Below are 72,089 nucleotides of genomic sequence, written 5' to 3' on the forward strand. Positions count from 1 at the left end.
AGATAGTGATGAAGGATGCATAGACTTCAATAAATCATAGAAGGAGAATTGCTCAATATACCCTCTCTCTTAGATTGTAAGCTCTTATGATCAGGGCCCTCTGATCCCTCCTGTATTGATTTGTATTGTACTGTACTGTCTGCCCTCATGTTGTAAAGCGCTGGGCAAATTGTTGGCGCTATAAATCCTGTATAATAATAATAATCCATACCGACCTATAGAATTCACTCTATGGAGGTCAGACTAGTACACAATGGCTTCTGATTGGGTAATACGTATTTTATTCAAAAGAAATCCATACTTTTAGGAATACATGAGCTGTATTGCAGACCTCCTTCTGAAAATGCTATCTGCCTGGCTGTTATAGTGATCTGACTTCAGCACCTTCCAAATCACTGTCCTGGAATGAGTGAGCCAATCAGGAAATGAGAGGAAGAAATCTCACTTGTTTATCTACATACACGTTGGCATTGAAGCCATAGGATTAACATGGCAGCCAGATAACGATGTGCTACCATAAATTATCAATTTCTTTTCTGGTCGGAATAATCCATCTATAATCAACAACTTATCTGATCAATTAGGATTTTGATCGATAGTTAAGATTTGAGTCATATTTAAGATATGATCATAAGTGATCGATCGCATCTCTGTTTCCCAGGATGTGATCGTATTTATTAGCAAAGTATCTCAGTGCTGTCGATTGATGCAAAATGATCAATAGTATTCTCACCCTTGCTGACTGACTCAGTGTGAACCAGAAGGGGTGCTCGATTGTATGCGGATTCGATCCAATGGATAAGACAATCAAATCGCGTATGGTACCCATCTAAATGTACTAAAAATGTGTAATATGAGGACAAACCGATACAATACAATCAATTACACCGTTGTACTGTTTGTTTGGCGAAAATTGGGTTAAAAAAAGACTGGCAGGTTTAGATGCCTTCTAGTTTATTGAAACCTGATGCAGATGTTTTTAGCATTGTTTTTTTTTTTCACTGTCTACTCACGTGTGTGTGTGTGTGTCTTTTTTTTTAAAGGGCCAGTTCAAACCATAGAAATGCAGTCTAGATGTGTTTCGGATACTTTTTTTCGTTTTCCACGCAATTCAGTGTGTTTTTGATGCGTTGCATTGCATTCTTTCCTCCTCTTTTTTTTCTCCACCTTTAAGAAAGGACATATATGTTCCAGTTCATCTTTGATGCATTTATGTGCGTTCCAGTGCGTTTTTATTGCATTTTACCGCGTTCCAGTACAGTTCAGAAAAAATGCAACATGTTCTACTTTTTTTTTCTGGAACTGGAACGCATTGGTGTGAACTATGCAAAAAAAAACGCACTGGACTTCATGTGGTGTGAACTGGCCCAAAATAATTTAGGAAGAGTTTTGTTGAAATGACTCATTATTATACTCCCTGTTTTCTTTAAGATTAGGTTATAAACAAAAGCATGGTGTGCAGTACTTTGTTTTTCACGCCAGCGCAGTGCGAGGCAACCGACTCGCACCACACAGTGGCTAAAATTGAACTTTATAGCATGTCTGTGTAATATTTCAATAAAGTTTGTTTAAAAAAAAAGTGAGCAGTGCGATGCGCTGAAATTGGCACTACAGCGATCCCGCCAGACTACATCAAACACCAGCTGCTGTGTTGTAGTGGTGGCGTGAATTTGCCCTTATAGTTTGGACCTGATGCACATATTTTATCAAATCAGATTTTTTGTTTAAAGCGGGAATAAACCCGCTGACTTTTTTTTTTCACCTGTAAAGGCATAATGAGCTAGTATGCACCGCATACTAGCTCATTATGAAATACTTACCTTAGAACGAGGCGCCAGCATCTCATTCGGTCCACGCCAAGGAAGCTGATATGTTCCCTCTGGGTGTCTTCCGGGTATCGTGGCTCTGGCGCTGTGAGTGGCCGGGGCTGTGATGTCGTCACTCCCGTGCATGCGTGCCGGAATTTTCTTCCCGCCATTGTCTGGCTTCTGCCGGACTTTCAGCTGAGTGCGCATGCGCCGCTGAAGTCAGTGGCTCATTGCGAGGGGAATATCTCTTAAACCGTACAGGTGTAGGAGATATTCTTTTTACCTACAGGTAAGCCTTATTATAGGCTTTCCTGTAGGTCAAAGTTAAAAATGTAACTATACAACCACTTTAACTGTCTACCCACATTTGCGTTTTTTGTTTTAGAATTAAAAATCAATGTTGATGTTGTTGAAACTTCTATTTATTAGGCCTCATACACACGGACATTTTAAAAAATGCACTGTAAAACTAGTACCGACGCCAAGAAAAAAACGGCGTTAAATTTTATTTTTCAAAAAAAAGTGCGCTTGTAAGACCGCTGCTCAAATACAGTGTGACAGAAAGTATTGCAACAACTGCCATTTTATTCTCTAGGGTGTTAGAAAAAATATATATATAATGTTTTGGGGTTCTAAGTAATTTTCTAGGGAAAAAAAATGTTTTTAACTTGTAAACAACAAATCTCAGAAAGAGGCTCGGTACATGGTAGGTATCTACTTAATGGGCGTAACATCATCTTATATATTTAAAAAAAGAAATAAATAAATTGGGTTATATATTGTGTTTTTTTTTTTGCATTAAATTTCAATTGTATTTTTTCCCCAAAAACTGCTTTCCCCGCAATTACAACCTTTTGTACCACCTGCTCCACCCTATTAGATTGTAAGCTCTTCTGAGCAGGGCCCTCTTAGGCCCGATTCACACCTATGCATTTTTTGTGCTTTTTGCATTTTGCAGATTTGCACTACAGAGCGTGGTCCATAGGAAACCATGTTAAATGGACAGTGGTGCAAATCTGCAAAATGCAAAAAGCACTAAAATTGCATAAGTGTGAATCCAGCCGTAGGCTCAATTCACATCTATGCATGTTGCTTTTGAGCATTTCGGCAGTGCTTTTTTACCGCAATTTGCGCTTTTTCTTTTTTTTAACACTATTTTTATTTTTTTTACACTGTGGTTGCTTAGCAACCAGCTATGTACAGTGTAAAAAAAGAAATAAAAAAAATTTAAATTGTGGCAAAATCGCGGTAAAAATGCAGTTTTTGCGTTTTGTATGCGGGTCCATTGAATTCTATTACATGCAAAATGCTGCATTTTGCATGAAAAAAAGTCCCTGACCCTTTCCAAAAAATGCAAAGGCACAAAAATGCATTGATGTGAACATGTTCCATAGGAACCCATGTTAAAAAATTTTCCTGCGTTTCTGCAAAATGCATCAAAAACGCATTAGTGTGAATCAAGCCTGAGGCTGGATTCACACCTATGTATTTTTTGTGCTTTTTGAATTTTGCTGATTTGCACTACAGAACGTCCATCGGATTTTTTCAGACAGATTTTGTCCTAAACTGGTGTTGCATACACACGGTCGGACAAAGTTGTCGGAAAATCCGATCGTTCGAAACGTGATGACATTCGTTCGTTACGACGGTACTACTTTGAGGCTACTAGCCAATAGCTTTGGTCTCGTAATTTGATCTGAACATGCGTGGCACTTTGTCCAATCGGAATTCTCTACAAACATTCGGAAAAAGTCAGATCGGATTTTTTTTGTCGTAAAAAATTGGAGATCCTGCTCTCAAATTTTTTCCGTCTGAATTTCCAACGAAAAAGTCTGATAGAGCCCACACACGATCGGATTTTCCGACAATATAATCCAATCGGACATTTTCTGTCGGAATTTCTGACCGTATGTACATTAATCAAAGTATATCTAATGCCGCGTACACAGGATCGAATTGTCCGGCAGACTTAGTCCGGCAAACAATCCGCCAGACTTTCTAACGAACTGACTTGGCCACACACGGACTCCGAAAGTGCGGCGATTTCTAACGCAATGACGTACATCACGTAAGACGGGACTAGAAAAAGGACGTTTAATAGCCAGTAGCCAATTGCTTCCTTCTCGTACTTGCTTCTGAGCATGCATCAGGACTAGCACACTGACGAACGGATTGTGCGCTGAAAGCCAAGTCCGGCGGACAAATTTTGATGCAAAACTACTTTCTAAGTCCGCCGGACTTTACGATGAAAAAGTCCGCTGGAGCCCACACACTATCGAATTGTCCGGTGTGGACAATTCGATCGCGAGTACGCATCACTACACTCCATCCTGGGGGATTCTATTTATATATTCCTGAAGTGTATAGCTCTTACCTCTGTATTTACAAACAAAAACAAAATAAAACTTAAAAAAAAAAACATTTTGTATTATATCTGTATTGTCTCCCTTTTATATTGTAAAGCGCTACATAAACTGTTGGCGCTATATAAATCCTGTATAATAATAAGTGTATTTTTTTTCCCCCAAAAACTCTTTTTAAAAATTGCTGCGCAAATATGTGACATATAAAACACCTACTGTTTTATTCTCTAGGGCCTCTGCTTAAAATATATATGTATATATAATATTTGGGGGTTCCGAGTAATCTTCTAGCACAAAAAAATAAATAAAAAAATGCAGATTTTTACATGTAGGAGAGAAATGGCAGAATTGGTCTGGTAGGGAAGTAGTTAAAAATGAATTAAATCGTGTTTTTGGTTTGCGTTGCTCAAATGCAGCGAAGATCCGCTTTAATTGACATTTAAAAATGCAAAAAAAAAAAAAAAAAGTAAAGTGTGTTTTAAAACCTTCATTTATTTGATTGGCAATATTCCAACCTTTGAAATTGAAATAGAAAAAAAAAAAAAAAAGTCAAATATTTCTTGATGGAGTGCGATCGAACAATCAGATTGATAGGTGCGTGGGCAGGCTGGTGTGTGGCTGTAGCCTGTCAATCCAGCTGCTGCAGGTGTGTACAATCCAGCCCCACATCCCAGCTTCTCCTCTCTCCCCTCCCTCGTCACCTCCCTTCTCCTGCTTTCTCCTTTCCTCTGACGTAAAACAAGGATTCTCTTCTGTGTCTGCTGGGTGAAGAGGGAGAGAGAGAGAGAGAGAGAGAGGGGGGCAGACAGGAGAGCAAAAAAAAAACAAGGAAAAGGCGGAGGGGCTGTGCATAACAGAGATGGAGAGGAGAGGGAGGGAGGAAGCAAAATAGAGCAGTGGCGGAAAAGAAAATAGGCCAGCATTAAACCCTCATCTCCTCTTCTCCTTCCTCCAGGCTTTGGACCATGTTTCAGGCTGTTTCCTCCATGCCCTCGGGGTTGCAGGCACTGAATGTGACTCAAAGACCTTGCAGGAGCAGAGTGGCCCAGACTTGTAGAGGAGCCTGAGACAGGTAGGAGGCTCAGCCGTGCCAACCAAAAAAAAAAAAAAAAAACAACCAAAAAAAAAGGGCTTCTTGGCAAAGGTGGCGGAGGTGCCAAGCATGTTGTGCTGTCAATTCATTTGCTTTGCTTTATCCTGTGCCCTCCTTGTTCCTCCCACTCTGCCTGCTCTGTCATGCAGTGTCCGTCTGCTTCTGCTCAACACCATCTACTTGTTAAACAACATGAGTGCGGGGGAGAGCGAGCAAGAGCATAGAGCGGTGGGGGAAAGAGCTGTGCGGTGACGGGGGAAAAAAAAAAGCATGGAGCGCGCCGACAGACAGGTGAGACGATCATGTGTACCGCTTTGCCGTCAGTATCGCCGCTGAGCAAGCCCTTCGCCGTCTTCCCCCTCTTACTCTTCCACCTTTTTCTCTCAAGCTATTTTTCCTCTCTCTCTTTCGATCTGTAAAGTGCACCCGTAGTTTTTGGATAAGAGGAGGGAAGGGGGTAGGGGGATGTGTAATTTGGTCCTGGGAGAGCCTTCTCTATGAGCGGGCTGGGAGAAAATGCCCTTTTATTTGAATGTTTCAGTGGTTATGTCTTTGCCTAGGCTTGGAGAAAATGTCCTTTTATTTAAATAGTTAAGTGTTTAGGTCTTTGCACAGGCCTAGAGAAAATGTCCCTTTTATTAAAATGTTCAGTGCTTAGGTACTTGCACAGGCCTTTTGCTAATGCCCTTTTATTAAAGCGGTTCAGTGCTTAGGCCCTTGCACAGGCCAATGCCCTTTTATTAAAACAGTTGAGTGCTTAGGTCCTGGCACAGGCCAATGCCCTTTTATTAAAGCAGTTCAGTGATTAGGTCCTCGCACAGGCCAATGCCCATTTATTATAACGGTTTAGTGCTTAGGTCCTTGCACAGGCCAATGCCCTTTTATTAAAACAGTTCAGTGCTTAGGTCCTTGCATAGGCCAATGCCCTTTTATTAAAACAGTTCAGTGCTTAGGTCCTTGCACAGGCCAATGCCCTTTTATTAAAACTGTTCAGTGCTTAGGTCCTTGCACAAGCCAATGCCCTTTTATTAAAACAGTTCAGTGTTTAGGTTCTCTCACAGGCCTTCAGCAAATTAACTTTTATTAAAGCAGTTCAGTGCTTATGTCCTTGCACAGGCCAATGCCCTTTTATTATAACGGTTAAGTGCTTAGGTCATTGCACAGGCCAATGCCCTTTTATTAAAACAGTTCAGTGCTTAGGTCCTTGCACAGGCCTTCAGCAAATGTCCTTTTATTAAAGCGGTTCAGTGCTTAGATCCTTGCACAGGCCAATGCCCTTTTATTAAAGCGGTTCAGTGCTTGGGCTCAGTGATGGCAAACCTTGGCATCCCAGATGTTTTGGAACTACATTTCATGTGATGCTCATGAACTCTGCAGTGTAGTGGAGCATCGTGGGAAATGTAGTTCCAAAACATCTGGGGTGCCAAGGTTCGTCATCACTGGCTTAGGTCCTTGCACAGGCCAATGCCCTTTTATTAAAACCGTTCCGTGCTTAGGTCCTTGCACAGGCCTTCAGCAAATGCCTTTTTATTAAAACCGTTCAGTGCTTAGGTCTTTGTACAGGCCTTCAGCAAATGCCCTTTTATTAAAGCGGTTCAGTGCTTAGGTCTTTGCACAGGCCAATGCCCTTTTATTAAAATGGTTCAGTGCTTAGGTCTTTGCACAGGCCAATGCCCTTTTATTAAAATGGTTCAGTGCTTAGGTCTTTGCACAGGCCTTCAGCAAATGCCCTTTTGATAAAACGGTTCAGCGCACATTCCTGGAGTAAATGGCTTATTAAACGGGTGTATGCCCACGCACTGAACTATTTAAATAAAAGGTCATTTGCTCCATGACTATGCCCCCCTCCCCAGTGTCGGTTACACATCCCTTTTGGCCACTTTTATCACGCCATCAACTTAGGCCATAGCGGCTGAGCAGAGCGCTTCACCACGTTCTATAGAAGCAGCCAAACTTCACAGGAAAATACATTTGTATCCTAATGTCAGGGCTGATAACTAATGCATAAGGCATGCTGTATATTTTTTTTGTCATTTAAAAATGATTGTTATGTTGTTGTGTTCTTGTAAGTCGCACTTACCTCACATGTTAATCGCTCTGCAGCATTTTGGATGTAAAACTCGTTTTTGCAGCTTTTCGCTCTATAAAATGTCACTGATTTTTGGCTGACATTAGATGTTGTTTTTTCTATGAGTCCTGGTTCACACCAGTGCGGCTTTGAAACTGCTCTACTTTAGCGAGATTTCAAAGCCGCAGGTCAGTGCGATTTGCACCTCCAATGCTGCTTGCGACTTCATTTAAGAGAAGTTTATGCAAGTCGCAATGAAATCGGAATAAAGTCGTGTGGGAACTTTTTTCTCAGTCTCAGTGATTTGAACAGTTCCATTGCTGACAATGGGGTGTGATTTATCATGAGATTTGGAACTGTCAAATCGCATGACCAGTGTGAACCAGGGCTAAGTTAAACATTTGGGAAAATGAAGCCGCTTAATTAATGGCTCATGAGAAATACAAGCTTGCAAAGGGTAAATAATTTCATGCGAAGAAACAATCATTGCACATGGATGTAATGTATTGGTAAGTCTGGGTTCACACATTTGCGAATTGGATGTGGATTTTTACCGCATCCAATTCGCATGACAGGCGAGTGTGACCGGCTCTCAATGAAGCAGGTCCAGGGCTGCCGCGGTCTGGATTGAAAAAGGATCCGGTTCGTGTTTGGGTCCAGTTCAGGTGCGAATAGGGTTGCCACCTGTCCAGGATTCACCCGGACAGTTCGGGTTTGGAATCATGCGTTCGGGTTTCAGACTGCCTGAAACCCGGACACATTATTTAAACTGGACTATGGCCTCCCAGCAGGGTTGCTGCATGCAGTTGTCTAAGCTGAGAGTGTCTGTTACACTCTTTAATACTGCCCAAAGCCAGCACTAGGGATGAGCTTCGTGTTCAAGTCGAACATACGTTCGACTCGAACATTGGCTGTTCGTCCGTTCGGCGAAGTCCGAACATTTTGGTCCGTTCGCGCCAAATTCGTGTGGCGCTCACGGCCCACAATGCACTGCGATGGCGCAGTGCATTGCTGGCTCATGATTGGCCAAGCATGCACTGTGACCCCGCATGCTTGGCCAATCGCAGCGCCAGCAGCGAGGAGAGCCATGATTGGCCACAGGCAGGATGTCTGTGGCCAATCATAGCTCAGGCTGTGTAGTGCACGCCCCACACTATATAAGGCCGCCATCGCGGCGGCCTCGTGTAGTGTGTTGGCGTCTGAAGCAGTGGGTGTTCTGTGTACCTTCAACACAGTACACACTGATCGTTTTCGGCCGATTTTCGATCTTGCTGTTGTGTAGTGGTTATTGTCTGCGTGCCCTGACCGCAGTATACACCGCTATATTCACCTCACCTATATAGCTAGTGATCTATCTTTTATAATAGAGCTTGCAGTCAGTAGTGTTAGGAGATAGTGCGTGCTGTCTGCGTGCTCTGTACCCAGTACATACCGCTATATCCACCTACATAGCTCTTCTCTATTTGAGCCCACTTGCCATCTGCAGGAGTTATTGGAAGTTGTGTGTGCCTCCAGCACAGCACAGTATACATCTGTATATACCCCTTTATCTCTGGTGTTCTATAATAAAGGCATCTGCAGGAGTTAGTGGGTGTTGTGTGCCTCCAGCACAATATAAACTACCCAACTGCTTTTTTACCCAACTCCCTTCAGGCCATTACCATGTCTGGAAAGCCAGCAAGGAGAGGCAGACAGGTGCGAGCCGATAAAAGAGGGCAAGCAGGCTCTGTGTCTAGAGACAACAGTGCTGGTCGTGGACGCGGTGCATTGTCATCAGCACGTGGCCATGGGACACGCTTGTCCTTCTTTTCGGCAGCTGGACATGTTGAGCCGCAACATGCCAACGACTTGGTAGAGTGGATGACCAAGCCCTCTTCATCCTCCTCATCCTCTCTCACCCAGTCTCAGGGTACTAGCAAAGCAGCTGCCAACGCATCGTCTTCCCTCCTCTCAATGTCATCATCAGTGACTCCTTCCCTAGACCCACCACGTCCTCCTGAGGAGTCTCCTGAACTCTTTGAGCACAGTGTTGGGTACATGCTCCAGGAGGATGCCCAGTGTTTTGTAGGCTCTGATGATGACACTCAGCTAGAGGAAGGCAGTAGCGTGAGCGCAGAGAGAGGGGATGCTCAAGAAGGACAGCAATCTGGCAGTCATGTTCCACAAGCTGCAGCATACTGCCAGGTTTGCTACAGCGATGAAGAGGGAGGGGATGATGAGGGCACTGACTCCACGTGGGTGCCTGGAAGGAGAGAGGAGGAGGAGGAGGAGGAGGCACATGTCCAACGAGGCAGGATGCCCTCCGGGGGCCAGCTTAGGGGCAGCACACCGACTGAATCACACCGCAGAGCTCCGCCTGTGCAGAGCACTGCCTCTGCGCGTTATTCTAAAAGTTCTTTGGTGTGGGCCTTTTTTGAGACGAGTGCATCAGATCGCACCGCTGCTATTTGCAACATATGTCTCAAGCGTATCTCGCGTGGCCAAAACATCAGCCGCTTGGGCACCACATGCTTGACCAGACATATGTTGACCTGCCATGCAGCTCGTTGGCAAGTGTACCTCAAAGACCCACACCAAAGAACAAAGCGGACCTCTCCTTGCTCCTCATCAGCTGGCATCTCCAACCCCACTAGACCTTCAGTCCTCTCTGAAACCTGCTCTGAGAGGAATGAAGGTGTAGAATTAGGTGTGTCACAGCCAAGTGCTTCCGGGCACTCTGCTAGCGGTACACCCACGTCCGATTATAGCAGGCAAATGTCCCTGCCCCAGCTGCTGGACCGGCGAAAGAAGTTCACTCCCAGCCATCCACATGCCCAGCGGTTGAATGCTAGCTTGGCTAAATTGCTAGCACTTCAACTGCTGCCTTTTCAGTTGGTAGACTCGGCCCCCTTCCGTGAGTTTGTACAATGAGCGGTTCCTCAGTGGCAGGTCCCCAAACGCCACTTTTTCTCACGGAAGGCGATTCCGGCTCTCTACCGGCATGTGGAAGGCAATGTCCTTGCCTCGCTGGACAGGGCGGTCAGCGGTAAGGTGCATATTACCGCTGACTCATGGTCCAGCAGGCATGGACAGGGACGTTACCTGTCTTTCACGGCCCATTGGGTCACTCTTCTGGCAGCTGGGAAGGATGCAGGACAAGGTGCAGTAGTGTTGGAGGTTGTTCCGCCACCACGCCTCCAAAATGCTACTATTGGTTGTGACACACCTCTCTCCTCCACCCCCTCCTCTTCTTCTTCCTCCATGGCCTCTTCCAGTGCTCTGTCCTCAGAACCAGCGGTGCTCCGTAGGCGTTCCAGGGGCTATGCAAGTACGCAGGCAAAACGTTGCCATGCTGTGCTTGCGCTGGTTTGTTTGGGGGACAGGAGCCACACTGGGGCGGATGTTTTGTCAGCTCTGCAGGGGCAGGCCGAGAGGTGGTTAACGCCACGCCAGCTTAAGCCAGGAATGGTGGTTTGCGACAATGGCACCAACCTCCTCTCCGCCCTCCGACAGGGACAACTGACCCATGTGCCCTGTGTAGCTCACGTCCTTAACCTGGTGGTGCAGCGGTTCTTGGGCAGGTACCCCGGCTTACAGGATGTCCTGAAGCAGGCCAGGAAAGTCTGTGTGCATTTCCGTTTAATTACAATTTTTGATGCAATGCTTTGCAGCAGGGCTAATTCCTGCAATAAAACTAGAGTATATGGAAGAGGTTGCAGTGTGGTGGCACCAGCACCAGTGCCTAAGGCCAAATTTCTCTGCCCCTGTTTAACAGGGACATGTAATTACAATTCTTGATATAATATTTCACAGGAGGGCCCCTTCCTGTGCCCACCCAGAGTAACGGTGAGGACTTATAGTGTTGTGGCACCAGCACCACAACCACCAAAGGTCAATTTTTCTACCACTGTTCAACAATGGCATGTAATTAAAATTCTTGATATAGTCGTTCACAGCAGGGCGCTCCAGCGCCCACCAAGAGTCACTTTGAGGGCTTACAATGTTGTGGCAAAACCAACACCTTGTTCCGCCATTTCTGCAGAGCATATAGGGCAGGCCCCTACTTTCAAACATCCAACTTACAAACATCAGACAGCAGCAAGTGAGATGAAAAAAGATGGACGACAAAACAAATTATACAGGGGTGATAACCCTTCCCTATGTTTTCCAAAAAGCTTAAAAATAGTTTTTTTGACTGGAGCTACACTTTAAAAATGTACCAGTTGAAAATTACAAACAGATTCTACTTAACACAACAAACCTACACAGTCCCTGTCTTGTTTGCACCGCCTGTATACTGCTGTTCTGAGTATATAGGGCCTGGGGGCCACACGCATTTCCTTTTTTTAATATGGGTACGGGGTTTCCCTTAATATGCGTACAAGACCCAAAGGGGCTGGTAATGGGCAGGGAGGGCTACCCATGCCATTTTTCTCAATGATTTTCAACCATATTGCAGGAACCAGATATAACATTAAAACCGCAAGCAGTTTTAAATGATGTTATTTCCGTTTAATGTCATTTTGTGCAGGGACTGTTCTAAACACGGGAAACACGTGGCACTTCACAGGCATACTACAGACACCCCCCAGGCACCATATTTAAAGGAATATTTCACTTTGTTTTTTCACTTTAATCGTCATTAAAATCAGTGCTCCCGCCAAAACGGCCGTTTTTAAAAACATTTTAGGCATTGACCCATGTCCCCTGGGGCAGGAGCCAGGTCCCCAAACCCTTTTTAGGACAGTATCTTGCATATTAGCCGTTAAAATTAGCACTTTTCATTTCGAACGTTTGAGTCCCATAGACTTCAATGGGGTTCTAACGTTCGTTCGAATTTGGGGTCCGTTCAAAAGTTCTGGTGCGAACCGAACCGGGGGGTGTTCGGCTCATCCCTAGCCAGCACTAACAATCCCCCCCAAACACACACACAGGAGAGGAAAGAGGGCGCGATCTGCGCCCCCACCCCTGCCCACACTCCAATCCCTGGTGCTGAGCCCCAGAATAGGAAAGTAAGTCGGGCCGGAAATTTGAAGTCCAGCAGCCTCAGATACATCTGAATGAGAGGTGGTGAGTGAGCTCACCATCCATCCCTGTCTGTGACTGAAGTCTCCCCCCTTCTCTCTCCTGCATCTGAGTAAGTACACTAAGGCAAATCAGGGTTCTCAGAGCACCCCTTACATCAGATTTCCCCTTTACACCAGAGGCCACAGTGTTTCCCCTTTACATCAGAGTCTTCTCCGTACATCAGAGTTCTCAGGGTCCCCCCTTAAATCAGGGTTCCTAGAGCATCCCTTATGTTAGAGTTCTCCCTTACATCAGAGTCTGCAGAGTCCTCCCTTACAGTGAAAGGGAACTCTGCGAGTTCAGATGTAAAAGGGGAACTCTGTGGACTCTGATGTAAAGGGGGATTCTTGTTCTTAACTTCTTATGATTAGAAATGTTATTTAATAGCAAAATATATATATATAGCTTATACTATAAAAAAATTGCCGTGCGCCGCTAAAGTGTTCGGGTTTGACTTGAAGAAAAGGTGGCAACCCTAGGTGCGAATTCAGGCAAAAATGTGGGACCTTGAATCGCATCTGAGCCGGAGAACAGACACGCAGCGGCCCAAACATGCGGTGGCATAGGCGTGAACCCGACCTAAGGTTTCTTTCAAATAGGAGTTGAGGGGGCGGTATAGGCAGCTGAGACACGGTTTTATACTCTCCGGTCGCCCACCAGGGCTGTTCACTCGCTGCGGCCGTGGCATTGGGGTGCAGCATTTGAGAAGCGGCACAACTTGTCAAACTCCCGCTGGGAGAACACAGTGATTATTGCAAGCGGCTTGCAATAATCACATGTAAAATCCAACAGGCCAAGTTGATCGATCGATTCAGCCTGACCATTCATCATTTGGATCTCGGCCGGTCCCTGCTGAACCGGGCCGGATTCGGACCGTCTATAGCCAACCTAACCAAGCTTTCAGTTTAAATCAGCTACATACATTTGCGGTACTTAAAATAATTGTTATTTTATGAATAACTATGTTGTAAAAGTCCTGCCTTCTGTACATTTTCATTCTCGTACTTTAAAGCAAATAGTAAGGAGAATTTTACAGATTATTTTTTTTGGACAGCAGCCACAGCCTGAATACAAAAAACCTGTCCCCTGTCACCATTCTACAGAGCTTCCTCGGTGGAAGCAGTGGCCTCTCAGCAGAGGTCCAACAGTCTCCCTGCTCAGTCAGAGCTGGAGCTTTCCAATCAGCAGGGAACACAAGCTTTGCTGATTGCAGAGCTGTCTCAGCAGGGTTTGTGTTGGACCTCTGCAGAGAGCCTGCTGCTGCTCTCAGACAGAAAGTTAGGATCTTTCTGTGCAGCATGCTGGCAGATTACAGACCACTCAGGCTGTGGCTGATTTCTAATACCCCGTACACACGATCGGAAATTGGGCCAGCAAAAGACCGATGAGAGCTTTTGGTCGGAAAATGCAATCGTGTGTATGTTCCATCGGACTTTTGCTGGCCGAAATTCGGCCAGCAAAAGTTTGAGAGCATGTTATCAATTTTTCGGTCGGAAAAAGTTCCTATCTGAAAATCCGATCGTGTGTATATAAATCTGACGCTCAAAAACTCACGTGTGCTCAGATTCAACTACAAGATGGAAGCTATTGGCTACTGGGTATTGAACTTCCCTTTTCTAGTCCCGTCATACTTGTTGTACGTCACTGCGTTCTTGACGATCGGAATTTGGTGTGACCGTGTGTACGCAAGGCAGTTTGAGCGAAATCCCGACCAAAATTCCGATCGTATGTACACGGCATAAGACTGGGTTTATACTGGTGCAATGCGCGAACCACAGCGTTTCCTGTGCAGGTTCCCGCGTAGCATCTGAATCGCAGGCAGTTCAGACTGCTCTCTGTGAACCGCTGCAGGTGTCAATTTAAAGGGCCCTTGCACACAGGCATCTGAGCTCATTCAATGTAAATGCAGACATGTTTACCCACGTAGGCAGCCCAGGTGCAGCATACCATCTCTTGGGTATACAGCAGTACTATCTTAAACACCATTGTGTCATATGGGTGTTTATGTATAATCAGCGACAGCAGTGCACCGCCATTTGTGTCTATGGGAGGCTGTACACTGCACGTAAGCTGCCAGGTGGGGGAAATACACCGGGCTGAGTCACCCATATGCAAGGACCCCAAGGGCCCCTTCATACTGCCACCCTAGATTATTGTGCGGGCAGCTGCCAGTTTTGGCTGCAGCGAGCCGCGGTGAGAGGCCGGTGTGCCAACAGGTGAGCAAGACACTATGGTTGCCACCTGTCTGGGTTTCACCTGGACAGTTTGGGTTTTGAATCATGCTGTCGGGGTTTCCGTCCACCTGAAACCCGGACACCATATTCAGACAGGAATGGGGCTCAGAACAGGGCCTGATAGGAGGGTGAGGAGGCACTATGCATGACACATTACTTTTCTCTTTGGAGCGCCCAAAGGTGTCCCAGGTCTCTTACAATAGTGTATACTAGAATTTTGTTTTTTGCTGTGTGCCTCTAAAGTGTTCGGGTTTGGCTTGAAGAAAAAGTGGCAACCCTACAAGAAACACAAGGGACGCTTTACATTTGTCCATAGGTGGTAACACATATAAAGATGCCTGTGTTCTTGTGCGTTGACCCAGCACACAATATTGTGCAGTTTATGTGTTTTTCATTTTTGAGCTACTCAATGGCCCATTAAATGAATCTGCTGCCTCAACACAACAGCCATCAATGTCCAAAAAAAAAAAGTGTGAATGGGCTCTTAGGGCTGGTTTACATGTGAGGTTCGGGGGCGGTAAAACCCTGCAGTTGAGCCGATGCACCAAACACTACTCTCTTTATCTGCAGAGAGTGTGCACATGGCGGGGCTGCAAGGCTTTGCTTAATCCCCCTTTTGTTTTTGGCAGGCACTACCGCCCCCTGATGGTGAATGCAGCCACTTTGTGCACCAGTGCAGGATCCAAGGGGTTAAAGCAGGCAGTGAGGAGGCAATACGGGGCTTGTCAAATGCTCTTTAAAAAATGATCCAAACGCAGGTTGCTGTTCAGAGAGCAAAGCATATGTGAACGAGCTCTTGAGGTTCTTTTACTTCTTTAGAGTGTAAGCTCTTGCAAACAGGACCTGAACACTTTCTTGTTGCGTTACATTATATTATCCCTTGTACGTTCATTCTGTGATTTCTCTCATTTGTAAAATGCCATGAAATATGTAAGTGCTGTAAAAATTGATTTAGTTCTATAAAAGTGTATGTACACCCAATGGGCATAGGTGTGCGCAGGGGCTGTGCCAGGTGTGCCCGGGCACACCCTAATCACTGTGTGTCATGCCGATTCCCCCTACTGCCTGGGCCCCCTCCCCCTCCTCTTGATGGCCCCACAGTGCTGCTGGCTTCCCTCCTCTCCTGTCCTCCCCGGCTGCTAGGGGGGATGATTTAGGATGGAGAGCAGGGGGAAGGGGCTAGTAAATTTGTAATTTACCAGCCCCTTCCTTTTCTAAATGCACACACTCGCTCACTGTCCATTCATAACTGAAGCATAGTAAACTGTTTACTATGCTTCAGTTTGAGAATAAACAGGAAGCCGCTCAGCACAGAGCACTTCTCATTCATTTATTTCCCCATGCAGCTGAGGCTGTATATAAAGACATGTGTGTTTTGAGCTTTGGGGTGCACAGCCTAACGCAATAGCCTGCACTCACCTTTGCCAATGGTGGTTATTTACTAAGACCCCTTTCACACCAAGGCATTTTTCAGGCGCATTTATGGTAAAAAATAGCGGCTGAAAAACAACTCCCCTACAGTCCAAGTGTAAAAGCCAGAGTGTTTTCACACTGGGGCCATGCGCTGGCAGAACTTTAAAAAAAGTTCTGCAAGCGGCATCTATGGGGCAGTGGGGGAGCGATGTATACGTTGCTCCTCCATTGCTCCTGCCTATTGAAATGAATGGGCACCACTGCCAAAGCGCCTGCAAAACGCTTCGGCAGCATCGCTACACGGGCGTATTTAACCCTTTTTCGCCCGCTAACGGTGGTTAAAAGCATGCCCGTCTGCCCCAGTGTGAAAGCAGCCTAAAATTGGAGAGTACAAAATCCGGTGCAGCTGTGCATGATAGCCAATCAGCTTCTAACTTCTGCTTGTTCAATTAAACTTTGACAATAAAAAAACTGGAAGCTGATTGGTTTCTATGCAGAGCTGCACCAGATTTTGCATCCCTCCTAACTCTTTGAGGAACACCAATCAGCACAAGTATGCAGGCATAGGGCACACCCCCTTAAATGAGAATTGTAAAAAAAAAACAACATTGGTTAAACCCACAAATGGTTTTTTACCACTACTATTTCTTAATTCTCCAGTTTTAGTAAATCAACCCCCCAATATCTATTTTTCAGTATGGCACTGTGCCAAATTTAAAGTTTTCTTTAGCAAATTGTTATTTTTTTTTAACCTGTTGCGCACTTTTGTACCTGGAGATCCTGCCAGTAACAGCGCTTCCTGTTGTAGGCCGAACGTGCTAAAACACCGCCTTGCAATAAGCAGTAGTGTGGTCCGTCTGCCGGGTGCACTTCTTCTGTTGGCCACTAGGCTGCTTATCAGGTCTGGCCAAATGAGACTGTTCACACGGCAGGCTGACAACGCTGCTGCTAATTGTGAAGCAGTAGGCTTGGTGTTGTCAGCCTACAACAGGAAGCACTGTTAGTGGCAGGATCTCCAGGTAAGAAACTGCAACAAATTCACAAAAAAGTTTGCCTGAGAAAACAGTATACATTGAGACATGATGCCAAAAAAAGATGAGTAAACAGGTGGAGTTCCAGGAGAAGGACGCAAAAATATGTAGAAGAATACGTATCGGCCTAAACTGAGGAAAAAAATGTTGTTTTATGTATTTTTTGGGGATATTTATTATAGCAAAAAGTAAAAAATTATGTGTTTATTTACAAAATTGTCGCTATTTTTTTGTTTATAGTTCAAGAAATAAAAACCACAGAGGTGATCAAATACCACCAAAAGAAAGTTCTATTTGTGGGGAAAAAAAAGGATGTCAATTTTGTTTGGAAGCCCAGTCGCATGACCGCGCAATTGTCAGTTAAAACGACACAGTGCGGAATCGCAAAAAGTGCTCTGGTCTTTGGCCAGCCAAATGGTCCGGGGCTTTAGTGGTTAAAACACCTTTTTATCTTTAGGTTTGGGCAAACACCACTAGATACATCCTCTGTGCTCAATATTTCCTGATTTCATTGGCTAAGCTCTTCCAGCTGCTATCCTGTGTCCAATAGGAGTGCCCTTACTGACACTTATATTGGACACAGGAATGGCAGTTGGCAGGTAAATAAACAATCAAAGTATAAAAAAGCAGTCCCAAGTGACATGAAACTAAACCAGAGAGGCACACAGAGGAGGCTTTTCTAGCTAATAACATCAGCAACAAACATCTTCATGCCTTTGTTCTTAAAGCTGAATTCCAGTGTTTTTTTTTTTTTTTTTGCATAATAGTTGCATTGGTCTAGCTTGGTTCAATGTAAGTACAGCCGATCTCTCCACCTCATCCAATCAAAGAACACCTTACATCTATCAGGAAAAATGCAAGGTATTTTCTGAATGGCGACCTTGGCAAGCGAGCAACCCCCTGTGTTCACTATGCAGCAAGACAGTTGCTCAGCAGGGAACCCAGAAAATAACGAGTATCACTGTAGTAGCAGCTACTACTGCAATGGTTTTCTGCTTCCACAGGGATTGGCCAGGTATGGAATATGTATACAAAACCAGAACCAATGTAACTATACAAAAAAAATGCCTAGAAATGAACTTTAAAGGGGTTGTAAACCCTTGAGGTTTTTCACCTTAATGCTTTCTATGCATTAAAGGGTAAGTTCACCTTTACAGAAAATCTGTAAGGTGGACTTACACCGGACCATTGCCCCGATCTTGCTAACCTGGAGTCCGGCGATCCCCTTCACCGACAGCTCATATTGCCGCTGTACCGGTCCGGGAATTTGAAATCCCAGTGGCTTTCTCTCCTCTTTTCCCGCGGTGACAGGACGGGCTACGCAGGTCCTGTTTGGTCGGTGCCACCCATGTGACGGTGCCGACCAATTACAATGTTCCTAAACAATACTTATGATGAGGTACGTTTTGGAGATAAGGCTGCTGGGGATTTGTAAGCCCCAGAAGGTGAGGCGGCGACCCGATATGTCAGTGCGGGTGATCGCCGCGCTCCAGGTAAGTGTGACGGGAGAGGAGGGGGTCCTGTGTAAGCTCACCTTACAGATTTTTCTGTAAAGGTGAACGTACCCTTTAAAGGGGTTGTAAAGTAAATTATTATTTTTTTTTTTAAATAACAAACATGTTATACTTACCTCCACTGTGCAGCTGCTGAGGGACCCCTGCTCTTCTGGGGTCCCTCAGCGGCTGTCTCTGCTTCCTCCCGCAAGTGCTTCTCACGTTCACGCGAGGTCCCTCGCATGGTGAGAAGCACCTGCGGGCGTGCTCCCGTGACACAGCCGGCGGCTATAGCCACTCGCTGTATCACTCGGCCCCGCCCCCGACACGCCGCGTCATTGGATGTGATTGACAGCAGTGCGAGCCAATGGCTGCGCTGATTTAAATCCATCCCCTCTAGCCAATCAGCGGCCAGGCTGAGCGGTGAAGAGGACGTCGTGGGCGAGCGCAGGACTTTCAAGGGGTCAGGTAAGTAAAACCGGGGGGGCTGGGGGCGCAGACACTGTCAGATGTTTTTTCACCTTAATGCATAGAATGCATTAAGGTGAAAAAATATTTACCTTTACAACCCCTTTAAGGTGAAAAACCTTCTGTGCTGCAGAGCCCCCCACCCCCCTTTTACTTACCTGAACCCGATCGTTCCAGTGACGGGGAAAAGCAAAGCAGCTCCAGCCACTGTCTTGGGTCCTCATTGGATAGATTGAGAGCAGAAGAAGCCATTTGCTCCCACTGCTGTCAATCAAATCCAGTGACACGGGGGGGGGGGGGGGGGGCCGAGTACTGCTGTCTGTATCAATGAACGCAGCAGCAGGACTCGGAAACATAACATGCCCGCACTAATGCCCCCCCATGGAATGAGGCTCTTGAAAAAGGGAGGAGCCAGGAGCGCCACTGAGGGACCCCCGAAGAGGGGGATCGGGGCCACTCTGTGCAAAGCCATTTCACAGGGGAGGTAATCAGAACACTTACTTTAAAATGTAAAAATGCACTACAGATTCTTTAGGGGAACGTGTTGAATTTTTACATTTTTTTGATATTCACATAAATGTGAATAATGTTATCAATGTGCATTAAAAGTGTTTTTTCGGATACTTTGGGGTTGATTTACTAAAACTGGAGAGAGGAAAATCCGGTGCAGATCTACATAGAAACCAATCAGCTTCCAGGTTTTATTAATCAAATCTTAATTGAACAAGCTGAAGTTAGAAGCTGATTGGCTGCCATGCACACTCTCCAGTTTTAGTAAATCCACCCACTGTGTCTGTGTATAGTATAGTTTGAGCCTAGGTTAGTTACTATGTACAGCTGCACCAGATTCTGTCTGCAGCAGTTTTAGTAAATCTCCACCATAGACTCTTTTTATGTAATTAAATGTATAGTTTAAATACAAGCAGCATAAGTACCTACATTTGACTGGGTATCTGCCTCTTGCAATTTCTTTACAGCAAAGCTTAGACTGGGAGAAAGAGAAGCAGCACAAGGAGCCAATCAATTGTGCTGAAAAATATGCTAACAAGGACCATGTGGATAGGAGGAGAGAGCATGAGAGAGATGAGCTGGTCAGTAGACTGCCTCTCCTTTCATTATCCAATCCCAGGCTGAGGATGGACAAGACCTCCTGTCTGAGCAGATAGGTGTGTTGTGCTGTGTGGCATAGCTGTATAAATTGTAGGACTGGGTGGGATGAATCATAAATACTTTGGCTGGTAAAACAGCTCCCTTGAGTATGTGTATAGATTTTTTTTTATGGATTTATTTTTCTTATCTGTGTATTTAGCTTATTGCCCGGAGTGGAAATATGACTGGTTCACATGTTATTTGTTAAAGTGGTAGTAAACTCCGCATTTAGAGTTTTATGTACAGGTAAACTTATAATAAAGCTTACCTGTAGGTAAAATTCTTATGATATTCTAGAGCAGCAGCCAGCGACGTCACCAGTGCATGCGCTCTGAAAGTACAGCATACAAGTTCCGTCCCTTCAGAGCTTTGTGCCATGGTTGAGACTCCTGCACGCATGTATGGGGGTGACATCATTGCGGCTCGGCCATTCAAGCGGTTGCAGCCCTTCGAACCCTGAAGAAAGGTCAGGTGAAGATGGAAGCCTCTACAATGGTGACAGAGCGCCACTTAGGTGCTGTGTTTCAAGGTAAGTCTTTGATAATGTGCTAGTATGTGGTGCATGCTAGCACATTATGATATTGCCTTGCAGGAGAAAACTTTTTTTTTTTTCCCCAAGAGTTCACTAACACTTTAACCATTTGCTTACTGGGCACTTAAACCCCCCTCCTGTCCAGACCAATTTTCAGCTTTCAGCGCTGACGCACTTTGAATGACAATTGCGCGGCCAAACAACACTGTACCTAAATATAATCATTTTTATCATTTTATAATTTTTTTCCCACATATAGAGCTTTCTTTTGGTGACCTTTGATCACCTCTGCGGTTTTTATTTTTTGTTAAAAAAATTTAAAATATCGAATTTAAAAAATATATATATTTTTATTTATTTTTATATTTTTTTTTTGTTATAAAATTTTGCAAACAGGTAATTTTTCTCCTTTATTGATGTACGCTGATGAGGTGGCAGTGATGGGCACCGATAGGTGGCAGTGATGGGCACTGATGGGTGGTAGTGATGAGCACTGATGGGTGGCAATATTGGGCACTGATTACTTACACTGATAGGTGGCACCATTGGTGAGCATTGATAGGTGGCACTTGTGGGCATTGATAGGTGGCACTTATGGGCATTTATAGGTGGCTCTGGTGGGCACTGTGCGCACTGGCAGGTGGCAATAACAGGTGGCACTGGCAGGGGGTACTGATTGGCACAGATGAGGTGCCTGTGTTTCTTAATCTTCGGGACCGATGTCCCTTTAACATAAGCCGGTGACAGTGCGAGGAGAAAAAATAAAAATAAACAAAAGCTTGGTAATGTCATGTTATCAGCTGTCATTGGCTGACAGCTGATCACACGGTAAGGGGCTGGACCGGCCCCTTACTCAGATCGGTGATCACCCAAGTCTCAGTGACTTGTGATCACAGCAGGGTACGCGCAGGGAGCGTGCACAGGGGAGGACATGCTATGACTTGCTATGAACGTTATATCAATATGTGTTTTCATGAAAGTGCATCAAAGATCCAGTGAGCAGGATCTCTTTTAACATACCACACCAAAAAGACACATAAATCACACACAGGTGTGAACAGGGCCTTAAGGGAGAGCCACTAACTGACTCCTATAAAAGATGGTACAGAAGGTGGTTTTAATACCACCCTTATAATATACGATAAGGTCTCATGCATATAAATGTATGCAGGTAATATGCCTACTGTTAAACTTCACTTTAGATGGTTCCAAACAGCGTGCCATAGGTGTGCGCAAAGGGTGTGCCAGGTGGGCCTGGGCACACCCTAATCACCCTGTGTGGTGCAGATTAGACTGTTTAGACTGTTGATATTTCACCGAAGCCCCCTAACGGGCACTTAATAACTGTAAAAAATGAAAATAAAAACTACTGTCCACTGCTCTACTGACACCAATCTCTGCCCTACTGACACCGCCCATTGCTCTGCTGACACCATCAGTATACTGTATATACACACTTGAAAATGGATATTGGGATTTTTTTGGTGCTTTACATCAAACGACACTAAATTATATTAAAATTTCAACATCAAAAAAACACATATTTAGCTCCAATAAAAAATATATTTGCATTTAGGGTTCATTTTATACCGGTCTTGCTTTATACAGTTATACTTTGATGGAAATCTGGTTTCTCTTCAGATCGTATAAATCTTTCACCTTTTACTAAAGATTTCCGTAGAGAGGAACTAACACAAGTTTCAGAAAGTAGCATAATAATCTACATGGGAACGTTATGCGGACAAAATATCGGCTGAAGACGCCTAAAGGGCGAAACATGTCGGGATTTGCCATCAAAATATAACTGTATAAAGCAAGACTGATATAAAATGAACCCTGAGTACAAATATATTTTTTATTGGAGCTAAATATGTGTTTTTATTAATGTTGAAAGAAATATTGAAATTTTAATAGAATTTAGTTTTGTTTTGATGTAAAGCACTGGAAAAAATCCTAATACCCAGTTTCCGAATTTGTTCCAATATATGGGATGTGGTGTGTTGGCTTATTGGGGATCCACCCACATGTGTTTTCCATGTACTCTACATACACATATGTTTGAGCTTTGGGATGCATACCTATGAGCCTACCATACAAGTGAATAGCTGTACATGGCCTTGGTGTAAACGGTGATGCTTCTGCACATCAATGTATACCCGCTCATGTGTGTAAGACATTTTTTTTTAAAACATAAGGTTCATGTTGGGAAAATACATTGAACACACGCCAAAGCACAGAAGCATAAGTATTTACACAATTTAACCACTTGCCGACTACTGCATGCCGATATACGTTGGCACAATGGCAGCGGTGGGCATATGGGCGTACCTGTACGTCCCCATTGATTGGCGGGGTTGGCAGGCGTGCTATGGGCACGGTCGGGCGTTTACATAGGACTCAATGTCTGCCGGTCTCCTGGCAATCGTGTCACAGAGCCGCAGAACGGGGAAGTGCCTATGTAAACAAGGCATTTCCCCGTTCTGCCTTGTGCCATGATAGAGATCACTGCTCTCTGTCATTTGGGAGCAGTGATCGCTGTCATGTGAGTTGTAGCCCACCCCCCCCACAATTAGAATTACTCCCTAGGACACACTTAACCCCTTCATTGCCCCTAGTGTTTAACCCCTTCCCTGCCAGTGTCATTTACACAGTAATCAGTGCATTTTTATATCACTGATTGCTGTATAAATGACAATGGTCCCAAAATAGTCAAAAGTGTCCGATGTGTTCGCCATAGTGTCGCAATCCCGATAAAAAACGCAGATCGCCGCCATTACTAATACATTTTTTTTACAATAAACAAGACATAAAACTATCCCCTATTTTGTAGACGCTATAACTTTTGCGCAAACAAATCAATATACGCTTATTGCGTTTTTTTTAACCAAAAATATGTAGAATAATACGTATCGACCTAAACTGAGGGAAAAAACTTTTTTTATACATTTTTGGGGGATATTTATTATAGAAAAAAGTTAAAAAAATATTGTTTTTTTTTTCTAAATTGTTGCTCTTTTTTTATTTATATTGCAAAAAATAAAAACCGCAGAGGTGATCAAATGCCACCAAAAGAAAGCTCTGCTTGTGGGGAAAAAAATATGTCAATTGTGCTTGGGTGCAACGCCGCATGACCGCGCAATTCTCAGCTAAAACGAGCAGGGCCGAATCGCAAAAAGTTCTCTGGTCAGGGAGGGGGTAAAATCTTCCAGGACTGAATCGGTTAAGCTTGCATGGCACACCAAAAAGACACATAAATCACACACAGGTGTGAACAGGGCCTTAAGGGAGAGCCACTAACTGACTCCTATAAAAGATGGTACAGAAGGTGGTTTTAATACCACCCTTATAATATACCATAAGGTCTCATGCATATAAATGTATGCAGGTAATATGCCTACTGTTAAACTTCACTTTAGATGGTTCCAAACAGCGTGCCATAGGTGTGCGCCAATTTACTGGGGCTCCCTGGGCATTGGGAATTTTATGTTAGGCATATAAAATGCCTGCACAATGTGAGCATAAGGCCTAAAGCTACCATAACTAAAAAAAATAGCACTGCTTGCCTTCTATGTTAGGGCTTAGAATTTGGTTTGATGCTACAGGTGCACTTTTACTACATCTCATTTTCATGTCCCATTGCATCTGACACCTCTAATGTCTATTGTCACTCTGGCGTTTCCCTCCCTCCACCCTGTCCTGTATGTTTCCCTTGGACTAATGGTCTCCTCTCTCATAGAGATGGACCCTTCCGGTACGCTCTGGCAGTTTCTCCTGCAGCTGCTGGAGGAGCAGAGCCACCGACACCTCATCTCCTGGACCTCCAATGACGGCGAGTTCAAACTCTTGGATGCGGAGGAGGTGGCGCGACTCTGGGGCCTGCGGAAAAACAAGACCAACATGAACTACGACAAGCTAAGCCGAGCTTTGAGATACTACTACGATAAGGTAGGGACGGTACAGCACATGGAGAGATGATGGACACTGGTAAACCTGAAGTTCATTGTTAGGCCTCCTGCACACCGGGACGTTTTTACAGCTGCTGTTTTGGGTGTCAGGTGTTTTTTTTTTTCTACAGCTTGTAAACTCGCTATCCTATGTGTTCATAGGCTTTTATCAGCATTTTTTGTCAGGGGCGTTTTCAAGCTGAAAAGAAAACCCAGAATGACAGCATTTGAAGGGAAGTTTAAAAACGCTCTAACGCTGAAAAACGTGGCTATTCTATGTTTATGTGTGCTTTTTAGCCTCAAGCTTTTGTGGGAGTATGTGTAAAAAATTGTGGCGTTAAAAAAATTCAATAAAAACTTCATAAACTGTGATTCTTAAAGTGCAAACGGTCTTCAAATCCTCCCAATATAACCAAATGTTTAACTCACCAGAAATCCTGGGTGCTCACTTAAGTGCAGCAATAACGAATGTATCCATAACCTTCAGGATATCTGGAACCTCTTTATGATCTTTAGGACTCTGGATATGACATAGGAGGAAAAAAAGACTATATATAGTGTAAAACTGTATCAAAATCACCCTATGTACCACAACCATGTATGCACTCACAAAACAGCATCAGATCGCCCACATGTAGTGCACACCCACGATCACATATGCTGCCCAAACGTTAAGCACCAATAAGGCTACCGTGAATTAACCATACAGGCATCACTGAGATCCTTCCAATCATAATACAGGCATCACTGAGATCCTTCCAATCATAATACAGGCGTCACTGAGATCCTTCCAATCATAATACAGGCGTCACTGAGATCCATCCAATCATAATACAGGCGTCACTGAGATCCTTCCAATCATAATACAGGCGTCGCTTAGATCCTTCCAATCATAATACAGGCGTCACTGAGATCCTTCCAATCATAATACAGGCGTCGCTTAGATCCTTCCAATCATAATACAGGCGTCGCTTAGATCCTTCCAATCATAATACAGGTGTCACTGAGATCCTTCCAATCATAATACAGGCGTCACTGAGATCCTTCCAATCATAATACAGGTGTCACTGAGATCCTTCCAATCATAATACAGGCGTCACTGAGATCCTTCCAATCATAATACAGGTGTCATTGAGATCCTTCCAATCATAATACAGGCGTCACTGAGATCCTTCCAATCATAATACCGGTGTCATTGAGATCCTTCCAATCATAATACAGGTGTCACTGAGATCCTTCCAATCATAATACAGGTGTAGCGGCGGCTCCTGAAGAGCACGCGCTATGCGTTTTTCAAAGTTAAAGTTATGCCTAAACTGCAGTTTGGTTTGGGTACAATTGTCTAAATTTTGACTTCGGCATCAGTCTGACTGGACTGTGAGATGTTCAGCCTGGCCACAGGGGGCGCTGTCTCTTCTGGCAGGCATGGAACTATGGTCTGGTTAGGTGCTTAAGTCTATTGGAGCCCGCCCAGTGGGAGTGGCGCTCTCGCTGTGCTTTCTGGGAGAGGGTATTTAAGATGTGGACGTCAAGTGGTTCGGGGTTCCGGTCCAGAATGATGCACTTACTTCATGGTCCTGGTCCTCCTGACCAGCCCCCAGGAAGGCTATGGCCTGGGGTGGGGATCCGCCCAATTTTGATGTCTCGGGGCTGGCTAGCCTGAGGCAAGGAAACGAAAGAAGGATTCTGAGGTGGTTGGGTGCAGTCTCCGGTTTGGGAGAGATCCAGTGACTTCAAGCATTCCAGGGGAGGACTCTTCAGAAGAAGACCACGTACGGGTTGGTTTTCTTAGCAAGAGCCTGGAAGGACTGAAGTAACCGAGAGAATCCGGTCTTGTGGATATCGCCAAGCTGGCTGAAAGATCCAGGTATCCTACGAGTGTTTTCAAGCTTAGTTTCCCTACGTGTTCTACAACAACGTCTGTGGCAGAGACATATCTTGTACATTCTACAACGTCTGTGGCAGAGACTTGTTCCTGAGTAAGCACCTTGTTGGCTGCTAGACCTTGTGAGAGAAGGACTGTCCAACCTGAGTGATCATCCAATTGCAAATGGCTATTCTCTGGATGCAGTCAAAGTAAGCAAGTTCTTCAACATTTTGACTTTGACACTAAGAGTATGTGAATTTCCTTTCCAACCCTCTGATCCCAATTTAAGAGACTGTTCATTGTCTACGTTTTGCAAATAAAATCCATTCAAGTGGATCTGTTATCAGTCTCTCAAGTTACTGGGCCATTTACCACGGGACACCCCTAGACGTGCAACGAGGAAAACAGAAGGTAACGGTAAGCCCAAATCTAACCAGCAGCTCCTTCGGGGGTTAGTGCTACACAGGTGTCACTGAGATACTTCCAATCATAATACAAGTGTCACCGAATCCTTCCAATCATAATACAAGTGTCACCGGATCCTTCTAATCATAATACAAGTGTCACCGGATTCTTCCAACAGCAGAGCAGGAGTCACAGAGATCATATATTGCCACCACTGAGGCATCCAGCATGGTGGTGCAGCTTGTCAAGCGTGTCTAGCTTGACACTGTGCCACCACGCTGGATGTCTCGGTGGTGATAATTGATGTCAGTGGCGGTTGGTGTGGTGACGGCTCTCACTGGTGTTCACGTGTCTCATGCTATTTTGTGAGTGACAACGCATGCACGGTTGTAGTACATATGGTAATTACACTATATAGTCCATCTTTACTCCTATGCCATACCCGGAGTTCTAAAGACTATAAAAACGTTCCAGTTATCCCAGAGGTTATAGATGTTATTAGAGGTATGTGTTATTGCTGCACTTAGTGTTCGTAACCCTAAAAAAAAAGGGATTCTGTTCTTTTAAAGCATGTTATACAGCACAGTGCACAGTCTATACCTGAAATACCTGGCTGATCCTGTTCAATTCTGCCCTCCCCCTGTAAAATGACCACGGTTTATCATGGCTGCTGAGCCCTGACACTGTGGTCAGTTTATGTGCCTCCATCATCCGCAGCCCACCTCTGTCCTCTCCCCCTCCCTCCCTGCCTGTCAGCTCAGTCCGCTCCCCGGCCCTCCCCCCCTGCTTCTATCATAACTGAGTGTTCTTTCTACCATTCCCTCTTTTATAGTAAATGATGTGCCCAGTGTATGTGTCTTTTTAAAAATAAGGCGCTATATACCTTTTTCATAGTGCCGCTCAGCTCTCCTGGCTGCAGTCAGCGGGGGATTCCCGGCCCCTCCCGCTTTGCTGTCAGATTGAGAGAGGAGAGAGGCGGCCGGTCACATGAGCATCGCTATAAAATGAGGTTTATAGCGGCTTATTTTTTAAAAACCACATACACTGGGCACATCATTTACTATAACAGAGGGGTTGGTATAAAGAACACTCAGTGGCTTAACAGCCACTTTTAGGGCGCGCAGCCAGGATGTCTGGCGAGTGAGACATTCAGCTATTGTGGGAGGATTTGAAGACCATTTGCACTTTAAGAATCACAGTTTATGAACTTTTTACTGAATTTTTTAGCGCTGCAATTTAATGCACATTCGTTCCACGAAGGTTATATATATATATATATACCTTTTTGCCAGCAGCTGTAGGATATGTGTTTAGCACTGAGTATCTTTGTTTTACTTTTTGTGGGAGTATACTTTTGATAAAAAAAATGCAAAAAAACACTGCAAAACTCGAGTTTTTAACGCAGCATTCTCAGACTAGCGCTACTGCTGTTTTTATAACGTCCAGTGTGCATGAGACCTTACCATACACCTTACAGCTCAATTTGATTTGGATGGAGTGTGGGTTTCTGCTGTATGTGTCCATGCTGGGGAGACTTTCTCCTCACTTCCTTTCCTATTGCATGGACAAAAATAGGTCTGCACATGTTGTGAAGATTAGGTGTCAAGGGTTCAAAGCCCAACTTCGAGCAATTAAACAATGATCCCTTGCAGTAGGGCTGCGGTTGCGGTAAATAGCTCATTTTGTCTAGGGTGGAGGAGAAACAGTTTTACTTACCTGATCCTCCGCTCTCCCAGCAGATAGAACTCTCACATGATACAGCAGTGGATTTTCCCTAGGCGTCTGCACATGCATTACAGGGCTATGGACCCTGCTCTATTCTTATTGACGTCAGGACAGGACCCTAGACCAGTAGATCATGGGGGAGCAGATGCTGCGGGAACTGATCTAGATGCAGGGAGGAGAAGAGTATGGGGTAAGTAAATCTTTTTATTGTTTTTCTAGGCACAAATGCGCAATCAACCCTTGCAGCGCAGGCACAGCCCCAGTGCAAGAGATAGTTTTTTTTTTTTATTGGCCTAGAGTAGGGCTTTAACCACTTCAGCCCTGGAAGGATTTGCCCCCTTCTTGAACAGGCCCTTTTTTGCGATACAGCACTGCATCGCTTTAACTGACAATTGCGCGGTCGTGCGACATGGTACCCAAACAAAATGTATGCCTTTTTTTCCCCACAAATAGATCTTTCTTTTGGTGGTATTTGATGACCTCTGCGTTTTTTTTTTTTTGTTTTTTTTGCGCTATAACCAAAAAAGTGCACCAATTTTGAAAAAAACACAATATTTTGTACTTTTTGCTATAATAAATATCCCAAAAACCCCCAAAACATTTTCTTCATCAGTTTAGGCCAATATGTATACTTCTACATATTTTTGGTAAAAAAAATCACAATAAGCGCAAAAGTTATCGCGTCTACAAAAGAGGGGATAGATTTATGACACTTTTTTTTTTTTACTAGTAATGGCGGCGATCTGCGATTTTATCGGAACTGAGACATTGCGACGGACAAATTGGACACTTTTGACACTTTTTTGGGACCAGTGACATTTAACCACTTCCCGACCAGCACACGACGATGTACGTCGACAGAATGGCACGGGCAGGCATATTGGCGTACATGTACGTCCAATATTCGATGCCGCCCTGCCATCGGGAGCGCGCCGCCGGCGGCGCGCTCCCGCGCTGGTCAGGACCCCCGTGAGTCCGGTCGCGGGACCCGCGGACTCGATCGCCGCGGGCATCCCCGCGATCGTCTCACGGAGCGGCCGAATGGAGGAAATGCTGTATAAACAACATTTTTCCATTCTGCCTAGCAACTAGTGACGCTGATCTCTGCTCCATGTGATTGGAGCAGAGATCAGTGTACACTAAATGAAAGCCCAACCCCCCCACAGTTAGTAACACACCCCTAGGAACACTTAACCCCTACACTGCCACCCACTGGTTAACCCTTTCACTGCCAGTGTCATTTACACAGGAATCACTGCATTTATATAGCAGTGATTACTGTATAAATGACAATGGTCCCAAAAATGTGTCAAAAATGTCCGATGGGTCCCCGACAATGTCGCAGTCACAATAAAAATCGCAGATCGCCGCCATTACTAGTAAAAAAAAAAATAATAAAAATTATTAATAAAAATGCTATAAAACTATCCCTATTTTGTAAACGCTATAACTTTTGCGCAAACCAATCAATAATCACTTATTGCGATTTTTTTTACCAAAAATATGTAGAAGAATACGTATCGGCCTAAATTGAGGGAAAAAAATGTTTTTTTATATATTTTTGGGGGATATTTATTATAACAAAAAGTAAAAAATAATGCGTTTTTTTCAAAATTGTCGCTCTATTTTTGTTTATAGAGCAAAAAATAAAAACCGCAGGGGTGATCAAATACCACCAAAAGAAAGCTCTATTTGTGGGAAAAAAAGGACGTCAATTTTGTTTGGGAGCCACGTCGCACGACCGCGCAATTGTCAGTTAAAGCGACGCAGTGCCGAATCGCAAAAAGTGGTCTGGTCTTTGACCAGCAAATTGGTCCGGTCTGAAAGTGGTTAAACAGCGATCAGTGCTATAAATAGCCACTGATTACTGTATAAATGTCACTGGCAGGGAAGGGGTTAACACTAGGGGGTGATGAAGGGGTTAAATGTGTTCCCTAGGTGTGTTCTAACTGTGGGGGGGGGAATGTGGCTGACTAGAGGAGGAGAGAAATTGGTGTTCCTACTTGATAGGAACACATGATCTGTCTCCTCTCCCCTGACAGAACCGGGATTTGTGTTTTTACACACACAGATCGCGGGTGCCCGGTGGTCATCGTGCCCACCTGGCACACGCATTGGCTCCTGAGACACTGCACGTGCACCTGCTACAGCGTCTTAAAGAGCCGGTATATGGCTACGACAGCTCATGTAGCAGTGCCAACCTGCTGCAGTATAACTGCTGCGGCTGGTCGGGAAGGGGGTTAAGGACACAGTCCACTCTTAAAGAGTTTATATAATGGAGAAAGCTGCTAACAGTAGGATTCCTACACAGGGGTTACAATACCACACAGTAATCAAAGTAAAAAACAGCCTCTTGGCTATAAAGCAGCCCAGCTGGGGCCGCACTGGCTTTCAGGCTATTACAATGCAGCCTCTCAAGAAACACAACAGTGTCCACAGGGCCTCTGATAAAGCAGTCCAGTTGGCCCTCCTGTACTGGACCTGGGCCCTTCTTTTAAATTGATGAGGCCCAGGCTCAATACAGGAGGGCCAGCTGTACTGACTTATTGCTGACACCAATCCTCTTGTGCCTCCCCCTGCAGCACTTCTGGCTTCTACTTCTCTTTCTTCCTCCAGCTGCGATGCAGGGGGATCAGTTCTAGTATCGGTGTGACTTCCTCCCTGCTGTCGGGTATCCCCTGTGTGCCCCCCTTACACCTGCTGTCCAGGCCTTCCTGTGTGCCCCTTTCCCCTGCTGCTCTTCCGGGTTTCTTCCTCTCCTCTCTTGCTGAGGGTGCATGGAGGTCATTTCTAAATGGAGAGCCGGGGAAGGTGCTGGTTATTGAGTCATATTTACTGGCCCCTTACTTTCCTGAATGAACACAGTGAGTGATTGGTACTGATCGTTTCTGTGTCCATTCATCACTGACGCATAATAAACTGTGTTTACTATGATTCAGGTGGTGAATGAATAGGAAGCCTCTGAGTGCTTCCTATTTATTCATCTTTGAGGCTTCAGAGAAAGGGACTGATGAATCTAGGTCCTCCTGTCAGGTAGGCTGTACGCTGCCTTGTGATTTCTAACAGATAACCTGAGTGTCCATATGCTGCTCTGCAGCAACTTTACCTACAGATGGCAGTCTAGTCAGTGCAGACAGACAAAGCATAGCAGAGGTGTAGCCCTGCTGCCCTTCCCCACTCTATCCAAAACAAGTTCAAAATGATACATTGCCATGTGAAATAGAAAAAGGTTCCAAGTAACATGGCACTGTGACTTGTGATTCATCACCTTCTGCTCTTCCTACTCCGAACTGTATTCTGTCAGGCTGTGTTCTTTAAAGATAGCAAAAAGCATTTGATACAGTTCCCAATAAACATTTACTGTACAAAATAAGGTCCGTTGGCATGGACCATAGGGTGAGTACATGGATTGAAAACTGGCTTCAAGAGCGAGTTCGGAGGGTGGTCATAGGTACCGTATATACTCGAGTATAGGCCGACCCGAATATAAGCCGAGGCCCCCAATTTACCCCCAAAAAAACTGGCAAACTTATTGACTCGTGTATAAGCCGAGGGTAAGACATGCCTGTCCATCCCTGTGTGTGTGTCCGTCCATCCCTGTGTGTCCGTCCATCCCTGTGTGTCCGTCCATCCCTGTGTGTCCGTCCATCCATCCCTGTGTGTGTGTGTGTGTCCATCCATCCATCCATCCCTGTGTGTGTGTGTCTCCATCCATCCATCCATCCCTGTGTGTGTGTGTATCCGTGTGTGTGTGTGTGTGTGTGTGTGTGTGTGTGTGTGTGTGTGTGTGTGTGTGTGTGTGTGTGTGTGTGTGTGTGTGTGTGTGTCCAGCCTACCTGTGTCCTGAGCCTTTGTCCCGAGCCTCCGTCCCGTGCCGAGCCTCCTTGCCTCCGTGCCTCGCCGCCGTGCCTCGCCGCCATGCCTTGCCTCCGGTCCCGTCCCGTCCCGTCCCGTGCCGTGCCGTCCTGTGCCTTGCCTCCGTCCCGTGCCCTCTTCGTTCGTCGGCGCCTCGGCGGCCATTGTAAAATTCAAAAGCTGCGCCGCCGCCTTCGCCTGTGATAGGCGGAACACTGAATTTCCCAGCAGCCTGTGTTCCGCCTATCACGTACATCGTATCATCCTCGTCCGTAGTACGAGGATGATACGAAGTCCGTGATAGGCGGAACACAGGCTGCTGGGAAATTCAGTGTTCCGCCTATCACAGGCGAAGGGGGAGCCGGAGGCGCGGCTTTTGAATCAGAATGGCCGCTGTCTGTCTGCTCGACACGCTGATCGAGCGGGCAGACAGCGATGACTCGAGTATAAGCCGAGGGGGGCACTTTCAGCCTCAAAAAAGAGGCTGAAAATCTCGGCTTATACTCGAGTATATACGGTATATACACAAAATCCCTATTAGCGACACCGTCAATAGGGATTTTGTGTATATACCTATGACTCTGAATATATGTCTGTATCCACTTTTTTATTTGTTTGTTGTGTATAAATAAAAAGATTTTTTGTATTTTTATAATAATACGTTGTAGTGTATATTTGAAATATGTACCTTTAAAATCCCTTATCCAGTACTCTATTATTCCTTAAATGAAATGGGATGTTGGTACCTTTACGTATATAGATTTTTTGGAAATTGATCTCTAGCCACAACTTAAAATACATAGCGGGTTCTTTACTGTAAGAGCGGCAAGGATGTGGAATTCCCTTCCACAGGTGGTGGTCTCAGCGGGGGAGCATCGATAGTTTCAAGAAACTATTAGAGAAGCACCTGAACGACCACAACCTACAGGGATATACAATGTAATACTGACATATAATCACACACATAGGTTGGACTTGATGGACTTCACCTACTATGTAACTATATAGTTACATAGCTTTATTTCCAAGCATTTTCTGTCTTATTTCTGAACCTGTTGTCCATCAGATCAGATGTTTAACAAGAAGATCATTGGTATTACAGCTAATGGCAGAAGTACCCATCATCTAGTGTTCAGGGTATTATTGTTCTCTGTGCACCTCTCTGCCTTGGAGAGGATAGTGGGGGTTATATCTCAATATGACTTCAGCGAGAGTCATTGCTTAGACTCTGACATGACTGAGGACATATACGCTCAGTTTCACCATCCTAGGATTAGCTGGTGGTTAGCTGTAAGTAGTCAGCTGACACAACACAACCAATCAAGCCTGACCCTGAGTTTAGAGGTGCATATTATTTAGTGCCCCCCCTTTTAGACCTTCTCTTCCAACAGCTGGCCTGTGAATTAACCATACTGTATAACAGGGCTAATAGAAGATATACTCAGAAATGCAGCCCCTGAAGTAAAGGTTCACTTTAACCACTTGACCTCCAGAAGATTTACCCCCCTCCTTCCTGACCAGGCCACTTTTTGCGATATGGCACTGTTATTTTAACTGACAACTGCACGGTCATGCAACGCTGTGCCCAAATAACATTTGTGGAATTTTTTTCCCACAAATAGAGCTTTCTTATGGTGGTATTTGATCACCACTGCGTTTTTTTTTCTTTTTGCGCTATAAACAAAAAAAGACAGACAATTTTGAAAATACTTTTTACTTTCGGCTGTAAGCCCTTGTACACACATTCGGACATTCCGACAACAAAATCTGTCTGATTTTGTTCCGACGGATTTTGTCTGAAACTTGTGTTGTATACACACGTTCAGACAAAGTTGCTGGAAAAACCGATTGTTCGTAACGTGATGACATTATTTATTTACAACGGGACTACGTTCAGGCTAGTAGCCAATAGCTTTGATCTAGGAATTTGATCTGAGCATGCGTGGCACTTTGTCCGACCGGAATTCTCTACAAACCATCAGACAAAGTCCGATCGGATCATGTTGTCGGAAAATTTTTATATCCAGCTCTCAAACTTTGTTGGTCGGACATTCCGATGGAAAAAGTCAGATGGAGCCCACACACGGTCAGATTATCCGACAACACGGTCCAATCAGACATTTTCCAGCAGAATTTCTGACCGTGTGTACAAGGGCTAAAACATATCCAATAAAAAAATTTAAAAAAATCAAATGTCTTTATAATTTTAGACCAGTATGTATTCTGCTACACATTTTTGGTAAAAAGAAATCACTGATATTGATTGATTTATGCAAACAATATAGCATCTACCAACTATGGTATATATACTGGAATTTTTTAATGTTTTTTTTTATACTAGTAATGGCGACAATCAGGGACTTTTAGCAGGATTGCGATATTGCGGCGGACACTAACTGACACTTTTGTCACTTTGCGACAACCAGTGGCACTATTATGCCACATACACACGAGCGGAATGTCTGACAGAAAAAGTCAGATGGAAGCTTTTCATCATATATTCTGATCATGTGTATGCCTCATCGGACTTTTTTTTATGAAAATTCTGACGGACCTAGAAATAGAACATGTTTTAAATATTTCCAAAGGAACCAATTCCTATCGGGAATATGCTGAGCTTCGCATGAGCAGCTCAATGTGCATTCCTAGCACACTCCAGCTGTGTCGGAATAATTCACTCCCATGCACATACTTGGGGCGACATTCCCCCACTGGCCAATTACGCTCGTCTATATGCTGTTCCAACGGACCAAAAACTACGCATGCTCTGAAGCAAGTACGAGACGGAATCTATTGGCCACTGGCTATTGAACTTCCTTTTTCTAGTCCCGTCGTACGTGCTGTACGTCACCGCGTTCTTAACGATCGGACTGGTGTGATCGTGTGTATGCTCGTCAGTTTCAGCTGAACTCTGTCAGAAAAAACGTTTATTTCAACCAGTCCAGTGTACGCGGCATTACAGTGATCAGTGCTAAAATATGCACAGTTACTGTAGTAATGGCACTGGCTGGGAAGGGGTTAAACATCTAGGGTGATCAAAGGGTTAAATGTGTGCCTAACCAGTGTTTGCGTTTAGTATGCGTGCTGCTTTTTCTAGGGGAAGAGATTGATTTGAGTGCTTGCTTTGCAGGAGCACAGAATCTATCCCCCCCCCCCCCCCCCGTCAGAACGGAACTCTGTCTTGTTTACATAGGCAGAGCTCCGTTCTGAATCTCTGCCCGACGATCGGCGGGTGCTAGTTGACATTGAGTGCCCGTGACCTACAGATTGGCTGGCACACGCCCTCTGCGGGCGGAAGTGCGGGACCGCGTATATATACGTGATCCTGCGCACAGCTGCCACCCTATAGCAGTAAAAGTTGTTAAGATGCACAAAGCATTTTTAAGCAGGTGGGGTCAAATGGGTATTTGTTTTCAACGCCAGTGATGAGAAAATTCTAAGGAGCAGGATGGGAAGTTTTTTAATAATGTATGTGTACTTTGTTCAGCAAAGTCCATTCACTCCAGAATAAAATGTTAAAAACAAAAAAATAATTGAATTACTTTTGAATGACACTCATCAAGCCATCGAATGTACTGAGAATTTTCGTACAAATCAAAAATGTACTAATGTATACCCAGCTTCTCTCTGAACACCCGCTGCCGCTAAAAATAGGTCTGTGCTTGTTCATGACGGAGTTGGCTTTTAAACTGACATGCGGTATGTACACATCATATAGTCACGGCTATAAAAAAAAGAAAGATACCTGTATGCAAATACTACAGATGAAAATAGTTACGCATCAAAGCAAAGTGCAGTTAAAGGATAAATTCACCTTTAAAAAAAAAATAAAAAAATTGTCATTTTTATGCAGGTTAAAAAATTTGCATTTATTATAATTTTTTTAGTCTGACACTGCACCTTCGATCTGCTGATCATGGGTGCAATGATTTACAGACTGTCTGTGTAGCTGTCTGCCCATACCTCTGATTCTCCAGTCCAGGAAGATTCAATGAACTACGGGGATGCTCACCAGCGCCCATGTAGTTCATTGAGAACTACAAGCCATCAGTCGCAAAGGCTGTTGTTACTTGTAGCTTATTAATTCGCAGAACTCTGTGAATGAATGACACGCCTGTGTGGGCGGATGCGGGGGAATTATGATGGCGGGAGCAGGGAGAAGATCCCCAACCTGCTGTCACAGGAAAGGGGGGAGGGGAGATCAGGGGGAGAACAGGCAGATGTTGGGCATGTTACATGCAACACCCTGAAGGAGGGAACAGGTTAATGGGGGTTACTCCAAAAAAATGCCCTATAACGCTTATGATGGTTGAGGACTACCTCCGTTCCCAGTAAATAAGACACATTTAGATTATAAAAGTTACACATTTATTAGGGAAGAAGTACATAAAATACAATATCAACAAGACAATAATAGAATTGTTGTATGTAGTTGCATTAAGTTAGCACTTAAGAGACAAAGAACCCATCTGATGAGTGGGAACACAATGATGGAGGTAAAGACGTGATCCTCCACATGTTTTGTGTCACTTCTTCAGGAGGAGTCAAACAATACATCTAGAGGGATATAAAATCTTATAGTTACAATATCAAGGAGCAGGTACAAAATCATCATTGTAGCTAAGCTATTAGTGAACCTTTATTTGTGGAGTATTGTAGAAATCAACGTAACTCACCATTGGAAGCCCAAATGGGCATCAGACGGCATTGAAGACACCCTGGCCGGGTGTCACACCCTGAGGCAGATACGAGAGGCTGTGAGTGTTTGATGGACTAGAATAATATAAAAGAGTATAAATGAAATAGTAATTTGAGTCCATTACTTGAGCACTCACACGGGGAGTGGGTTGATGAATGTGAGGGGAAGGGGGAAGAGGGTGGGGGGGGGGGAAATATGGGTGTAACATGTTCACATCATTTAAAGCCCAACTCTAGGCAACTTGCACCTCAGTCTTGATTTAAAAACACCCCTTTATAGACCGTTCCACAGTGTTATGGATCAAAGTTGTAGTTTCCTCTATGAGCCAAGCTAATCCGGTGCCCTGGGGACCAGACATTTTTTCCCACTCCTTATCATCTTGGGCACTGGTCCCCTCACCATCCATATGAGATCTCCTGCCTTTGGAGCCTATGAGAGAGGACGTGGCCAATGGTTGTGTTGCCTCCACCAAAAGGAGGTGTTCACATCATGCAAATAGACCTGTAAAAGGACCAGGAAGGAAACAGAAAATGGAAAAAAAGGATCATCACGTGACTGTGGTTTTAAGTATGTATAATGGGCATTTGGATACACTTTTTTTCTACCAGTGGTTAGTTAGAGGTGGAGGAAGGACAGGATGGTAGGGGAAGTTGCTAGTATCCTGGAGTCGGGCTTTAACAAAAACAGTTTTTTTTTCAAAATTTATCATCAGCCCCAGCTCATTGTGCTTACATTTTGATACATTAAGTTCACTGTGATTCCCACCCAAAAGGTATATTTTGGTCTAAGGTGAAAACTGGTGGGTGATCACCTTCTGGCTTAATAAACCTTTCAGAGACTCCACTGTTGGGATTTACTTTTAGTTGTTTGGGTCTCCCCACCAACAAGGCCATGATGCAGATGGCTGGCTTTTACAGTTTTTTAGTCTATAGTACATTATGTCTCATTAATGTGAGAGGAGTGACAACATCATTTGGTCTAAAGATTTATGTAGCCATTCATCCGAATAAGAATTCTGGTGGGGAGGTATCTTCACTTGAGTCTCAGAGGGAACAGAACCTAGTCAATACTTCCATTTGCCAACAACCCAGAAAATATTAAGCGGAATTTAGCTAAAACATTACAAATGAATAACTTTTTTTTTTTAGTTTTTTTATCTGACTGAGCAACAACATTTGTAACTGTTATTTTGAATATTGAAAAGTCCCTACTTGTGTAAAGGCCTTTGACTGCTTCACTCAACAACTACTGACATTGGTTTTTAACTGTTTTGTTTATTCTTCAGAACATTATCAAGAAAGTCAGTGGGCAAAAGTTTGTGTACAAGTTTGTATGTTATCCGGATCCCTGTGGAGAGGCCTCCAAGGATGATGGAAAAAGTAGGGAGCCTGTGAATGAACTGGTCCAATCACTCAAGCCTGGAGACAGCTCTCCATACGTCCCTAAGATGGCGAGGAGCAGCCCCAAGACCAGCCGAAATGAGTATATGCGATCCGGCCTGTATTCCACCTTCACCATCCAGTCTCTGCAGGCCCCACCCACCACGCATTCCAGGACTAGCAAACTGGAAGCTTTGCCTCCAGCTGAAGCTCCTCCCCTTCAGGAGGTCAGGAGTCAGAGCGTTGACATTCCACAGTATGAGTCCATGGATCAGAGTGACGCAGATCTTTCTCTGGAAGTCAACATCCACAGCAGCAAAGAACTTCAGCTACATGTAATGCCTACATATTATGTCACGTGATCTTATTACTCTACTACTTCTATATTTAAAGGGATGTTTCAGTTAAAAGTGCAGTTCTATGCAGCAAGTTATATGAAATCAGGAAACATTTCCGGGGGTGCTAAAGTTTGAAATAGTTCGATTTTTATGTAATGCATTGCATCTAGATTTATTTCAGTCTTTTCGTTTTTAATGTGCACCTCCCTTAAAGTGAGTGGGGGCGCATTAAGCGTAGAGAGGGTGGTGTGAAAACCAAGGAACACATTTATGCCGCGTACACACGATCGAAATTCTCGTTGGAAAAAGCTCTGATGGTTTTCCCAACGGAATTCCGACGGAATTCGGCTCAAGCTGTCTTGCATAACACACGGTCACATCAAATTCCGATCATTTATAACGCGGTGACATACAACACGTACGACGTGACTAGAAAAAGTAAGTTCAGTAGCCAATAGCTTCTGTCTTGTAGTTGAATCTGAGCATGCATGATTTTTGGTGTGTCGGAATTGCATACACACGATCAGAATTACCGATAGAAAGTTTTTCCGTCTGGAAAATTGAGAACATGCTATCAATTTTTGGCTGGCGGAAATTCGGACAGCTAAATTCCGATGGAGCATACACACGGTCGCATTTTCCCATGAAAAGCTCTCATCGGTCTTTTCTGGCCGGAATTCCGATCGTGTGTACGCGGCATTAGATACAGGGCCTTAAATATTGGCACTGAAGAAGCTTAGCTGGAAGGCTAAGCAAATACAAGATGGTAGGATGAAAGTTAAAGCCACGTTCTCCAAAATGAGTAGCTTTAAGTTAAAATGCTCTATAATAATATGGCAGGATGATCTCTTCCAGCCAACACAAATAAATTGTGGATAGCCTTTCCCATATCAAGGGCAGTAATGCCCCATAAACACTATCAGATTTTCTGCTGATTTTTTCCTTCAGATTTACCAAAACCATGTAGTAAAAGGGCCTGCCTGATTGCATACAAATTGAAACTCCTAATCTTTGACCTTATATTATATGGTTTTGGTAAATCTGAGGGAAAAACTCAGCAGAAAAACTGATAGTGTGTATGGGGCTTAAGTCCACACTTTCCCCTTTAACATCTGTGGCTTTTGGTGTAGCTTTTCATACTTTACCATCCTGGGCACAGTGCCTTCTGGCAAATATGGCTCAAATGCGACCATATGTGTTCCACTTCAAGCATCATTTGATAGTATCATCTACTGTGCAGGTTTAAAACACAACTCCAGCAGAAGCTTTCTTTTTTCATAGACTGAAAAAGGATTACAGACTCTCTTATCCTTTATTGCTGTCTGTCCTTACTTCTATTCCCAAACATAGAAAAAACACCTGGTTCCATGAAGGTACGGTGAGGAACCCCTTGGGGTCGTTAATAGACAGATCAAACCAATCGTATAAAAGTATACATTTTATTACAAAGTATCAAACATATATATGTGCAAACATTACATAAAGAGCATAAAATCCATATCTGATACCCTGATTGATACAATTGTAAAGATGAACCACAATCCTGGTGCAAAGGACTGGCGGTGATCGATACAGTGTATATAACACCTTACATGTTACGGACTGAGAGTCCTTCTTCAGAGGTTTCATGTTATTGATTCAATTGGGTATAAAATTTATGGCAAACAATTCACATAAGACAAATATCTGAAGGGATAGACTAGGTCAGGAAACTCATTGATCAGTGGAGCACACACCCTCCAAATCCACCAGGTAGCCAAACCATATGTAGGAACCGGGGCTTGCTTCACTACGAAGACTCAAACATGGTGGGGTGCAAAGTGGTCACCAACCAGTCCTGGAACCATTGTTTGTGGTCCTGCCATGTTAGAGTCCTCGTAGTGAAGCAAGCCCCGGTTCCTACATATGGTTTGGTTACCTGGTGGATTTGGAGGGTGTGTGCTCCACTGACCAATGAGTTTCCAGACCTAGTCAATCCCTTTAGATATTTGTCTTATGTGAATTGTTTGCCATAAAATTTATACCCAATTGAATCAATAACATAAAACCTCTGAAGAAGGACTCTCAGTCCGTAACATGTAAGGTATTATATACACTGTATCGATCGTAGTGCAGTGATGACAAACCTTGGCACCCCAGATGTTTTGGAACTGCATTTCCCATGATGCTCAACTACACAGCAGAGTGCATGAGCATCATGGGAAATGTAGTTCCAAAACATCTGGGGTGCCCAGGTTCACCATGCCTGGACTAGTGAGATGGCCTGGAGGGTGTGTATGTAGGGTGGGGTTGGCGGTGAGGGAGAGCTACAAATCCTCAGCTATACAAAACAAAGTTAGGTATTTATAGTTCCCTTTATGGGCCTACTCTTATTCCATATTTTGGTAAAATTAGGGAGATGTTAAAGTGATTTTGTTCTTAGGCCTCATCATCTCACAAATGAATGTCTCTGAAATAAATATTTAGCTTCTGTAATGCTGAGTGCAAGCTCTAAAGAGAATTAGCATGGTGTAGAGTGCACAGTGAGACAATCCACTCGTGTTGTATTGCACAATGTTGTCTCAACCTTGTATGTTTCAGCAAGGCATTGGGCGGTGCAATAGTGAATAATGGTGCCACCTTCCTATCTGAACAGCGAGGCAGGGCTGTGTGCATACCAAGACCAGTTGAACAGTTTTACAATTATTTTGTCAGGTAAAACAGATGACAGAAATGAATTTCTCCTGTCTATAGTTGGGCTGAAGTTTCACTTAATAATGTTTAAACATTTTAGCAGATCTTAATTTTTACACATCCTGTTTTCCATAGGACTGGAATTCTTCTTTAAAGGTCTTTATGCATAACAACTTAATAAAAAATAATGTTCTTTAGCAAGGAATAAATACTCCACACTAATAATTATGCTACCAAAATTAGTATATAATGTAAATTGCCTCCAGCATTGCTCCTGTTTCTTCTGGCTGGAGGCTGCCATTTTGCTGAAACCCAGAGCCCCTGAGCAGCAATAAATCTTTAGGCTGTCAACAGATCGGCATCTAGTGACTCTGAATTTCAGCACAATGCCAATGCATGTGCAGAGCAGGGTGAGACACAGTGTACTACTGAATTTAAAACAGTATAGACACTTATTTTTAAAGTTTTATATAGCTATACCTACAAAAGAGGCAGCTTGAAGTGATCTAGCAGGACGTCATTTTCTGTCTAATGTTTCACCTATATTTTGGGTTTTCTATAAGGCATTGGCACATATTATTGCCTCTTTTCCCATAGGTCACAGTGGACCCCCCAACTCCTGATATCAAAGTGGAGGATCCTCTTGAAGATGCATCCTCCGATGTAGAAGACCTCTCCGAACCCCAGGTCTTTCTGGCATCTCTTCCTGAGATAAAGACTATGAGCTCAGAGCAGCCGCTGGCTCAGGAGATCTTGGTTGTCATCAATTCTCCAGAGAAAGATGAAGTAAAAGCTAAGGATGATCTTCAGGAAGGAGAGAAGAAAGAGGAGGCACCTCCAGCAGCCCCGCCACAGGAAGGACATCCCGTTAAAGGGAAGAAGCCAAAAGACCTGGAAATCCCCTTCTCCACTGTGATTGGACAGGAAAAGATGAATGCTGCTGTTAACTCTTTGCTGGCTCCTGGGAGTGCGTCATCAGTCATCACCTCTCATTCACTGGTGAGCGAAACACAAAACAAAACTTGATGGATTTTCAGAATTACGTTATAGATTTAGATGTAGGCAGCACCATCTGGTTTGCACTATGTCTCAAATCAGTAAAGTTTACTGGATGTCAGAGTAAGGCAGAGCTATAGGATTGTTCTGTACTATCAGTGCTGCCTAGATGGGCTCACAACAGTGTTGCTTGCCTTTCCAAAACATACGCGTTTGCTAATAAGGAGTATATTTTAGAAATGTTAATGGGAGATTCGTAGCAGGCAGCTTTTAATAATAATGTCGCCTTACTTTACTTATAGAGTTCTGCAGCATCCCTAAAACTCACAAGGTCTCATATCAGCAGTGCAAAACATCAGCCTTCATGCAGGCAGTATGGACAGTATACTCTGTGCTATCAGTGCTGCCTGGACTAACTAGCAAAGTGTTGCAGTATCACCTACACTCCCAATTTCTGCACTTTTGTTAATAAATATGCAATATATATATATAGAATATATATATATATATATATATATATATATATATTCTCACAAAAGTGAGTACACCCCTCACATCTTTGTAAATATTTTATTATATCTTTTCATGTGACAACACTGAAGAAATTACACTGTGCTACAATGTAAAGTAGTGAGTGTACAGCTTGTATAACAATGTAAATTTGCTGTCCCCTCAAAAGAACTCAACACACAGCCATTAATGTCTAAACCGCCGGCAACAAAAGTGAGTACACCCCTAAGTGAAAATGTTCAAATTGGGTCCAAAGTGTCAATATTTTGTGTGGCCACCATTATTTTCCAGTACTGCCTTAACCCAGTTGGGCATGGAGTTCACAAGAGCTTCACAGGTTACCACTGGAGTCCTCTTCCACTCCTCCATTATGAAATCACAGAGCTGGAGGATGTTGGAGACCTTGCGATCCTCCACCTTCCATTTGACGATGCCCCACAGATGCTCAATAGGATTTAGGTCTGGAGACATGCTTGGCCAGTCCATCACCTTTACCCTCAGCTTCTTTAGCAAAGCAGAGGTCATCTTAGAGGTCTGTTTGGGGTCGTAATCATGTTGGAATATTGCCCTGCAGCACAGTCTCCAAAGGGAGGGGATCATGCTCTGCTTCAGTATGTCAAAATACATGTTGGCATTCATGGTTCCCTCAATGAGTTGTAGCTCCCCAGTGCCGGCAGTACTCATGCAGCCCCAGACCATGACACTCCCGCCACCATGCTTGACTGTAGGCAAGCCACACTTGACTTTGTACTCCTCACCTGGTTGCCGCCACACACACTTGACACCATCAGAACCAGAATACGTTTATTTTGGTCTCATTAGACCACAGGACATGGTTCCAGTAATCCATGTTCTTAGTCTGCTTGTCTTCAGCAAACTGTTTGCAGGCTGTCTTGTGTATCATCTTTAGAAGAGGCTTCCTTTTGGGACAACAGCCATGGAGACCAATTTGATGCAGTGTGCAGCGTATGGTCTGAGCACTGACACCCTCCACCCCTTCAACCTGTGCAGCAATACTGGCAGCACTCAAAATTCTATTTCCCAAAGACAACCTCTGGATAGGATGCTGAGCCTGTGCAGTCAACTTCTTTGGTTGACCATGGCGAGGCCTGTTCTGAGTAAAAACCTATCCTGTTAAACTGCAGTATGGTCTTGGCCACCATGCTGCAGCTCAGTTTCAGGGTCTTGGCAATCTTCTTATAGCCTAGGAAATCTTTATGTAGAGCAGCAATTCTTTTTTTTAGATCCTCAGAGAGTTCTTTGCCATGAAGTGCCATGTTGAACTTCCAGTGACCAGTATGAGAGACTGAAAGCGATAAAACCAAATTTAACACACCTGCTCCCCATTCACACCTGAGACCTTGTAACGAGTCACATGACACTGGGGAGGGGAAATGGCTAATTGGGCCCAATTTGGACATTTTCACTTAGAGGTGTACTCACTTTTATTGCCAGCAGTTTAGATATTAATGGCTGTTTGTTGAGTTATTTTGAGGGAACAGAAAATGTACACTGTTATACAAGCTGTACACTCACTACTTTATATTGTAGAAAAGTGTAATTTCTTCAGTGTTGTCACATGAAAATATATAATAAAATATTTTCAAAAATGTGAGGGGTGTACTCACTTTTGTGAGCTACCGGAGAGAGAGATTAGAAGGAGGCAGCACCAAACATAGATATTGGCACTTCCTGAGTGGACTTATGGAACTTTTCAGTATCTGCTTTCCCAACCCTCTATCCAAACCTCTTGCTGTGACAAAAAAATCAGATGTAGGCAGTGCCATTTTTTTGTACCACCAGTGCCTCGTGACAAGACACCAAAAAGGTTAGATCCTTCTACTTTCCCCACATCTATTTGTACACCCTTGCTATTGCAAGCTGCAGGTTACTGTAGTTCAGAAGAGGACCGCATTAGCTCTACAAAATACACCCGAAAATTGCCATGTTCAGTGGTGGGCACAGCCCTACAGGGTATATCCATCAAAGTGCAAGACACGCGTTGTTTAACAAATGAGCAGCAAAAATAGACTTACCAGTTTGTTCATTAAAGCTGGACAGAAGAGCAGATGTCTCCCCAAATATCATGAATATGATGGGCAGGGAGGAGCATCCTCTGCATTAATTCAACTGGCTAAGAAGTTGCACATACATGGTTCACACCTTTCTTTCTTATTATTATTAAGAAGAGGGGAATGGGAGATTTCCTAGCAGGTGCAAAATCTCTGACTAATAATGATATTGTGATGATTGGACGTTCTCATAATCACCCCCACTGGGTAACTTTAAGTGGCTTCACACACCCAAGCTATGGGGTGTTGATTCAGAGGCAAGATCAGACTACTTCTTGCCAACCTGTCAGTGCAAAAAGTATTAATAATGAGCAAAGCGTCTTTAGTAGCCAGTTAGGTTTCAGTTGTCTAGAATCACAACAGTAAAACTACATTCTAATTGGATACCAAGGGTTACTGCACTTTTTGTCTTGCCCTTAGAAAAAAAGCCAGAAAGACTGGTAGATAAAGTCCACTTTCCTTACAAAACAATAATTGTAAGTCCGTTAATCTTTTGTGTTTTCAGACTCCTCTGCTGCTTACTCCAAGCTCCTTGCCTCCTTCCATCCACTTCTGGAGTACACTCAGCCCAATAGCTCCCCGGAGTCCAGCCAAGCTGTCCTTCCAGGTAAGGTTGGTGAAGTATAAATACAGTTTAATCTACCAACTGTTCCCAGCTAGATAATTTGTTTGTTAAAGTGGTTTTAAACCCTTACATATACCCAGTGAGGTGAATGGCCTCAGGTGATATACAGTGATACTTGTCTATCCAAAGCCGTCAGTCCCCTACATCCATTCAGGGTGCATCATTTATCATTTACATAGGACCTTTCAGCTCTAAAAAGATGGGGGCAGAGAACTGAAGTTACATCAGTGACGGGAGCTCTGATAGCTGATTGGAGGAATGAGACACACCCCCTGCACTCAGCACACACAAAAACAGAGCTGAGGCTGTCAATCAGCTGGAGCTCCCTCTCCTGTCACCATTTTCCTCTTGGTGTCAGGAAAACTCATCAGCAGGCTCAAGCTTATAGCAGAGGAACGAGACAATGGACAGAAATGACACTTAGTGCTCTGGATTGAGATAAGTATACACTATAAAGGGATACGCTTTGTTCATATTTCATGTCTGAGGTTTACAACCACTTTAAGTGTAGAAGCTGTCACTAGAATCCACTAGCATGAATCTACATTTTACTGCTTTTATACTTTATTATTATCTTTGTTCAGACTCATATTCTTAAAGGAAACCTGTGCTCAAAGAAATACCAGGAATGGCATTGCTGAATTCTCTTTCTGAAAATTCCAGTGGCCTGGCTGTTACTGATTAAATGGCTTTTGTACATCCCCAATCTGTGTCCCAGAACAAGTACAGTGGGGAAAATAATTATTTGATCCCCTGCAGATTTAGTAAGTTTGCCCACTTACAAAGTAATGAAGGGTCTATAATTTTTATCATAGGTGTATTTTAAATGATAGAGACAGAATATCAACCAAAATCCCAAAAAAAAACACATGATACAAATGTTGTAAATTGAGTTGCAGTTCAGTGAGTAAAATAAGTATTTGATCCCCAAGCAAAACATGACTTAGTACTTGATGGAGAAACCCTTGTTGGCAAGCAGAGAGGTAAGACATTTCTTGTACTTGGTTCCCAGGTTTGCACACATCCCAGGAGGGATTTTGGTCCACTATTCTTTACAGAACCTCTCTAAATCCTTAAGATTTCTTGGCTGTCGCCTGGCAACTTGAAGTTTCAGCTCCCTCCATAAATTTTCTATAGGATTAAGGTCTGGATACTGGCTAGGCCACTCCATGACCTTTAATGTGCTTCTTCTTGAGTCACTTCTTTTGTTGCCTTAGCGGTATGTTTTGGGTCATTGTCATGCTGGAAGACCCATCCATGACCCATCTTTAGTGTTCTGGCTGAGGGAAGAAGGTTCTCATCCAAGATTTTACAAAACATTACCCCATCCATTGGCCCCTCAATGCATCAAAGTCGGCCTGTACATTTGACAGAGAGACAGCCCCAAAGCATAATGTTTCCACCTCCGTGCTTAACTGTAGGGATAGTGTTCTTCTTCTGTAGATGTGCCTTCTTGAAGAGGGGAACCTTGCGGAGCGCTACAGAATTTCAATCCATGGTGGTGTATTGTGTTACCAATGGTTTGTTTGGTGACTTGGGTCCCAACTGCCTTGAGATCATTCACAAGCTCCTCCTGTGTTGTTCTGGGCTGATTCTTCCCTTTTCTCATGATTCTCACCCCTGGAGGCAAAATCCTGCATGGAGCTCCAGACTGAGAGCAATTGATATTTATTTTTTATTGCTTCTATTTGCGAATAATCACTCCAACAGTTGTCTCCTTCTCACCAAGCTTCTTGCTGATGGTCTTGTAGCCCAATCCAGCCTTATGCAGGTCTACAATCTTGTCCCTGACGTTCTTTGACAGCTTTTCGGTCGTGCCCATGATAAGGTTTGAATGGAGGAAAGAGATTCTGTGGACAGGTGTCTTTAGGAGCAGCTTCTTAAATTGACAGGACTAATCTGCGTACTACATGAGTACATACTGTATCCAGTCCTTGGGTGCTACAATTATTGTTGGTTGGTAAGGGCTCAAATACTTATTTTACTCACTGAACTGCAACTTAATTTATAACATTTGTATTGTGTATTTTTTCAGTTTTTTGTGGTTGATATTCTGTCTCCATCAATTAAAATACACCTGATGATAACAAATATAGACCCCTCATGTATTTGTAAGTGGGCAAACTTACAAAATCTGCAGGGGATCAAATAATTATTTTCCCTACTGTGTGCAAATAAGTAGTTCAGACAATACTGACAGTATGCTTGTTCCAGATCAGTGACTCAGAAATGACTGAAGTCATAGACAGCCCATCAACTAGCTTTTTCATAAGAGGCTCAGCAGTGGTAATTTCCATATTCCCCTTAGTGGTTAATTGTACACATTTTAATTGCTGTATTTTAAAAATAGATTTGTAAACCTTTATCTAAATATTCTTTGCATAACAAGGAATGTGACTAGTATCCCTTAAAGGATAAATTCACCTTTTGTAACATGTTACACCATATTCAGGGTGCAACATGTAACATGCTACAGATGTACGCCCCCCCCCCCCACCCCACAATCCTCCATGTTGATGGCAGGCAAAACCCTGGCACAGCCGCATTGTTTTTAGATTGTGACAGCGAGAAGGGGTAGAAGATCCACCACTCACTGTCACAATCTAAAGAAAATGCAGCCATGTGCGGCTCTGCCTGCCCAACCGCGTCCTTCATTTACAGTGTTCTGTAAATGAATGAACTACAACTACCGACAGCCTTTGCAGCTATAAGCTTGTAGTTCTAAATGAACTTCCAAGGCACTGAGATTTCTAGTAGTTGATTAAGTCTTCCCTTTTAGAGTGCGACTGCCTGCCTGTATCGGAGGTACGAGCAGACTGCTACACAGTCTGCATGGGTGCAATGCTTTCGAGAGTCCTAACCAAAAAAATAATAGATGTATATTTTTTTTACCTGCAAAAAATGTGCATTTATTATTTTTTTGGGAAAGGTATCCTTTGTGTTTTTAAGCCCAGGTTCACATTATACTACATGACAATAGTACGACTTTCATCCTACTTTGCTCTGCGACATCAGTCCTACATTGTCTTACATTGGTCCTACATCCATCTGACTTTCATGAACAGGATACTACTTCAATCCGACTTTTCAGATAGTACAACTTCTCCTTTGACCAATCAAAACTAACACACAATGGGAGAGGCTACAGCAGGGGGCAGGAAATAACACAATTTTGGATGCCAAAGTCAGATGTTTAGGACAATGATCCAACATTGATCCTACTTCAATGATAGTCAATGGGCTGAATTAGGATCAAAGTCGGACCAAAGTAGTACAGGGAGAATTTTCAAAGTTGGACCGACTTGTGTCAGACCAGTTAAGACGGCTCCCATAGAGAAACATTGATTTTCACACATCATGCGACATGAGCTCCCAATGTCAGAGCGTTTGTTGTGTGAACCCGGCCTTACACCTGCAAATGAGTCTGATAACGATTACATTTGTAAAACCCCAGCAGGGGTGATTAGTTGCGGGAGGCAGCCCCATTGAAAGCAATCATGCAGTTATCACCTGTAGACTGTTTGATTCCAGCGCCAATCACTAGCAGGTATGAGCAATTACGAACGAGCTGGCAGCCCCTTATCGCTTTCAATGAGACTGCCTCCCACAGATAACTGCTAGGAACCCCCACTAGGGTTCTAGCATGTAAGCATTGTTGGGCCTGTTTGCAGGGGTTAAGGTAGCTTAAAGCCAAAACCCTCTCCTCTCTATTTGTCTTGGTGACCATTGTCCCTGAGACAAAAAGTAGAACATGAGATGAGGGAGAATTTTCCAATGAGGAATTCTGTTCTATTGACAACTGGTATAGAGGGAATTTCCCCTCATTTTGGAGAGATTCTCTCTTACTTCCTGTTGTGAAAGAGTAAAAAAATGTAATAAATAAAGAAGAAGAAAACAGTTAGGGGTTTTACTATACCCTACTTTATCCCTTCAGGTCTACTTTAAAGGAACTCTGAATTGTTTTTTTTGTTTTGACAGAGTGGGAAAAGGGTGCCTCTGTGAGGTTTTGTGTTGGCCCTTAGGCATTTGTACAGTATGGACATAGTATCTCAATCCATGAAATAGCTATGAAGCAAACAAGGGAACTAGTGTTTCTGTCTCCTGCAGGGAGGAATGTCATTTGGGCTTTGTGAAAGGATAGAAATTGCATATTTCATATGTATTAAGTAGCATAACCGAAAATCTCTCTTGAATTTCAGTTCCCAGCCAATGGAAACAGCCAGATCCATGTTCCAACTCTCAGTGTTGATGGGCTGTCCACCCCTGTTGTGCTATCTCCTGGACCTCAGAAGCCATAAGGAACTCATAGAGCTGTGACCTCTTAAGACTTTTTAAATACACAATGTTTTATCTCTTAACGCACCAACACCCATGCGGCCTGCCTTGGGATCTATGATAGCTTTTTGTCTGCGTTATCTGTTGAAAGAGATGTAATTTTTGTGTTGTAACACCTGCTCGGACACACTCTGCCTTTCCCCTTGGTAGATGGCTCTACGTCATCCATGATGTAATCTTGAATGCATCAAGTTACACAAAAGAGGAAGACCTTACGTATGAGCTCGTCTGAGGACCACAGATGTCCGTGCACTCCCAAACGTGTTGACCAAGAAAAGGTTTACGTATACGGAGGTCTGTGAAGCAAGTATAGATCCAGTACGTATGCGTGGGAGATCACAGTGACAAACAACAGATGTTGTTCAAGAGCACAGTAATATTGCAAATCATGTATTTGTGAACAAAACAGGAATGTGAGTCTAGGTCAAGAGATGAAATATGTTTTTGTGACACAAAGGTGATCACTGGTTTTTCAGGTCGAGAGGTTTTTATTTTTATTTTTTTGTGTGGTGGTTGAGGAACCATACACCAACACCTAGGAACTTCTCCCTCAAGAAATATTGTTTGAAGGCCACAAAAAAACACTGGATGTACAATGTGCTCAGCTTTGCAAGATGCAGATTGAAAAATTATTTTGTTAAACCAAACTTACAGAGCCTCCATTATACTCACCGAAAACTTTTATAAGACTTTTCCTCAACTTTTGCTTTCCATGAGCAGCACAAAATAACAGGTTCAGATTTTAAAAGACTAATAAAAGTGAGCCTGTTCCCAGCATAGAAGGGGGTTAGAAATCTTAATATCCATTGTCTGCTGAGATGAAGAACAAAGAAAAAGATGAAGTTTAGGGAAAAATTTATTCCAAATAATGCCGGTCTTTTTAAAAAAAAAATGTTTTCATATGGGACGGCGAGCCTAAATCTGCAAAAGATCGAAAAAGGGATGACTTTCACTGGTTACATAGAAACCAAAAGAAAGACACTCAAAAAAAGAACGTGAGGGAATCTTTGAGGAAATGTTCAAGGCTTGAGTGAATAATAAAGTTGGCAAATACAAAAGGGGCCTTCTGTCTGGATACAAGATGGCTGAAAGAACGAACTTGAAAAAAAAGATGAATGCCACGTAGTTCTAGTAATGTTGCTTTCCTCCAAAATAGGCAAGGTTTGATCTACTTCATGGGAGACGTGACATCTTCTTTGATATATGAAAATGTTTATTTATTACTTAGCACAGATGACCTACTGGTGTTTTCCTGGGTGTGATTTTTGCTAGGAAGACCAATCTTTTTTTCTTGGGGTGTGAAATCTATGTTACATATGTAACAAGATCCTGGAACACTGAGCCTATCACACATTACAATTTGTCACCTCATCTTGTCAAGCAGCAAAAGATTTAGCTGCAAAAAAAAAAGACTAAATTTAGACTTTGTGTTACCAACCATGTTTTTTTTTTTCTTTTCTACTGAAATGTTTAACTGTCTCTGCACCGCCTTTTACGGTGTCATTTGTCCCTCTCTGTAGGGCACGTAAAGAGTAGGTTCTTTCATGCACTTTTTTTTAGCTGTCATGTGTAGATATTGCTAAAGCCCTGAAAAAAAAGTTGGGATAGCCCACCCAATGCAGATATTTCAGTATTTGGTAGATGCTGGTGAGATGAATCATCCATTTTTTTATTTTCTTTAAGATATCTCCCCATTATAGTTCCAAGCTCTGCTTTTCCGAGCTTTAGAGTCCTGTGGTTTCCACTATAGCACCCAAACTGGATGAGTGCTACTTTGTTTAGTCACCTCCCGCTTTATTATATTTCTTCGGAAACACCATTTTTGTAAGAAACTCAGAGGATGTTCTAAAGGGAAGTGAGAGAGAGAAGGACCCTTATAATAGCTGCAACAAAAAGTTGGGTCAGGAGGTAACTGAACATTTTGTTAAACCCAAAAAACAAAATTCAATATGTTGCAGCTTACCTAGTCTTAAATTATAAAGGCACAACTTTTTTAAAGTTTTGGACAAAGTGGAGATGGATTAGTCCGCTTGTCATTTTTTATTGTGTTCTGTACCCCGTTAAGGAGATTCACCCTCTCTATTTGTTCTGTTTACCATTTTCACTGAAAGTAAAAGAAAATCCCAAATTTTGGGTTGTCCCCAGAAAGGTAATAGAGAAAAAATCTTCTAATGGGGACACTAGTTCTGGTGACCAGGGGGTCCCGAAGAAATTCCCATAATTTGCAGGGATTTCCTCTCACTTCCTGTTTGGCTATGGGGCAGGAAGTGAAGGGAAATCTCCACGACGGGACAAAGATGGCTTAAAAAAAAAATCTGACAGGGGTTATAACCTTAGCTTGCTCTTTCCAAAATGAAAAAAAAAAAGTTTTGCCTTTAGTTCTTAAATGTGGTGGCTGCAATCTGTTTCTCTTTTTTTCCTCAATTTGTACTTGGCGATCTGGTCAGTAACACACTTTGTCTTACAGGTGTCTCCACTCCCCTGGAGGAACAACTAAGACACCTTTGGACAACATCATTGTCAGTCTAGTGGGAAGGTAGTGTTATGCCCTGTACACACGATAGGATTTTGCGACAACAAATGTTGGATGTGAGCTTGTTGTCGGAAAGTCCGACCGCGTGTATGCTCCATAGAACATTTATGCTGCAGTATCACTGCAATGCTGCAGCTGTCCCACGTCAGCTCAAAGCCCGAGAACTGAGCTGCTGATCACACAGTTCTCAGTCTACTCGGAGCAGAGAGCAGCTCCCCTGCCCGGTGCTCCAGTGAAGGGGGCGGGCGCAGCTGGCTCCAGCTTTCAGCTGCGCACTGAGAGGCAGAACCAACTGTCAATCAGGCAGCTGTGTGGATTCCAACAATATTGTGAAAATCCTTCCAAAGTCTGGAGTGGCTTTTCCCTGGCAATTGATAGCAGGCAATAGCCTGCTATCAGCTGATTGTGGATCACAGGAGAGCAAAAGTAAATGCACTCCTGTGACCCACAAGAGAAGTATTGCCAAAAAAAGCTGCCCATACATTTCTTTTTTTGCATTTACAGTAATGCCCTGTACACACGGTAGGACATTCCGACGACAAAATCCCTCAGATTTTTTCCTGACGGATTTTGTCCCAAACTTGTCTTGCGGTCGAACAAAATTGTTGGAAAATCCAATCGTTCTGAATGCGGTGATGTAGAACACATACGTCGGAACTATAAAGAGGGCAGTAGCCAATAGCTTTTGTCTCTTAATTTATTTTGAGCATGCATTGCACTTTGTCCATTGGAATTGTCTACACACGATCGGAATTGAAACGATCTGATTTTGTTGTCAAACTTTGTGTTTCGGAAATTCAGACGGAAAAAGTCAGATGGAGCCCAGACACGATCGGATTTTCTGACAACAAGATCCGATCGCACATTTTCCGTTGGAAAGTTTGACCGCGTGTACAGGGCATAACTGTTTTTTTTTCTTTTTCTTTTGGAATAAAGTTTTTATATAAATAAATAAGAGCTCACCATTGTAAGCACCCATGTCATTGTTTAATGGTTTGTCTCAAGCCTCTAAGTGCCACATTTGATGGACAGGTTCAGTAAAAGGAAGCTGAACAATAACAGACCAGGTGAAAATAAAGGCATCTAAGAATAGGTAAGCTGCAATATATTATTTTTGTTTTTGGGTTTAATACCACTTCAAATTATATCCAGCCTAAGCTAAAGGATCTATCTTGGGTGGACTTTGCCTTAAGGCTCGGTTCACATACAGTATATGCGAATTGGAGGCGTTTTGAACTTCATCTGATTCGCATAACGTGAACCAGACAGCTTTCATTGAAGCCGGTTCACACATGTCCAGGGCAGCCGTGGTCCGTTTTTAAAGAGTCCTGTGTGTTTTTCAGTCCGATTAATGAGCGATTTCAATTAAAAATTCACACCTGAATTGATGAACAAAATGGCACCGGACTCCTTTTAAAAAACATTCTGAAACCGCGGCCTGACATATGTGAACCAAGCCTTATTGTTTGCTGTGGAAAATATAGTCATATTTCCTCTAGCTGCCTCATTGACCAGCTGTCTTAGTTATTTTATCACCCATTTGAGTGATGCCAAAGACAGAGTAATGAAGCATCTGAGAAAATCCAAGAAATCGTCTGTTTCTTATAACATCCAATCAGGTTCCAGCTGTCATCTCTGTAATGCAGGTTAGAAAATGAAAGGAACAATCTTATTGGTGCAGCACCTACACTTTTTGGAATACTATTATTATTATTTATATATATATCTTTTCCAGCAATATTTCACTTCTTACATTTATTTATCTATTTTTGGTCAGTCTAGCTTTTTTATGTCAGTGCTTTTTACTATTAGCCCAGGTTCACACTGACAGTAGGATTGGAATCGTGAGAGCTCAGCTGACAATTTCATTCCCGCATGTCAGCCCGACTTCGGAGGCGATTTCAGCGACATCTGTGTGGGTTCCTGCACAGAGGTCTATACAAATCGCACCCCAAAGTCACCAAAAGTAGTACAAAAACTACTTTTGGGAATTGGTGCGGCATCGCACCGGTTCAAACGGTGCCATTGCCGGCAATTACCGCCGATTTGGTATGCGATTTGATATGTTATATCGCATGCCAAATCACATCAATGTGAAGCTAGGCTTAAAGATACTCAAAAAATCATGGGAAAATGCAGCGTAGTGTGAAGGGGAAAATCTGTGATGTTAATAGAAGAGCCACTTTCCCAACACAAACTTTGAAACCTATTTAATATACAGCAAAAAGGGCAATTGCCACAACAGCAGTCACTTGGTTCATAGCAACTAATCAGCCCTATGCCTACTGTTGTCAGATCAGGTAAAGGAGCAATCCAGTTGTACGTTGCACATGGGAACTTTGCCTTGTTCTACTGCATAGGCTTATGTCCAGCTTCTCTTTTGGCACAAGAAGGAAGTGGAGGGGAATCTCCCCAATGGGCATGCATCAAGAGGAAATCACTTTCTTTAGTAGAATAAAGAAAAGCTGGAACCTTTTACCAGATTTTTAATGCTCTCTGTGTCCCTGTGATGCCGTGTACACACAACCGGACTTTTCGTCAGAAAATATCAGATGGAAAAAATCGGTCGGACAATTCGACCGTGTGTGGACTTCATCGGACCTTTGCTGTCTAAGAATCAGACAGTCTTTAGATTTAGAACACGTTTCAAATCTTTCCAACGGACTTGAGTCCGGTCGAAAAGTCCATTCGTCTGTATGCTAGTCCGACGGACGAAAACCAACGCTAGGGCAGCTATTGGCTACTGGCTATGAATTTCCTTATTCTAGTCCGGTCGTACATCATCACGGTCAAATCCGTCGGACTTTGGTGTGATTCTGTGTAGACAAGTCAGATTTGACGGAAGTCCTTCAAAAGTCAGTCGAAAAGTCAGACGGAATTCAGTCCTTCAAAGTCTGGTTGTGTATACACGGCATTAGAATTTTTTCCTCTTCACTTCATGACCACCAAGACAGGAAACGAGGATAAATTTCCCAGAACAGGGGCAGAGCAAAAAAAAAAAAAAAACTGACAGAGGTTCTAACCCCTCCCATATCCTATGCCAGCGATGGCGAATCTTGGCACCCCAGATGTTTTGGAACTATTATTTCCCATGATGCTCAACTATACTGCAGAGTGCATGAGCATCATGGGAAATGTAATTCCAAAACATCTTGGGTGCCAAGGTTCGCCATCACTGTCCTATGCAAATAGAAAAAAAATATTTGGCTGGAATTCCACCAAGGCATTTAGCATTATACGAGGCAATGTGTAATGCATACCAACCAACCAATCTTCACCATGTCCTCTCTGAGAACAGTAATCTGAAATGCAGTTGGTTGCTTTGGAATTGGCCTTTGCACATAACCCATGCACTTTGTGCTACCTTACTAAGTCAGCATGTGATCAGCCTGACTGCATCAGTATTCCTGCATATTGCCTTTATTTTCATCAGTGTAGACATGAGCGATGAGCAGATTTAGCATACTTTATCCTTATCTGGGCATGTTTTGTCCAATACAGAAGGATTTCTGCCTCTTGTCACGTAAACTGTAAAAGTGCTACCAGTTTGAAGGCATTACCGGTGCAGTGAATTTGTTTTAGCCATTATAAATGGACACAGAACTATATAACATCAAGGTAGGAGAAAAGTGGAGATGTTGCTTGTAGCAATCATTCTGGGGTTTCCTTTCATTATCTTTCCAACTTAAAACAGCTGGAGTCTGATTGCTTGCTAAGGTCATCTGATTTTATCTGAGCGCGAGGAGACTTTTTTTTTAACCTGTTTTCATTTAAAATGGCCAAGTAGCATAACCACTTTATAATTTGATATAATTTTCAGTCTTTTTTCCATGCCAATTGACAGCTAAAGGTAGATTTAATTTTTAGGTGCTGTTTGTGGCTACTCCTCCTCTGTAAGGTGCCATAAATAAGAAGATTTAAAGCAACGCTTTATTTGCTGTGGTCCATGTATAGATATCTCTGCATGATCTAGGCCAGTTATGGCAAACCTTGGCACCCCAGATGTTTTGGAACTACATTTCCCATGATGCTCATGCACTCTGCAGTGTAGCTGAGCATCATGGGGAATGTAGTTCCAAAACATCTGGGGTGCCAAGGTTCGCCATCACTGATCTAGGCTGTTTAAGAATGAGGGAATGAAGAGGGTGAGTGCAAGCTTGGGTAGGCTTATTCCGCAAACAGCAATTTGTGTGTCAAAAGTGCCAAAACCTATAGCCACCAGTTTAGAAACCAGCTGACATTAAGTGGTTGTAAACCCTTACATATACCCAGTAAAGTGACTGACCTCAGGTGATGCACATAGATGAAACAAATCCTCCTACATAAGTTATACCTGTTTATTTGCAGTCTTCTATTCACTACATTTATTCAAAGTTCAGAATTGATATAGCTTGCCTGAGCTGCCAGTGGTGAAGAGCTGGAGAGTTACACTCTGCAGGGCTCAGTGAGGAGAGCACTGAGAGCTGATTGGAGGGAAGAGACACCCCCCCCCCCCCCTTCACACAGCACAGAGTACCAGAGCTGAGGCTGTCAATCAGCTGGAGGTCCCTCCCCTTTCACTAATTGTCTCTTGGTATCAGGAAAAATTGTCAGAAATGATTCATGCTGGCAGCAGACAGAAATGACACTTAGGCTGGATTCACGCCTATGCAGTTTTAGTGTTTTTTGCATTTTGCAGATTTGCACTACAGTCCATTTAACACATTCTGTAGTGCAAATCTGCAAAATGCAAAAAGCACAAAAAATGCATAGGTGTGAATCCAGCCTTAGGTCTTTTAACACCTATGCAGGTTGCAGTTGATGCATATTCCAGGTGCATTTTGAGTTTTTCAATACATGTTTTTGATCCATTGAAGTCTATGGAACCAAAAACACAACCTGCTGGTCCCTGGCCTTTCCATAAAATGCACAGATGTGAACGTGACCCATAGGAAACCATGTTAAATGGACCGTAGTGTGTTTCTGCAAAACTGAAAATGCACTGAAAAAAATGCATAGGTGTGAACCAGGCCTATATGCTCTTAATTGAGACAAGTGCACACTATAGAGCGATATGCTTTGTTTATATTTCATTATGGAGGTTTACAACCACTTTATGCGTTTTAAAATCAGATTGGTTGCTATGGTTTACTGCTCTTTCTACATTATAACTGCCTTTGGCAGATTGTGATTCACCCGGTAGTGCCTGAGGGTGCCAAGCGTTTGACTTTACATTCTGTCTGCTTTTCTGTTGTAAGGAAAATAGCTAAAACTGTTAACTGGTTATCTACACATTTGTGAAATGGTTTCCTGCCTTTTTATGAAATTAGGTCCTTTGTTAAAGGTCATCTCCCCCCAAAAGCGATATTTCAGTTCTGTGTTCTTACTAGCAAGCTGAATCACGCACTGCCTCCTTACGTCACCCTGCTACTTCAGCGGCAAGATATCCTTACTGAAACCCTTGGTTCTGTCAAGCTGCCGGAACACATTCCCTCAGTGTTGAATACTTTGCTCAATGCCCTTGCCCTTTTTAGTTTTTTAACCCATTTTTACATGGATTCACATTGGCTCATATGGAGAAATAAAAGCACAGCACAAATATATATCAAATTTATGTTGATTTCAAAAGCCTGTGTACACTAGCCCTTAGCTGGCCATAGACACAATATGACCATTTTCCAATTTGGCAAAAAGGATCATATAGTGACCTTCATGGTAAGTCTGTGGCCCTCTTTAGGATGTTGTGGAAGACGACAAAAACATGACCAATACAGGGGAAATCTTGCTATTGAAGTTTCTGAGGAATGTGACAAGCCGGCAGGTAATTTGAAAAACTGAAATATAAATGAGAATAATAATACAATCTGGTTGTACACACTTTCCAGAGAAAGTCCTATACCAGGTTGAGTCATGATGGGTTTTATTGAATGTGTCACTTTATTAATATTTGTAATGATCATTGTATAGTTTGGCTTTATTTGTAGGTTAGTTTACGATTGGTTGGCAACCACAAATCCCTACAGTTGCTATAAATGCCTCCTTTTACAATCCTTTTTATCTGTTTTGCAGAACGTAGTTCCTACTACTATGCTACTCTGTACTTTGTGTATGTATATAATCTAATATTTGTTGTGTAACCCTCCTCCCCTTTCTTTAGCCAATCACGGAAGAGTATCACATTCCCTCTTGGTGATTGAGGTCACCTATTCCAAAGATCTCCTCAGGAATGTTCCACAGATGCCAGACAGAGGGGGAGCCTAGGAACACCTATTCTCTATTGACTTTTCAGGGTAACTTTTTGTTTTTGTGTTTTATTTCTTGGAGCGTGTGACACCTGAGGCTCCCCCTCTATATTCCTAAGGCCTTTTTCTTAATCACAAGGGCGTCTTGTCCTTGAAAGGGCTTCTGGGGAAAAAAAACTTTTCCTAAGTAGTGTGGCCCGTACCGGTTTTGTTTTAACGGGATCACAAGTTGGTTTTTCCAGCGTTTTCTTCGGCTGGCTATGTAATGTTCTACTGTAGTCTGCTGCTGGAGTCTCCAAGCACAACTGGTGGGTCTCGATCAAGTTCTTAGTATGCTGAGCCTTTGTCATAGGGTGTCAGAAGCTGTGGGGAGGCTTTACATATGCTGACCATATTGTGTTGTATAATTTATATTCATCGGCAAAGAACATTTGTCTGTTACAATTGTGTCTAGAAAAGAATCACTACATTCATGGGTGAGATGAGACTAAAGTTTAGAGAAAGTGTGCAATAGAAGTTTATTCTAATAGACAAGGGAAACCTTAAAGAGTACCTGTCACTTTTGAAGGTAGCCATCAATCATTTGGATGCAAGGTATGAACTTTTCTAAGCTTCTTTACTGGCCAACCAAAAACTTTTGAGAGCTACTGTAACAATTGGCTGCATGGCTTAGAGTTTGGCCTACCATGCCCGTTTTAGGTCATCCCGTAATACATACCTGTATTTGCCCCTCTTACAAAATCTATTTCCCACCTACTACCAACTATAAGTTACTTATCAGACTCCCTATTCCTCCAAAGTATAGTGATGTCAGGCTTAGGAATAGAGAAGGGATGGTAAGGGAGTTAAGGGAGGTAGGTGCTTTTGGAAGAAAAATTATAAAAAATGCTGCAGCAGCATAAGGGGCGAACATTTTAGCAAATTCCATTTCAGCACTAATAAATTATGCTTGTATGAAAATCTTAATTTTTCCAAACCCTACCCCTAAAGGTGAAAACTGAACTCCAGGCAAATTGTTACATACACAGTTGAAATACATATACAGCAGCTATTTTTTCACCAAAGGGTTTGTTTTTCTAGACAGTTAATACTGAGACTTTGACCCAATAGGTTGGTGACCTTTTTTTGTCTGCTGCAGTTACAGCACTACATTTAGGTTGCTTCCCCACCCTTAGCCCGTGATTGCACAATAAAGGAGTAGTAGTGCACCAATTCGATTATTTTACAAAAATAGGAAACTACACCAGCACTCATTGGTATAGTAATAGTCTTGTCCTTTATTCACGTAACGTACCAGGCATCATAATCCAATGTTTTTGGACCTCACAAGATCCCTTTCTCAAGGCAGAGTTATGCACTAAGACATTGGCTTAAATAGTGTTAGCATTCGATCAGAAACAGACACAAGTAAAACTTGTCTGTTTCTGATTGGCCTTATCTTTAAACCTCAACCACTAATCCTAACCCTATAACTCAAGCTAACACAAACCTCTGAATTAAAATAAACTCTATCCTTACTGTTAATTGTTAACCCTTACTCAAAACCCTTACCCTAAAATGTAAACCTTAGTTCCTAAGTATAACTCTAGTTCTTAGTTCCTAAGTAAAAAATCATTGTCAATATTACTGTCATGTCTAAATGTATGGCTCCAAAACAGTTTCATAGCTTATCTAAGACATGTGTCAATGTACATAATGTTAAAAAATGTAGGTCAAAAACATCTTCTTCATGAAATTTTTTTTGATCCTGGGCACTGTAGGTCAAATTGTCAGCCAAGAGTCAGGAGGGAGTTCAGAAAATTTCAATTTTTGGCTGATAATGTATACTACAAAATAAAAAAGCTTTCAAATCTGACAGGTCTATCTAAGATCGTGTGCTTTTGCAGATTTTCATTTAAATCCATCTCCGGTAATATGATATCCGATTTGTGTGATTTAATAGGGGTTTTTCTTTCTCTATCAAAGATCATCTCTCTTTATATAATGGTAAATAGAACACAATTTTGTAGTGAAACCTGAATTTGTTTTGTGAGGGACTTTAATTCAGATCTGTGGACTGTTAATTACAGCTACTGAACCTCATTAAAATATCTTCCAGATATGAAATAGGGAGAGGCTTTATACATTTCTGGATAGATTTATCTTAATGCATAATGATGTAGGATTGGAACCCTAGTCTACCCTAGTCTACTGCTATCTGCGACTCCATTAGAGACATTTACCCTCACTTTCTGTCTTGCCCAGCTTGTCAGCATGTCAGGATTTGAGAATAAGACCCCTTTCACATGAGTGGTCCAAACAGGTCTGCTTCTCTGTTTTTCAGTGGACCTGATCAGACCCTCCATTTTCCTCTATGGGCAGTTAGAAGTAAACGGACCTGTGTCCGTTTACACCTGGCTACCTCAGATCCGATCCAGCAAAAACAAATGGAAGGGGACCTGTTCTGGCCGAATCAGATCAGAGAGCAGTCAGGTGTAACCGGCCAGCTAGTGTGTTTACACCCGACTGCCCATAGAGCAGAGCGGGCTGTGTCTTTGTCCACTTTGCATGAGCGGAGCGGAGCGGACATGGACCTGTCATCCGACCTCTTCACTCTTCACTGAAAAAAACAGATCTGACACGTGTGAAAGGGGCCTGTCTCCAACAGATCCCTGGAGTGAAGTAAAAACCCAGCATTGTTTATGCAGTTTTAACAAAGAAGTTGAATGGCAGCTGGCTTAAAAAAACTATTGTAGGAAACCATCTATCTAAAAAGTGCACCTGTATTACTGGATCAAGGAACATGCTGTGAAGAGTGAATGTAAGGAAGGTTGGCACATTTCCTAAATTAAGGTTTTGGAGTATTGGTAGGAACCATTAAGTGTATTTACAATTCACACTTCCCATACATCAGTAGGGTAGATGTCAGTGCTGCCAACCCACGGTTTTATTATTGTAAATGAAAATCAACCTCTTTGTTGCTCTGAAATAAAATCAGTGTTTCCAAGCTTCCTAATGGACCTTGGCAGCCTTCATCACATGGTCCCTGGCAATCAGAAGCATTGTGGCTGTTCCACCTAATTCAAGACTGTAAAGCCTCTGTTGCTTACCAGCAGTCCCTAGTTTGTAGACTTGCATTGAGAGGAGGCAAAGCAAAGAGCAAATATTATCACCTGCAATTCATATCTGTTTACAAACTATGCACAAAACATTAATAAGATTATTTACCTCCTGTATTCCTTTCACGTGTAAATCTGAAATGTGTTACAAAAATTGCAGCTGCCTTTACGTTAACTCCTATTATGTGTTGCTGCTGGAAAGAGGTTGTACAGTGAGGAAAGCACAGCACGGATAGACTGAGCTTTAAACTATATTCTTCCAAAAATTCACTAAAAACTTTAATAATGGAAAAACCTAAGAGGTGTCGGTTTCTCCTACCATACTGCTTCACAGCCTTGTTGCTCTGGTACAGGTGCACCTTAAAAGCAAAGTTGGGTTTTTGACTCATTTGGACTCCAGAGTATGAATACAACACATAGCCCTTAGCCCTTGTACACACGGTCGGACATTCTGACAACCAAATCCGTTCCGACGGATTTTGTCCAAAACTGTTGCATACACACAGTCGGACAAAGTTGTCGGAAAATCCGATTGTACATAACGTGATGACGTTAGTAGCCAATAGCTTTGGTCTAGGAATTTGATCTGAGCATGCATGGCACTTTGTCCATCGGAGTAGGCTACACATGATCGGAGTATGTCCGATTGGAGCATTTTGTCAGAAAATTTTACGGACAAGTTGGAAAACAGTCCGATGGAGACCACACATAGTCGGATTACCCGACAAAACGGTCCGGTAGGACACATTCCGTTGGAATCTCCGACCGTGTGTATAAGGGTTTAGGAATATGGGTCTACCTGTTTATGGTGATGATTTGATACAGTGGAGGACTTTTTATTATTTTAACTTATGCTAAACCTTAGGAACTGACAAGTGCTGGTGTTGGCGAGAACAACCAAATCTCTTATGCTGGCCATCCAATTGTTCAATCTCATTCTAAATGTTCCATAACAGTACAATCCAGTGTATTATCCACTGATAGAAAACTAGATTAAACACAGTGGAAAATATGATCATTTTCCATGAGATTGCTTGTCAGGGTGCCTGGTTTCAATTGTTATCTATTTGATTTCAGTTCTCACTAACAATGGTCAAAGTTTGCTGGTTGGTCCAATTTGTTAATGGTAGGTGGTTAAAAAAATAGCTACCTGTATGGCCAACATTTTAAATGCAATGATTGCGTGTCCCTGGAAGACACCACTTAGGTGCAGTTATAAGAAATTTTGTGGGAAATTGTACAGGTAAACTTTTTAATGGACAAATGTAAGACTAGGTACATGTCTGCTGTAGTTTTAGGAACTGTGCAGCCTGCCATACTACTGCCCCTAGCAAACAGTGAATTATGGTTTATGGGGAGAAGTGGACTGCTCATTGCCCCTGATAGGTCAGTACATCTGCATACCATATCCCTAATGTTGGCTACAGACTGGAAGGTTTGAGAAGAATGTAGCTGCAGTGTGGTTGTTAAAAAAAAAAAAAACAGCTTTAGCAGGCTGGCCAGTTCCAAGCAGCCATCTATGCCATAGACCAGGGATCGTCAAACTACAGCCCTCCAGCTGTTGCGGAACTACACGTCCCCTGAGGCATTGTAAAACTCTGACATTCACAGACATGGCTACACTTGATGGGAGTTGTAATTCCTGAACAACTGGAGGGCCATAATTTGGTGACCCCTGCCATAGACACTATGAGGTTGATAAACTAAAACTGGAGAGAGCAAAATCTGCCGCAGCTCTGTATGGAAGCAAGCTGCAAGCTGATTGGTTTCTTTGCAGAGCTGCACCAGATTTTGCACTCCCCAGTTTTAGTAAATCAACCCCTATTTGTGTATTCTTCCCCTTGAGCAGTTTACCTGTGTAATACCTAAAAATTGCATATACCTAAAATAACCTTTGAAGGTCTACTCCACCACAAACTGATACATCTGTAGAATCCTTTGGGTGAGTCACATACAAGTTTCTTTTGCTACTGTGAGATCCTTATGATGGGAGCAGAACCATAATATACCAATTGTGATCTTAGTTTCGCTATTAAACCCCATTGGCTGCAGTGTGTACCACCCCTGTATCTCATTTTCACCAGTTTGGCTATGACAGATTCTCTGCACACAGTGGTATGATGATGGCTTAGCCTCCTGTATTTCAGTTTCCCAGGTTATAGGAACACTGCATTTTTGTAGACAGTGTGCATGTGAGCGTTCTTGTTCCGTTGTCTCTTCTTATGTTCTGATTGGCCAACGGTGTTGGCCAGTCTATTAGAAGCCATATTACCTGTGTGTATCACAGCCAGTGTTATTGGTTGTGTTTTGATCTAGCTGTATTATAGCTTAATTCTAGTATTTAGGTTCCATCCACTCTTTTTTTTTTCTTCGCTGTGGTACTTAGTCAGCTCAAGTAGCAAAACCAGCCTGTTAGTGCACAGGGTTCTGTACCGTATACACCAGGCCTTTTATATTGAGACTGGGAAAGAAATCAAAACTGAACTGGTTGCTAGAGCGTACACATGCTCGGAATTTCCATCAACAAAGTGAAGTTGGCGGAAAATTTGAGAACCTGCTCTCAAACATTGGTGTACGGAAATTCCGACAGCAAATGTTCGATGGAGCATACACACGGTCAAACTTTCTGACAACAAGCTCACATCGAACATTTCCCGTCTGAAAGTCCGACCATGTGTACGAGGCATAAGGTCTCTTGCACATGATACTCCTGTTTGAACATCTACTTTTTCAGAATTTTCTTTGTATGTATTTATGCGCATTTTGGCGTACATGCGTTTGCGCACTTTCGCGCACATTCGCACATTTTAGCGCAAATGAGTGAAACCGTAATTTCGTGTTCTCATTTTGAACAATATGTAAATGGACATTTGTGCACATTTGCGGAAATTGCTGACCAAAAAAGCAGATTGTATTATTTATTTCTTTATTTTACTGAAGAATGCACGGCGCTTGTTTACGTGCCTGCCTGCATAGGCACATTGCAATTATTGGGCTGTATTTTAGCTCAGTAAAAAAAAAGGTGTACTGAGCTTTTTCAAGCTGCAGTGTGCAAGAGGCCTAACACGTTTCCTTTCTTCAAGTTCCCATATCTCAGGCCCTTTAAAGGAAAATGTGTTTACAGCCTTTACTCTTGACACAGGCAGATCATTTTAGGATAAAAAAAGTTTGAAGTACCATTTCCTAGTAAACGACTAGGCCTGTACACAGTGGTGTGACCTACAAAATGGCCCCTTGTCAGTTTCTTGAATCTTCTCACATGTCAGAGATGATAATAATCTGGGTGAGACCCCCATCAAGGGAGATGGTGATAGTCTGGGCTAGGATAGCAAGTTCAAGGCAATTTGTATACCATAAGTGATACAAAGGCTAATTCCCACTGGAAAAGGCCATCATGTGACTACCTTTACTACAACTACATTTACATTTACATTAAACCTCATAATTGAAGGGAAGATTAGCTCTATGGGTTGCCCAGAGCAACAAATCTCATAAAGACAAATTGCTGGGACATATTGGAAGAATAAGTTGCCAGTTTAGATTTCCTTCAAATTCCTAATAAAATTATTCTGCAGACATGGATCTCTCTATATACTGATTTTTCATAAAGGAAGTAACTCTGGCATCCCTTTACCTGTGCAGACTTCCTTGGTTGCGGCAGAAGAAAATGTCATGTGCTTTAGAACAATTGTGATTTCTAGGCTGCTTACACTAGATTAGGCAGATATGGAGAGTAGGATAACTTATTACTTATTTTTCATAAAAAAAGGTACACTTATTCTTTAAGTTTATAAAATGGATTCCTCGTGGGCTCCCCTTCCTCAGCCCTCCCAACAAAAAAAAGTGTGTGTGGTTCTTTGCAATCTTATTGTTCGAAGATCAGCCAGCAAGAACTTGTTCTTTGCTTTTAAGACTTCCCCTTGTATATATTGTTTGCTTATTACCATTGATAGGTTATGTCATGCATGGAATTAGGTATTAGAAGGTTTCTTTTTGAGGTTTGGCAACTGGAGGCACTGTATCATTGGAGCCTTTAAAACTCTAATCAGCATACTAACTCTGAATCATGCTCTGAAATTAAAGGAAGATTTATTACTGGGTTTAATTTAATAAATAATGCGCTCGGTAATGCACATTCTTATGGAGCCTCGTCTCAGACTAAGTCTTTGATGTACATCCCAACCAGTTTGTAGTTATAGCAGAGATAAAAGGAGCCATTGCTCTGACCCAAAATTTCTTTAAATAGGAAAATAGTATTGGAAAGATCCTCCAGGATTTAAATTTGAGTTTCTGTAGACCTGGTCAAATTTTGTTTGATCCCAAAAAGACACAAATGGTCCCAGTGGCAAGCTAGATGCTTGATGTCCATTCATCATTTGCTAGTCAACTACTCAGTTTTCCAGTTAGAAAAAAAAGAATTCCAGTTCCACTTTAATAAATATCTCTGGTTTGTCACATGGCCTTCAGATGTAAGTACACCCAAAAAATAGACTATAGTTAGAGTCTTGTCTGCTGGCATTACAATGGTGACTTCTTATTTTTGGGTAAACCATTAGTGAGAACTATGAGCCATAGTTCCTGATTCTGTCTATTTTGGACTGAGTGTTCCTACAACTCCCATGCAGTCTTTGTCACATACAAATTAATTAAAAAGTCAAACAGGGATAGTGGGACCTCAACATAAGGGTTGTGTAGACCTCTGGACTCAAGCACAGCGTTTTAACTTCTGGAGTCCCTGAAAAATATGAGATATCATAAGGTAGCTGAACCTGCCAACACCTTCCAAATACTGAAATATCGGTTTTAATTATGGTGAACATTCCAAACACTATGTTTATATTATGGAGCACTTTAATCTTAAATTCACCAGCAAAAGAAAAACAAAATAAGATGAATGTTGGCCATTTATTATGCAGGAACTGGACATTTCACAAATGGTGGGAAATACAGACTGTACACCACCACTGTTTAAACAGTCTACCTGCAAATGATATTTCAATTTTTGGTAAAGATTGGTGGTCCAAAATACATGTTGGCTTTAATATTGCCCATCAACTTGAGATGTGAAATCTATACTTTCAGGTTCATGGCGTTGCCCATGTTACAAGGAGTACTGTTCTCCCTGTTGGCATTTTGTGTGATATCTTATTTTTATCCACACTATTTAATTAAATTATACTACTGCCACTTACACCTCTGCAGAGGCTGATCTTATGTCAAAATGCCTTGCCACCTACTATCATTCTTTCTATATACACTGTATGGTCAAACATTTTTGGACCCTGACCATCACACTAATAAAGTGTTGGCCTTCCCTTTGTGGCTATACACTCTTTTGAGAAATCTTTCCACTTGATTTTGGAATGTGTCTGTAAAAATATGTTCCTATTCAAGCACAAGAGCTTGTGTGAGGTCAGATCTTGCTGCTGGATGAGAACACCTATCTCGCAATTGGCATACGGATTTATCGTAAAGATGTTTAATATAATTATTATTATAATTAAGGTCAGGGCTTTGTGCCCCGACCTGAGTTTGTTGTGTAAGACCTCAATTTCCTCCACACCAAACTCATCAAACCATGTCTTCATTAATCTGACTCTGTGCATTTGAAGACAGTAATTTAGAGGAGACTCCACATACATTTAGCCATGTAATACAGAGTTGATTTGTTTTAAGTTAAAGTGTAATACCACCCAAAAAATATATTTACGTTTTGCATGGCTGTTGGCTAATTAAATCACATATTGGAGTCTTATATCTCTTGTGCACTCCAGCACCAAAATATCTCCTTCAAATTTTCAAGTTCTGCCTAACACACTCAGACTTTACAAAACGACATTTCATTGTTGTTTATTGTTTCATTGTCCCTCCATCATTATGTGGGAGGTGGCAGAAACACAAACAGGCATGGCTAAATCTTATTACTGGAAACTTTGAGAAATACAATAGTACAGTGGCGCCCATCCAGAACTGAACTATTTGAATTATTTTGGGGTCTTACTATAACGTGGTGGGAAAAAAATGGTCCTTTGGATTAGTTTCATTGAGACTGCCAACAGTTAATTACCAGGCACTATTTATTGAACCTTTTTTTGTCCAATTTATAGCTGAGCTTGTTTTGTAATTTTGGCATTTGAGAAAATGGTGTCCAGTTATAGTGCATAATTATCACTGAATACAGGGACAGGTTACTCATATGGAGGGCTACTTTTAGATATAGAAGTTTTATTGTTAAAAGGGAATTTTAGTTAGTGCAAAGGAAAACCGTAAATGCTGCTTGCCATAATGCCGTACCATTTCATGTAACGATTAAAGCGAATATTTTCACGGGTCAGTTTATTTACCCTTGGCCCAGCTGAGAATAGTGCTACAAATTTTTGAACACATCTGAAATAAATAGCTGCTGTGAACTTTAACAGCCTCGTTTTTTTAGAGCTGACAGTGAATGTGTCAGCTGACTCGTCGTGGTGGCACCATGCTGCCATTTTGTGCTCTTTTGTTGGCTATGGTCCAACTGTTTGTGTGCCAAATAAAAATAATAATAAAATATATATATATAAATAAATAAATATACCTATATGGAATATTTAGGCAGTTTTTACATAGCTCTAGGTCAGTTAGAACTTTCATGCAAGGTTTTAGTAATTCAGATTTTGTTCAGGTGACAAATCCAAGTCTTATGCAATATTTTTGTGAAGTGGTTTCTGAATGTGCTCTTTTTGTGGGGTGCGTAACCTTTAAAAGGGAATTTAATACTACGCTGAAGTCTTTCTTAATGCAGACTTTAGTGGTGTTTGTTATGGAATATATTTATGCTTTAAAGGGAAATACTGCTTTTGCTGAAAAGAACTATGTATCATGCAAGTATTTTTATTATTTATTTTCAGTTCACTGAACTGCCAGTTCAAAGGCAAAAAAGATATATATTTATTGACTAAGAGAGCTAAAAAGGCTGCTGATATGGACAGAATGCACCAGTCACTGGAAATTGATGGCCCTCCTACCATGTCAAGACAGTATCAGTGTGTGTAGCAAAAGTGACACATACACACATGCTGTCTGGGCACATACAAATGCTTTTCTACAAAGCTATTTATCCCGTTACTATATACATGCATACACCTGGTGTCCTCCATACTTGGGAACAATCTATAATGGTCAACACTGGTTGAAATATTTTTATAGTCTCCACTGGGAGATTGCCTATCACTTTTGTCCTGATAACCCCAGAACAAGAATTGAGGGAAAAGGTGTCCCCAAAACAGGCAGACACAGATAGCAATAAAATACTTAACTTCTGACCTAGTCAACCTTTCCCCACTCTACTAGAAAAAGTATTTGTGTTGCTGTCTCTGTCCATTGGAGAGATGTTCCCTTTTTTCACGTCCTACGACATTTTTGGACTCTACTAAAGGGGTTGAGAACCTTCATCCTATAACCTGTATGAATATTTACTCCAATCATCCATTCAGGAAAAGCAAATACCTGTTTGCTTTGGATACCCAATCATGTGCAGATGTAATAAACATACCTAGGAACTAATTGAGCCACACCACATGGGGAACCAAATTATAAGTGTGGCCCAATTGCATTTAACGTGTGAGGGGCTTAATGGATAGGTCTGGAGGTGTGGCTTAATTGCATTTAAAGTGTGAGGGGCTTAATGGATAGGTCTGGAGGCAATATGCAAACAACAAACCAGCGAACAAGCAGCAAAAAAAACAAAAATGAGCCTTTGTACTACATAGTTGTTGGTAGATAAAGGGGATCATACCATGTTTTGTCAGTTTAACAATGTCCATAAACATTTCAATCCCACCAATCTAAAAAAAAAAAAAAATGTGATACTTTGAAATCTAAGAAAGTCAGAGTGTGATTTTTTTTTTTTTTTTATTGTTGTTTTTATTGTTTTAAGTCGGCCAAACATGGATTGAAATTCGGCGGGTTCAGCATTGACCAGCTAAATTTTGATCCATGTATGGGCAGGGAGGTTGTACAAAAGTCAATCTACTGTTTGACTTCTGTACAACCACCCTGTCAATTTTCCCCTGCAGCACTGATCAGTGTATTCTGACAGCAAGGAAGTCTCCCAGCTGTCAGAATACAATAGCTCAGTGCAGAGGTATCCCCCATCCACATCAACTATGTGAAATGGGGAATTGAGCTATTTTGCCTTAGTGTGATTTTAAGAGGGATAGTCATGACCAGGCTTATGTAAGCACCTAGTCACTGCACCCAATCAGGTGCAGGTACGGATGCAAGCTCTCAGGATACAGCACAACAGCTGACCAGGGAAATTCCTCTATCTGTGCTGTTTAGCGTATATGAAGGAATTTATTAGATTTCTCTCATTCAGCTGGCTGAAGATGGGAAATCTATGTGTGTATGGCTAACCTTTGTCTTAAATTGTGTTTTTTATATTACACTCTTATATTACAATTCTGTGGTTCTTGATTATACACAATGAATTTGAAGGCACCATTGCCCCTGGAAATGATCTTAAAGGGTCAGTCCACACAAAGCTGATATTTCAGTGTTTGGTAGATGTTGGAGAGGTACGCCACCTGACAATATCTTCTATCTCTCAGGGACTCTATGGTGAGGTTTCAGCACTTAGTCATTGGGTCTGCACATCTGATGTGCCCATTATGATGTGCTCCACTCTCCCTGCTGGATTTTTATTTATTTTATATCCTGCAGAATGTAACAGGAGGAGTTGGAGCACACAAAAGGTTAGCAGGAACACCCTAAACTTCCATGTGGACAGGGACAGGTTCTGGAATTTTGACAGGGAGACCTCACTGTTGGAGTATCCACGACACATTAGAAGCCAGGAACTGAATCGGTCCACTAGCCTCCATCTATAATGAAAATATAATTTTTGGGTGGCCAGCCCCTAAAAATCTTGGCAGTTATGTCTAAGATACAGCTTAGTATGTTAAAATCCTCAACTGACATAGGTATGGACTAGTATAGTCACTAAACAAACGCACATATTTGTAAGTCTATAAAGGAAAGGTTATCTGGTTGTTCTAATGAACAGTGTGAGAATCAAAAGGAATAGCTGACTGATTTTAAAGCATCAAGTCCTGTTCCTCCAGATGGTCTACCAGCAGCACCTACAGAACTCTAAAGCGGGCTTAACACATGCTGAAGTGTTTTCTCAGACAATATTAACATGTCGTTTTAGCATGCCTTAAGCTCTGTTTAGCATGCCTTAAGTTGTCTTGCAGGGTATTGAGTTGGGACCTTTCTGTCCTGCTTCCTCACCATGCCATCATTGCAGTGATTTGGTGCCGACTGCCCATTTCCAGACAAGCCCCCCTCTCTTGCTGAAAAGTAAGATGCTCTTTTCTGACCGATGGGGAGACGCTCTCAGTCTATATGCTGCTCTCACTCTTCTGCTATTGTTCATTTAAAATGTTTTATGAAGGCCTTTGAGGACACTGTAAATCATTCTATATTGTTATATCTGTAAATATATTTTTTAAAAATAATCATTGGCTCCGGTGTTTTTTTTTCTTCTTTTTCAGTACAGGGTCCCTGGATAAAACATACACTAAGGGATATTGAACCTGAGGTGTCATATAGTAGTATGTCACCTTCTTTACTTAAAGCCTAACTCTAGCAATGTTGAATAGTTAAAATTTTTGTCAAGTATTTATTTCTGTTTCATTGAGGAGATTTTACCGTCACTTCCTGTCCCTCTGATGGTCATACAAGAAATGGGGGGAAACGGTTGTCAGTGGGGCAGGATGGCACGCATGGCTATAAAAACAGAAATTCTACTAAAAATTTGTAATTTCCTGTTTCCCCCTTTGATCTCCCATAATTTCCTCTCTTGACAGGAAGTCAAGGGAAATCTCCCGTAATAATGAAATAGACGGCTAGGAAATTTTTATCTTCGTCCTGCTCTATCAAATTCTAATTGGGAGAAATATGGGGCTGCCATAACTGACCTTTTTCTGAAAATGATGGTTGCCTGGATTTTATGCTGACCTGCTAGATTTATTTATTTTTAAGTAACTCACTTGGAACAGATATGAAGATCAGAAAAGTAATAATTAAAAAAAAGTATAAGAAATTTGTTCTGGACCGATGATTCAAAAAACAGTA

General features: G+C 42.6%; 1 protein-coding gene and 1 non-coding gene across 4 annotated transcripts; both read left to right on the forward strand.

Moving 5' to 3' along the window:
* The first annotated feature begins 4,929 nt into the window (after window positions 1-4,929).
* On the forward strand, window positions 4,930-57,344 carry ELK1 (ETS transcription factor ELK1). Of its 3 annotated transcripts, none has more exons than XM_077475442.1 (6): window positions 4,930-5,555; window positions 24,435-24,643; window positions 38,479-38,907; window positions 42,181-42,582; window positions 45,667-45,768; window positions 49,986-57,344. In XM_077475442.1, exons 2-6 carry the CDS (start codon window positions 24,437-24,439, stop codon window positions 50,082-50,084), a joined length of 1,239 nt encoding a protein of 412 aa, XP_077331568.1. In that variant the 5' UTR covers window positions 4,930-5,555; window positions 24,435-24,436; the 3' UTR covers window positions 50,085-57,344. The 3 variants fall into 3 exon arrangements, with proteins under 3 accessions (XP_077331568.1, XP_077331577.1, XP_077331558.1); XM_077475451.1 differs by having other exon boundaries at window positions 4,930-5,243; XM_077475432.1 differs by lacking the exon at window positions 4,930-5,555 and having other exon boundaries at window positions 24,421-24,643.
* On the forward strand, window positions 22,320-22,435 carry LOC143989615 (U5 spliceosomal RNA). The gene has a single exon (XR_013277045.1). It is a non-coding gene; the product is annotated as a U5 spliceosomal RNA (small nuclear RNA).
* Window positions 57,345-72,089: the final 14,745 nt, after the last annotated feature.

Source organism: Lithobates pipiens, unplaced genomic scaffold (genome assembly GCF_037356315.1).
Source record: "Lithobates pipiens isolate NorthernLeopardFrog02 unplaced genomic scaffold, aLitPip1_a1.2 Scaffold_1, whole genome shotgun sequence".
NCBI classification, from domain to species: domain Eukaryota; kingdom Metazoa; phylum Chordata; class Amphibia; order Anura; family Ranidae; genus Lithobates; species Lithobates pipiens.

Excerpts from the sequence above, each read along its gene's own strand:
- ELK1 (XM_077475442.1), top strand. The coding sequence starts at position 24,437 with ATGGACCCTTCCGGTACGCTCTGGCAGTTTCTCCTGCAGCTGCTGGAG. Across the intron at positions 24,644-38,478 it reads TGAGATACTACTACGATAAG|AACATTATCAAGAAAGTCAG; the intron begins GTAGGGACGGTA and ends TTTATTCTTCAG. Across the intron at positions 38,908-42,180 it reads GCAAAGAACTTCAGCTACAT|GTCACAGTGGACCCCCCAAC; the intron begins GTAATGCCTACA and ends CTTTTCCCATAG.